The sequence below is a fragment of the Epinephelus fuscoguttatus genome, linkage group LG12, assembly GCF_011397635.1.
Source record: "Epinephelus fuscoguttatus linkage group LG12, E.fuscoguttatus.final_Chr_v1".
NCBI lineage: Eukaryota > Metazoa > Chordata > Actinopteri > Perciformes > Serranidae > Epinephelus > Epinephelus fuscoguttatus.
In genome coordinates this window covers 21,305,709-21,358,030 of record NC_064763.1, presented here as the reverse complement: position 1 = coordinate 21,358,030, position 52,322 = coordinate 21,305,709, and the positions used below count along the sequence as shown (strand labels likewise).

Below are 52,322 nucleotides of genomic sequence, written 5' to 3'. Positions count from 1 at the left end.
TTATTATATGACAAGTATCTAGTAACTGTGAGGTAAGTATGGTGCAGTAAACGTAGAGTATTTTCCTGTGTAGCAGAATTTAAGTATGAAGTATAATGTCACTGTCACTGTCCCCACCTGCTGCTGCTCTCCCCATTCAGTCTATCATCTCAGTCAGACCACTCTGTCCCTATAACAGGTCCAACTCTGTGAACAAATGTAACCTCTCAATAAAACACATCAAACGGTCCAACCCCAACCTCCACCAACTCCCCCATTCCTCACAGCCAATTGCACGGCAGCATTTCCTCAAAGTGGCACTGCTAAACATCCGTTCACTCAACAACAAAGCACTCATCTTAAATGAATTCATAACTGACAACAACCTAGACTTCCTCTGCATCACGGAAACCTGGCACAAACATCTGGACTATTTTTCACTCAACCAAGCCACCCCCTCCAGATACACGTATATTGACCAGCCCCGTCTCACTGGAAGAGGCAGCGGCGTGGCCTCAGTCCATAAGAGAGACCTAACAATCACCATCATATCCACTCCCTCCTTTCAGTCGTTCGAACACATTGCTTTTAAACTCCCCGACCCCGCTCCCCTGGTCACTGCTGTTATTTACCGCCTTCCCAAGCCCAATCCATCTTTCCTCTCTGATTTCTCTGATTTTGTCACACAGCTCTCAGCCATCTCACCTTCTGTTCTTCTCCTCGGCGACTTCAACTACCACATTGACAACATTAACTGCAAACATGCCTCTGAATTTCTTGATCTACTGGACTGCCTCAATCTCACTCAACATGTCAACTTCCCCACTCACAATCATGGCCACACTTTGGACTTAGTCTGCTCCACCGGTCTCACCATCCAACAACTCTCCAGCATCAATCTCCACATCTCCAACCACTTGGCTATCATCTTGGACATTCATCTCCCCACCCTCCTCCCCAAGGACAAACGCAAAATATCATTCAGAAACCTCAAATCCATCTCCCCTCAAGATTTCTCAGCTTCTCTTTCCAACACTCTGTCTACCTTCCCTCCCCTGCTGTCTGATGACCCCAGTGAGCTTGTCAACTACTACAACAACACTCTCTCCTCCTGTCTTGATCAACTGGCCCCCATCAAAACCAAATCTGTCTCATTCACACACTCAGCCTCCTGGTACACCCCCGAACTCCGCCAAATGAAATCCCACAAGCGTCAGCTCGAAAGACTGCATAAAAAGACTGGTTTAACAGTTCATCGCCAAGCCTACACAGACCACCTCCGACAGTACAAAGCCGCCCTCAATACTGCCCACTCTACCTACTACTCCAACCTCATTCACACCGGCTCCAATAACCAAAAGGCTCTTTTTTCCACCGTAAACAAACTCCTTAATCCCAGTGACAATATTTCAAACTCTTTCACCATTGAAAAATGCAATTCCTTCTTCTCATTTTTCCAAACCAAAATTGACACCATCCACAGTTCTCTAAAATCTCTCAAATCCCACCTCAACAATAATGACTTCTTCGAACAATTTCAATCTGGATTCCACACATAACACAGCACCGAAACTGCCCTCCTTAAAGTCACAAATGACCTCCTCCTCTCCTCAGACTCCGGCCTGCTCTCCATCCTTATCCTCCTTGATCTCACCGCTGCCTTTGACACCATCAACCACTCCATCCTACTCTCCCACCTGCAAACCCTCCTCAACATCACTGACAATGTCCTCACCTGGCTACATTCCTATCTCACTGACAGAAAACAATTCATCTTCATCAACAACTGCTCCTCCTCAACTGCCCCTCTGTCCCAAGGCGTCCCCCAGGGTTCGGTGCTTGGTCCTCTCCTGTTCATCCTCTACCTCCTCCCCCTTGGTCAAATCATCCGTCGTCATGGTCTCTGTTTTAACTGCTACGCTGACGATATCCAGCTATACATCTCCACTAAATCCATCACCCATTCAACCCACTCCACCCTGTCAAACTGTCTCTCCGAAATTAAATCCTGGATGCAAGCAAACTTTCTTAAACTCAACTGTGACAAATCAGACATGATCCTAATTGGTCCAAATTCCCTCACCCAAACAGCCAAAGACTTCCACCTCACCGTCGACAACTCCACCCTGTCCCCCGCCCCTCACTGCCGCAACCTTGGTATCATCTTTGACAGCAACCTCTCCTTTGACCAACACATCAAGCAAGTCACTAAAACAGCCTTCTTTCACCTTAAAAACATTTCTCGCCTCCGCCCCTCACTCTCTCGCAATGCTGCCGAAGCCCTGATCCACGCCTTCATTACATCCCGCCTTGACTACTGCAATAGCATCCTTTATGGCACAACCTCCAAACTCCTCAATAAACTCCAATATATCCAAAACTCTGCCACCCGCCTCCTCACTCACACCCGCTCCCGCGACCACATCACCCCTGTCCTTCAGAACCTCCACTGGCTCCCTGTTCCACAACGCATCCACTTCAAACTCCTCCTACTCACCCATAAAGCTCTCCACAACCAGGCCCCCTCTTACCTCACAGACCTGCTCCACCCTTACACCCCTTCCTGCAGCCTCTGCTCTTCCAATGCCAACCTTCTCACCGTCCACAAGACCAAGCACAGAACCTGGGGGGACAGAGCCTTCTCCGTTGCTGTCCCCACCCTCTGGAACTCCCTCCCAAAACACATCCGTGACTGCACTGACCTCCCATCATTCAAATCACTACTCAAAACTCACCTGTTCCGTTCTGCTTTTAATGTTTAGCTACTTTTATTCATTTACTTATTTACTTGTTTTTTCACTCCCATTACTATTCCTCTTTGTCTTCGATGTCTTTGCTGAAAATTGTTGTTTTATTTGATGTGTTTGAACTGTCTCTGTAAAGTGACTTTGAGAACTTTGAAAAGCACTTTTTAAATAAAATGTATTATTATTATTATTATTATTATTATATAAATATGAATACTGAATGAGCTCTGTGAGGTGATTTTAGGATTAGGTTTCATCATGCTGTTGGTTGTTTGGTTGGATCCTCAACAGCAGCAACAATGTATAGAAAATAATGTGAAAGAGAGAAAACTATGAAATATGGAAATTATTTCATCACCTTCCCCACTGTAGCGTACACGGTGTCTTGATAATTGTGCCTTTTTTATTGCAAACATTAAGATGTACTAATTGCAAACACATTAACATGGAAATTAACCCCTGCTGCGGCAGAAGATTATCATTATTACTCCAGAGCACACTGTCACTTGGACTGTGAGATTACCTTGTTCTTTGCTCACTAACTCAAAAAATGTGATTTTTCATTTTGTGGATTCTTTGACAGCTGAAAACAGAGTTCCACATGCTGTCACCTCTGTTGCAGGGTTGGTATTAAAGGCCACTCCTGCTGCACATGATGAAGGTCTGAGGACTGAACACTGTTTTGGATAAAAATGCTGGGAGTAGATGAAGCTACCCAATGTCACGTTCTGTGGTTTTCATCAAACAAAAAAAGAACACAAACTTCATAACAGTACATTACTGTAATGCTGACATTTAGCCAGAACCAGATTATTTCTAATATAAATCTTCATAATAGTTTCATTACAAAATTATGTTTTACCCCATATTAAATAATTCTCCAGTGAAAGACGTGTTTGTACCAGTCTGTCCAAATCTAATATCATTTAATAAATGCTGGCTGGACTAAGTTATTGTTCTGTTTACAAAAAGCTCTATATTTCATCAAGGCTTACAAATATTGGATTATTATTTATCATCCACATTTCCCAGCTTTACCATTTTGCTGTATTGAGCGGGAAATGAGCCATGGACTTAATATGCATTCGCATGCTGAGGCTGGATGGGTTTGCTCTTGCTGCCAAGGGCATGCTGGGATATGCTCCAGCCCCCTGAGAAGGATTAAGCGGGTAAAGACAGTGACTGATAAACTGGCAAAAAGTTATGTGATACTCTATTGATCATAAATTCTCTGTTTTAAGGCCCTAATGATGTTTTTAACACGGAATATGCCCTCTGTGACCTGACAATCCACCAGAGAAGTCTTGGGGAAATTTCTCCAAGGAGACATTTTGAGAAACTAAGCAGATAAACTAAAACTGTGGGGAAAAAACATAGATCAGGGTTCTCCAGTCATTGATGACTTAATTGCATTTCAGGAAGCAAACATGACTGATGGCTGCAGAAAAAAGGTTTTTTTAATATAGTATACTATACTATAGTATATAGTAATATATACTATATACTATATAGTAATATAACTGTTAATAGTGACATTTTGTCAATATACTATACTATGACAACTTTTGACCTTTTTTCATAACATTATAAACTAGAACAAATTTTGTGAGTGTTTTCATGAAATACTATACAATTACTTACAATGACATTTTTATGACTTCTTTAGCAACATTTTTTCATGATTTTGGACACCATACTATACTATGACTTTTTTTTCATGATTTTGGACAACATACTATACTACAGGCCCGTTTCCACTGAAGAAGTTCCTGGTACTATTTGGGGGGCAGGAACATCCTCTCGCTTGGCACTCTCAACCGCCGTGTCTCCACTGAGAGAGTGGAGTACGAGGAGGGTTCCTGTAAAGTTACGGGCTCTGGATGTGACATAATCATTGCGCGACCATTTTGACCGGGGCGACGTAGGGACGCCGTTAGCTGTTAGCCGATAGCGGTGTCTGTAATAACTCACTAAATGGCCCGTGAAAAAAATATTTTTTCCAGTGGATGTCTTAGTTACAACATGATTGAGCTAACTGGAGTAGTTTCATGTCGTATCCGACAACGGGAGGCTTTTAACAGATGACGTCTTGATGTTAGCTTTGCTGCTGCTGTTAGCTGTCCCTGTCAGCTGATGCTTTCTAGACATCGTGATTTCCCAAAACTGAATAAATACAACATACTATACCATGACTTTTTTTCATGATTTTGGATGACATAATATGACTTTTTTTTCATGCTTTTGGACGACATATTATACTATGACTTTTTTTCATGATTTTGGACGACATACTATACTATGACTTTTTTTCATGATTTTGGACAAGATACTATACTTTGACTTTTTTTCCATGATTTTGGGCAACATACTATACTATGACCTTTTTTCATGCTTTTGGACGACATACTATACTATGACCTTTTTTCATGATTTTGGACAAGATACTATACTATGACATTTTTTTCATGATTTTTAGCGACATACTATACTATCACTTCTTTTCATGGTTTTGGACGACATACTATACTATGACTTTTTTCATTATTTTGGACAAAATACTATACTATGACTTTTTTTCCATGATTTTGGGCGACATACTATACTATGACCTTTTTTCATCATTTTGGACAAGATACTATACTATGACTTTTTTTTCATGATTTTGGACAAGATACTATACTATGACTTTTTTCATGATTTTTGACGACATACATGGTTTTGGATGACATACTACACTATGACTTTTTTTCATGATTTCGGATAACATACTATACTATGACTTTTTTTCATGATTTCGGACAACATACTATACTATGACATTTTTGCATGGTTTTGGACAACATGGTACACTGTGACTTTTTTCATGGTTGACTTTTTTTATGATTTTGGATGACAGACTATACTATGACTTTTTTTTCATGATTTTGGGCGACATGCTATACTATGACATTTTTTTCATGATTTTGGACGACATACTATACAATGACTTTTTTCATGATTTTGGACGACATAATATACTATGACTTTTTTTCATGATTTTGGACGACATACTATACTATGACTTTTTTTCATGATTTTGGACGACATACTATACTATGACTTTTTTTCATGATTTTGGATGACATACTATACTATGACTTTTTTCATGGTTGACTTTTTTTCATGGCATTGGACGACATACTATACTATGACTTTTTTTTTCATGATTTTGGAAAACATACTATAGTATGACTTTTTTTCATGATTTCGGGTGACATACTATGCTATGACTTTTTTTCATGATTTTGGGCGACATGCTATACTATGACATTTTTTTCATGATTTTGGACGACATACTATACAATGACTTTTTTCATGATTTTGGACGACATACTATACTGTGACTTTTTTTCATGATTTTGGACAACATACTATACTATCACAAAATGTCAGTCTAGGAGCGCTTCCTGGACTCAAGACAAGTTTTGCTGAGGTGCTCTTTGGAAGGGAATCTTTAGATTGAGAAAACAAGGAAGACTCCAAGGCACTCTCAGTTGAACAAAGTTAAAAAGCCTTTATTTTAATGGCTTGGAAACATTCCCGTTTAAGGGAAATGTTACGAAGCCATTAAAATAAAGGCTTTTTAAGTTTAAATACACAAAACACAAATCACAACATGACATGACAGTTTGGTCTCACAACGAGAAAGAAAACAAAATAAGACTAAAACAAACAAAACAAAACAAAAGTTAGACTTAGACAGACTAAAGTGGATCAGAACAGTAATTCAAGTGATTGAGTCAATAGTACTAGTAAAAATAAATAAATTAAGTATATACCAGCGAGAGCGTTATTACAATTCTATACACTTACACTTTTCACTAGAGCAAATTTTCTCCCATTCTCCCATCCCATTTTACTGCACTGTATCTTTCAAGAAACTTAAATTCAATTATTTTTCTTCATTCAGCTTTCAATGGAAATATTTCATCCAACAGAATAATTGTATTTATCATCTGGGGACTGTTTTCATCCAGTCATTTTTTTTTTCTGACATACTAATATGACTTTTTTAACATCATTCTAACGACATACTATACTGTAACATTTGACATAATTTTTATTTACCTACTATATTATGAGACTTTATGTCATTTCAACGACTTACTATGACCACTATGACTTTAATTGTGTACCATACTTTGACCTTCTTTATGTCATATTTCACAACATATACATATACATACACAACATATACATATATATATATATTTTATAACATACTATGACTTAGTTATGACATTACTTGCTGGCTGTAGCTTATGCAACCATCAATAGTGCCATCTCACTCTCCTAAATAAGCAAATAAGTGTATTTACTAAAACTGTTTCTTCAGGGTTCGGGATGGTCTCAGTGTCAAAGGGTCAAAGACATTTGTCTACACCATCCTTGCTTTCAAAGTTACATTCATCCTTTCTATTCACTTTACCTTCTTTGGCACAGATTACACTTAAAAATCCTTAAAAAAGTTCTCTTGTGCTACTTCAATAGGTGTACAGGACGTGTCACTTACACCTCGTGGGACCGGATGAATGAACTGAACTTTGGCCACAGATCGTGAGCTAACTTCTAAAACAGATATAAAGACGTTCGAGAAACGTATTGAAATTCATCACTGTCCTTCCATTCCTGCTGTTCTGAAATGAAGGAGAACCATTCAATTATGAACCACTCACAGTGAAATCTCTGTTGTATAACACGCGTCAGGGCAAGATTAAATTCTTGAGGGGATGTAAAATCATTTTAGTAATAGAATATGGATTATAAAGACAGATTACATATATTATGTATACCTTGTGTAATCATGAGGTAATTTCCACTACCTTACAGGCATCATTGCAGTGTTTAATTGTGACACATTAAGAGGTTTACAGATGGAGCTATACAATGCAGGTGTCAAATGTGATAATAAACATTATCGGATTTACACATCATTGCATTACCAAGTACAGCAGGTGCAAACCCATCACATCCACTGGGACGTGAAATGCTGTTAATTTGGGAATCTGAAAGACTTTTCTTTGTATGTTACAGTCACAGCTGCGAATGGGCCTGAATTGAGGCTGGTAGGCGAAGTGTCTGTTGGCAGTGGAAGACAAGTGGATCAATGTGTCAAGAAGTAGTAGTATTTGTAGCACTAAAAGGACAAGCTGTGATTTTCCATGCTGAGGCTCTGTGTCAGATAGTTACAGTAGAAATACACATCTTAAATGTAGCTACAATAATGGAGAACAGGTAAGGTTTTACCACTACTCAGTCGTAATTCCTCTAATCCTGAGCAATCTTGGGTGATCAGAGGTGTCGATGCAGCTTGAGTGACCCTCAGTCAGTCAATTTTTTCCAAGGCTGCAAGTCAGCAAAGGCCGCCAAAGTGCCAGCTGGTTGGCATACTGTTTGTGCCAAATTGCTGTTTGGCAACAGTTGGTGATGTCTTTGTCAAACGGAAACAGCATCTTGGGATCTTTTACAGAGCTTTTAAACCCTCAAAAGGTCATTGAAGGCCACAAGAGTTAGATGTACACTCAAATACATGAAAAATAAACCCAGGTGCAGCGCCTGAATGGGTGGAAAGGTGGACAAACAAACAAACACCTCTGCCAAGAGCAAAAAGGCTATAATATACGGATAGGTCAGTAAACGTCTCTGCTTGGTGCCTTACTTCGGATCAGTGACCGCTAAAATTCCTTTAAAAGTCTGAGTGAAGCAAAATCAGTCATTTCTTTCTTAACACATTACACATGTTAGAAAATACTTGTTGAAAACATGTGAAAAGACTGCAGTTCAATCAGGAGAGAAAGAAGAATAGAATATGACCGTACAGATTAACAGATGATTTGTGCTGATCTTACGCTTGGACACCAGAGGGAGATATTTTGTGATTGAGGGACATGTGAGCAGCAGCAGGATAAATCCCCCCCATGGAGTCCAGACACTGGTGGTGGTGGTGGTGGTGGTGGCTGCTGACTCTGAGGCTGATGACTGCTGAGGCGGATGAGGCTGATGAATCCCTTAAGACTAGGTGGTGCAAGAAAGACCTGTGGCAGAGAAAGAACCGTATTCAAAATAAGGAGCAGTAAGATGATAGGCTGATAGAGAAGGTGTTTTGCTGTGATAATGGTTGATTGTGAATCTGCTGATGAATCAAGTGACCTACCCAGAGGATGACACCTACAGATGGTGAGCGTGCATGTATGCAAGGCAGGGTGGGAAAGAAATGTTGCAGCCTAAGAATGAAATGTATTGTCTTCCTGACTGAACTTTCACAAGAGCTTCATGTCTGAATTGTAGAGTTAGACCGTCAAAATGTTGTTCACCGTTTCTGCATCCAAGATTTTTTTGTTGGGGTCATGTATATTACTATGCTACCTGGTAAGCTGCTAAGGAGAGTCTTTAGCTGTGCGGCAGCTCGTTCTTCAGCTCTGAGGGAATGTGTGCTTTGCACTACTGGGTTAGCTCCTAGCAAGATTTTTTTGCCTTGCAGCAGCCTGGCAGTGGCTCGATCTTCAGTTCAGCTCCTTCAGCAAACACGCCCCCCGCCTCTCAGAGGAGAGAATACTGCTCTTTTTTCATGATTTTGAAACCTAATTTTAAGTACCTGGACATTTCAATCATTCTGTGGTGTGACAAACTCATTACACATATTAATTTTTGCTTTACCTGTACTTTAAAGCAGCTACGAGGAACTTTAATTTTGTGTGATTTTGGCGGCCCCTGTGGACAAAAGCCGTACTGTTTACATGAGCACCACTGCCTCATAAAAATCTCGATCTGGCTAGATTTTATTTTGGCTGCGAGTAAAGAAAAGATGCAACTTATTTTCAAAACTATTTTACAGATGTTTGCAGGAGGCATAGTAAAGAGGGAATGTATCTATTTGTGGCTATATAAGATTAATAACTGTAATATGACAATGTCAACTTTGTTCATACACCTTGCTGATTTGTGTTTTTGCCCGTGCTCTGTCACCTTCATTTTTAATTTAATTTAATTTAATTTAATTTTTGTTCTTTAGACAATTATTTTATTTTTTCTCTTGGCTGATTCTGCCCCAGTCTCAGCCATTACCAAAAAATATAACGTCAAAAATAAAATTCTCTAAAGAAAAATCTCCTCTTGCCTCTTTGAACTGTCTAACTTACAACTAATTGCCAAACTTTGTACAAAAGTAAACATAGGCTCTTCCAGTCTGCGTGCCATAAATCACTTCATCTGATTTTGCAGGGAATTGGACCACGGACAGGCATTAAAAATAACTTTAAAGAACACAGAACTAAAACGCCAATCTTCTCACTGGTGGTCTTGTTTGTTTCCACAGGTCATAGAGAGGCATCATTATTAAATTAAAACTGTTTCATAACCAGTTAAAAACTCCTTCTGCTGCTTTAGCTGCTAAAATTAGTCTGGAATTGGTGGCTTCATGATTTCACACAATGAGAAGATCATTTTCTGGTCAGCATGATATCCGTGTCAATCATCTCTTTTTGTGAAGTGAGAAATGTGGATTTTTGTGCTCAAGCCAAGACAGCTTCGCCAGAAATAATACACTGGTGCAGATCATGATGTCAGAGTGTGTGTGTGTGTGCGTGTGTGTGTGTGTGCATATTTTAAGACAGAGTGAATGTGAGCTACAAATATCATTAAGATAAAATTGGTGCTAATGTAATTAGTTTGTTAGTTGATGAGCTAATAGAAAATGTTTATGCTTATTTTGGTAATGGATTTCTGTATCTATTTATTTTCATTTTGTTGATCAGTCCAAGTAAGAAACCTTACATTACTTTGGTTAATGCATCAGTATTCCACTAATATAATACTGTAGTATAACTCTTAAAGGGGCCATCCTACTAAATATGTACTTTTACTTTGGTGCTTGATTATATTTTGATGATCTGGTGATTTTTTGTACCTTTATTTGAGTACATTTTTGACAGCAGAACTAGAAATGCTAATGGAATAATATATCAATTATTACTAGTTTTATGTAATTGAAATTCTTCTTGCTCCACTGATGATTAATCAGTCAGCTAACTGAGAACACAGTCAGCAAATCAATAGAAAATTATGGATAATTGCAGCTGCACAGCGTTTATAATGAAGACTGACAACTCCTAAAGTGTCACATATTAACTCGCAACTTATCAATATGCACAATGCACGACACATTTCAGAATCAACATAGAATAAAATTGTCTGATCTTCTTGAAAGGTACAAATTTCTTTTACATTTCTGCAATGTGTTATATATTATTAGATATATATTATTATAAGTAAGATGAAGAAAGTATCAGATCCTTTAATCAAGTAACAGCATACTGCAAAACCTGTTACAAGTCAGTGTTTCTCTGATGCTGTTTGGCTCATAGCAGACAGGCCGCGAGCCCAGCACCTGCTAATGTGTCGCCTAACGTCTTTTTTTTCTGATTACTTAGGATACAGACATTCAGGAGGTTTTTACAGTGAGATGAATTCTCCACAGAGGTCTCTTCATCTCCAAAACAAACAGACCCAGTGATTTAAACTAGTCAAAACACTGAATGAAGCAGTGTTTTTCAGATGCTGCTCATTGCAGAGGGGCTGTTAACTTAATCTGGTCTCACTCTGAAGTTGGTGACAACCACTAATGAAAAAAGGCATCCTTTCACATCGACATGATACGTGGCCGGTCACCATTATTGTTTAATGGTGCCTGGCGGAGTCAGGAGGAAATGCATACGGTCAACAATGAAAGTTAAGGGGGTGGAAAGTTTGAGTATGTGTTGGTTGGTGTATTAGAGACTTTCATCGGCCGAGCTGCTAACTTTCGGTGCAGCCCTTCACTAATGATTATGTTGGGATTGTGATGCTCAAAATATGTACCCTCTAGATAATTCTATGCGAAAAGTCTTTTTAGGCCATGTATTGTCACAAGACAGTTTAGCCATTACCTCAGATTGGCTTCAAAGCCTGGTGCTGTTCCTGAGGGCTTGGAGTCATCCCTGTACAATGTCTGTGCAAAATTTCATGGCAATCCATCCAATAATTTTTGAAATATTTCAGTCAACACCAAAGTGGTGGACCACTAGCATTGCCAAAATGGTCATATCATGACGTGGAAAGTCCATGACCAAATGTCGATATGTGACAAGGTTGGAGTGAGAATGTGTTGGTTGGATCTATAGTGCAGGTGCACTAGAGACTTTCGTCAGCCAAGCGGCTAACTTTTGGTACAGCCTTTCGCTAATGATTATGTTGGGATTGTGACGCTCAAAAATGTATAAGTCTATGGGAAAAAGTATTTTTGGGCCAAGTGTCCATGACCAAATTCCAAACGTGACGAGGTCGGAGTGAGAAGCAAAAACGTGAATGGCCTCATCTGGAACTATTGTTTGGTTTGTCCATTCTGGGCTACTGTAGAAACATGGCAATGCAACATGGGGATCTCTGTACACGAGGACTGGCTAAACAGCTCATTTACGGAAACAAAATCACGACAATTCTTATTTCAGGTGATTACACTACGGAAGTGTATTGCTGCCACACCAGGAAAAAAATAATGGGTCAGTATTACGTTAAGTTTTTCACATTACAATATATTTTTATGTTATAATGTGAAACCTTTCAAGTTAAAACATGAAAATTTATATTGTAAAAATGTGGAAAGTTTCACGTTATAATGTGATAATTTATATTCTAAGAGTGTTAAACATTAGGACATTAAAAGTTCCACATTATAATGCAGTATTTGGTCTCGGGAGGAGGTGCACTCATACTCTGGTTGTAAAATGGCACTTGTCTACTTACAATGAACAGGCATCATGGCCCAAAACACAGATAACATGAAACTATATTGTTATAACGTGACACTTTTCATGTTCTTACAATATAAATTTTCACGTTTTTACAATATGCTATCACGTTTTAACATGAAACTATATTGTTATAATGTGAAAAACTTCTCATTAGAACAATAAACTTTTCACATTATAACGTAGCCTAATACTGATCCATTATTTTTTTTCCTGATGTGGCACCAATTCGCCTCCATAATTACACACCAAAGAAAACGTACTGGTTATTTTAAATGTAATTTCTGCCAGTATTTCGCTCTAAATCCTAACATCCCATATTAACTTAGTTGCTCTTTTTTTCCAAGTGTTCACACATCTGTATATGGTTATACTACTTTATTTTACAATTTATTCATGTTTTATTTTATTCATTATTTCTATTTTATTGATTATTTAAATTTTGTTTGTTTGTTTAGTGGTTCTTGTTCTCTGTAAAGCGTCTTTGATTATATAAAACCAATGTATTATTAGTATAATTATTATTATAATTATTATTGTTGTTATTATTATAATTGTTATTCTTAATAATAATAATAATAATAACTTAATAATAACTCAGTTTTAAGTGATTTAGAGTTGTTGTTGTTGTTGTTGTTTTTGTTGTTGTTGTTTGTCTGTTCAACATCACCCCTCTCCTCTTCCTCTTCCTCCCTCTCCTCCTCTTCCTCCCCCACCAGCCCGCACGTGCTGCGTGCTCGCCCCTGAGCCTTTCATCCCGTGTGTTTCGCCATTGGTCTGGGATGATGTCATCCACAGTGGAGACAATAGAGCCCACCTCCCCGTCAGTGTCTCCTCACACACGCATCGCAGCTCAGAGTGACACACGCTCAGACGTGACGCCAGCTGAGTTAGCCAAGCACTCCCGATGACATTTATTTATTTATCTATTCATCTAGAGTCCGGCAGAGCTGTGTGCATCTTCTCCTCTAGCCTGGTCTCTTCTGTTTTTTATCCATTTTTCTTTTTCTTTGTAAATACATGAGCAAACGAGCAGGCAGGGAAGGTGTTACACATCTGGATCATACCAACGCAGCGGGTCGTGCTACTCGGGCCACTACAGACATGAGGATGCCTCACACCGCTGCGCATAAATGATGAACACACTACGGGACTGCCACGCTTGATGTAAGTGATGTTTCTTTTTAGTAGCGTTACTTATCGCGGCGGTCGGTCCGGTCGGCCTGCAGCCTGTGTGAGACCCCCATCATCATCATCATCAGCAGCAGCAGCAGCAGGCTGTGCTCAGTGCAGCGGCTGTCACAGCACTACGTGTTGGTCAGGTTTAGCTTTACAGCACAGAAATAAAAACGCTTCCACTATGCCTGCATGCTTCATGTAATTTAATCCACTAATTAAAAGCATGCAATGCGTCCTCGTGGTGCTCACCGCTGCTCGGAGGGGGTCAGCAGTTATGATTGTTTGCCATAATAAGCGTGTATTATTCATGGGGATAAATAACTGCAGCCATGTGAAAGAGCCAAGTGTGCCACAACAAATGATACACATCCACACATGATCAGAGTGCGTACAGGTGAAGGCAGAGGCCTGCTGGCCTGGGCCCTGTCGCCCACATCAGCTTTATTTGCCATCATGGTAAAGGTTCAAAGAATGTGCAGCGATTAAAAAACACAGAGGAAATTAGGCAGCGCGCCATCTAGCGACCGCACAGACAGGAACTAATAGATTTTCCATTACTGGTCTGCAGAACAGCCCCATAAACAACAATGCAGAGGAGGAATGTAAATATTAATAGCTGGGTTTATTTCTGCTTGCGGTGGGGCTGATGGGAGGCTACAAAGAGCTGAGGAGAGGCAGAGCAGAGCACGTGAGCTCATTATTTTTAAATAGCATCAGCAAGCGATTTATTGACATCATAGCCAAGCCTCTAGTCTCTGTCAACACTTGTGCAAGGAGACAAAAGGAAGTGCAGAGACGAAGGAGTGGACGCACATGTGTAAATGACTGATAGGAGCAGTTTGGATCAAACATGCAGTGTATTTATGGTTCAAGCTGACAAATAATTATGTCTCAAAAAGTAGTATTAACTGTGGTGACACTATGGTGAGTGTGAGACAGGCAGCAGAGGCACTAACTTCACAAGCAAGACACATACACAGAAGAATCACTGCGGTGCATTTGCAGGGAGACATTTGTGTTAGGCCGAGCAGTGTATTTCTGATGCTAATATGGATCTGTAATGTGATATGCTCACTTGTAGTATAATGTAGACTAATCAGCCAACTCAGCAGCTCACAGTTTGAAGCTGCTTTTAGTTCAGAGTTTGGATTTCTGGCCTAAACTATAGAGTTCAGTTTAATTTCAAAAATGTATGTACAAAGCCCAATATCACAATCACAATTTGTGCCAGAGGGCTTTATAACACACAACATCCCTCTATCATTGGGCCCTGAGCAGCTGAGGAGGGATCCTTCTCCCAGGACGGACAGACGTGCAATAGATGTCGCGAGCTGACCAAATGCTCACATCAATCCCCTGTATAAAACCATGGGCAGCCATTTCCGGCGATGGTGCAGTGTTTCAGTGGAGCAATAATTAAATTGACTCTGAATCTCTCAGGAAAGATACAGTGTATAATCAGATCTACAGTCTACATGACTGCAAGGGTCAAATTTAAAGATTGACTAAACTGACGAACTCAACTGCTCTTTGTCTTGTAGTTCAATGCAGCAGCAAAGGGACTGCTCAGATTACAAGATATGAAGTATTTTTTAGAAGTATGAAGCTATTGACATTACTTTGAGATGACTATCAAGAGAGGTCAAGATCAGTGCCAAAGATTTGACCAAAATGATTTTGTGGAGTGGCTCAATGAATAGAATTGTCTAAGCCCTGGTCTTCTCTGTGAGGAGTTTACACGTGTTTGTTCAGTTATTTGTTAGGATCCCCAACAGCTGGGCCCTAAAGCACCGCTAATCTTCCTGGGGTCCACCTTTAAAAAAATACATTGTATATTACAGTCCGAAAAAATCAACACATTTAAAAACACACAAAAGTTAAAGTCAGACCATGAATACAATATGTGATATTTCAGTGGTTCCCAACTGGGGGGGTGGGGTTCAAAAGTGGGTCGCGGGTCCGTTCTGCAAGTGACTCACAAATGTGTCACGTTTGTAAAAAACACACTTTATTTTTAAGTACAGTGAATTTCTAGCACAGAGCTGTGTTTCTGAAGTGCTGTTTCCTGCTGTAAAGTAAGTGACTAACATACAGCCACTTGACAAAGACAGCAAATTAGCGCAACGACACGGCCAAATGCAAGTATGACGCTGAATATATCAGACTGTGTGGACCTTGAACCAATTACTAAGAAGAAATCCTGACCCCATTGCTGAACCAGTTGGGAACCACTGTGATATATGCTATGTATATATATGAAAAAAATAATCCTTCCCAGTGTAGTTTTATTTGCTTTCTAAACATTGTATTCTGTGTTACTTTGGTCAGTCACAGTGAAGAACTCCATACTTTCATTGCTTTATACTGTGTGTTTGAAGAAATTAGTGTTTGCCTTAGAGAGTGAAAACCGATCTTCTGTTGCCTGTCTGGTGGTGGTGTGTATGTGTATAATGCTTCTAAATTGTGTTTTAATTGACTGAACTGATATGATAAAGTTTTAGATTGAGAGACTTTCCATGTTGAAAGTAGAAGCGCAGCACCCATCCCGTCTTCAGCTGTTAGACAGTTAAGATGGAGGTGCGTGCTACTGACGTTTAGATTTTTATTTTACTATGGTGTAAGATGAAAAAGTAGGAAGTCTCAACACAGAAACATTAAAATGTTTGGCATTTTTAATCATCTATTATCAAAATATTTGCTGATTAATTTTCCAACTAACTGTGTCAGCTCTAGTTTGCATGTTTTACACTTTATTCTCAGTGCTCCAGTTTAATCGCACAGTCTGCAGACTAGAAACGCTGAACTTTTTACAGATGTGACTGTTTGTTTATGTGGTATCCATGTACGGTTACCTGTATTTTACCCAGTGTGTGCTGGGATAGTCTTTGGTGCCTCTGAATAGGAATGGACAGGTAGACAGTGGATGAATTATTTGCAGACTGTGCGAGAGTCGTTAGGTTCTGTGGTACTTGAAATTAAAACGATCCTTTTAGCCTTAAAATCACTCCCACCATTAATCATGGTAATTGGATACCTCACCCACAAAATAACCATTTGTATATCAGTTACTCACAGAGTCTTACGTTGAACTCACAAAGTAAACTTTTTTTTTTGTTGTATGTCTTAACAGTGAACAAATAATCCAAAATGGTGAACAATCTTTGATGAGTCTGTGTTTAACAGCAACAAAACTTCATCAATCTGCTCACAAACTTTCACACAACTCATGAAGTGAATCCACGTCTCATGTATCCATTCGTATGCTCAGTACTTCCCAAACGCATGCATTTTTATTAAATGGACATAGACACAGATATTTTTGTAAACTAGGTCTTTCCATCCAATGTCCTTTAAAAACAATTCCCATGGACACACATTGTCATGAAGTGCTGTCAAGATCGTGCCAAACTGACATGTGCTGATATAACTCTAACTAAAGCCACGCAAAGAAGGATACGATGTTGGCGAGTCAGCAGCCTGAAAAAAAGCTATTACTAGACGAATACCTGGAGCAGTGACCTCCGTAGCACATTCTGACACCTCTGTACCTCAATATAGTGAAGAGGATCTGTACATTTGTGTGTCAACGTGTAAAAAGTCCTGTTAGTGAGGTTAGAGGCAGCACTATTTTGGCCATGTCCGCCATTGCACAAAATGTTGCCTCACTTGCAACGCCTTGCAACGGAGATACAATACGATACGATACGATACGATATGTCGTGATACAGCACGATACTATACAATACAATACGATAAGATACAATACTACTACATTACACCGAAATTAATTTTGCATGCTCCACTCTGTGTGTAAAAAGTCTTATTAGTGAGGTTAGAGCTGCCATTCTTTTGGCCATGTCTGCCATTGCACGAAATGTTGCCTCACTTGCAATGCCTCACAAAGGAGATACGATATGATGTGATAAAATACGATGCAATACTACTATATTACACTGAAATTCATTTTGCGTGCTCCACTGTGTGTGCAAAAAGTCTTATTAGTGAGGTTAGAGCTGTCATTCTTTTGGCTATGTCTACCATTGCACAAAATGTTGCCTCACTTGCAACGCCACACATAGGAGATACGATACGATACAATACGTTAAGATATTACTTTGTTACACCCAAATCCGTTTTGCCTCCTCAGACAACTCCACTTAAGAAGTACACACATAAATTAGACATATAATTACACACACGGCACATAAAAGCTCACCAAACAGTCATGACCATGAACACATCACATAATATCCTCAGATTCAGATGCTAATGGACTCACTCTGAAGTCACAAGCCGAAAAACCTGTTTTCCTCTTCTGCACAGCAACTCTTAAAACTGAGTTTCTGAAACTCTTCACCCTGCATGGATTTTCACAAAAGGTTCATTGTTAGTGACCTAAAATGTCGTTTGTGTGAAGACAAAAGGCCAAAAATGAGCCATGTTTGTGTGGACCGGGCTTTAAAGTGTAAGGTTTTAGTGAAAATGCATGTATGGGAAATACTAAGCATATGACTAAATAAATGAGACTTGGATGATACTGCACAAGTTGAGTTTGTGAACAGATGAAACACAAAATTTTCTTCACAAATTCATTGTAACATGGAGTGAGTAATTGATGTACAAATGGTCACTTTGTGAGTGAAGTTTCCTTTAAGCATCCCTGCTTCTAAATGATGATGCTGTTACAGCCTCAGGGTGTCCTGTGTTGTTGTTTTCTTGCACACTCATTCTACCTCAGAGGTTTTCTTCAAGGATATGAAAATATGAAGATGGTCTGGCATAAATTCCAGAGGGAGAACAGAAACAGACTGTTGTTACCACACTGCATCTCACAGATGTTGCTGTTGTTGATTTCTCTTTTTGTTTTTTGTTCAAGCTGAGCAACCTTCTGTCAAATAGAAAAGTGTCAGATTGTTTCTGGTGTTATTTTTCTGAGGGGAGAGGCCTGCAGGAGACAATATAGTTTGGGGACCCTCGCTTGCTCGATACAACAAGTTCCTGGATTCTTACAAAGCAGCCGCTCCTTCACTGGTTCAGATCAAAATACACTCTGAAACAAACATCGATCAAATGCTGCCACAGAGCACACAGTGGCTCTCAGTGTGTAATTTTAGACCACGTTTGTTCGAGTGTTGTCTCCACGAATTAATCTGTTTTCATGCCTGTCTGTCTTTTTTGACTGTTTGTTTGCAAAGATCCAGCATGTCAGAAAACCGCAGTTGGGAGGACATTTGGTTGACAGAAATGTTTTGGCACAAGCATCACTTAATATTTTGGTGGCGCTCAGATCTGGGCTTTCCAACATCAACTGATTAAAATTTCATTGCAGCCACGACTGTTCCTTTGAAAGAGATAATTCTCCAAAGATTTTAAAATATATTCAGAGCACATTACTGTTCCTCTTCTTATCGTTATGTGACAGAGAGCTCAAATCCCAACCAACCACAAAACCTTTCTCCAAGCTGCTTTTGTCACTTTCTATTCTTAGTATTCTATTTTAGGATTTAGTCTTATAAAATTGAACAGAGGTCTTATTTTTCAACATTATAATGTGCCGTGGCATTGTGCATGCTCCTCTTTTAAATCATTGTGCTGTTAGAGGTGCCGTCTGCAGCTGATTAGCATCAGTTTGCTCCTTGATTCAAATATTTGATTGGTCTAAATTGGGGCATGTGCAGGAAATCTGGGCCAACATGAGCAAAATATTGCTCTGCAGCCAAAGTGTCACCAAACCCACTTTATCTCCTATAAAATAATGAAAAGAAAATAACTGCTGAGCCTTGGATGTGTGGGGATTATGTCCTAAAAGTCAGGTGTCAGTCTTAGTGTTGAATCAGTTTGACTGAACAGTGAAAGGAGAGAAGAGATGGCTCAATGTTCCCTATCATGCTGCCCTCTGATTGGCCAGTGTGTGCAGTTGCTTCCATCACTTTCTGTCCGCTGACTGTGGAGATTGGGTGATGTAATTATTTTGACTTCCCCTCAGTAGCCTGTAGCGGTGTGAGCTCCGATGAGACAGTAAAACGAGCAGATTACACCGAGAAAAAATTAGTAATGCGCAGACACAGATTAGCAGTAAACATAAAGATGTATTCCTTAAGGATTAATGCAGTGTTGTGAAGTGGAGTGTGCGGTATTTAAGACATGAAGTGAAATGTAAGAATGTTTACGCATCAACACAAGGCTCATCCTCGTGTGTCATTATTGTAGCGTTATCATGGCGTTGTTGATAAAACACTTGTTCGGGCGTCTGAGTCACAATCAAGTCATCACATGCAGCCGGAATTCAAGTTGCAAGTCATTTCCCTTTGTCTCCAGTAAATCTTACATCATTAGATGTGTGACTTAAGCCTGATTACAGTGTGAGTCATTATGAGTTCTCAGTTGGGACCCAGATTTGTCCGTTTTGTTCTCTAACTTCATTTGGTCCTTTTTTTCTTACTGCTGTCCCACTTCACTTGGTCGGGCAATTTAACATTAATTTCATTTTGTTTGTTTGTGACACCATCCTTGAGACGATTCTTAAAGGAGCTGTATGTGACATCCAGAGCTTTTATATAGCAGCAAACAACTACTTGCTATTTAAAGACACAGCAAAGTAATGGCGTCCTGAGCTATAAAAAGAATCGATGTAGCCAATGTGAATCACCCATCAGTTTATCGACTCACGTTTTAAAGCCTCGAGTTTTGCATTTCTGATGTCACTGTCTTGGTTTTTCCGGATCCCGAAGTGACCACATTTGGATGCGAGGTTGAAGCTATGGAGGAGCGTGATGTGGATCTGACTCATAATTAATTAAATGTAAACAGGAGGCTTATATAGAAACCTCCAAACAGTTGTCATGAACAGGGAAATTCGCTACGACAGGGCTTGGTGCCATTTAAAAAATTACAATACCAGTACCCTTAAAGTGATACTGTTACCCATAGAGGACTTCATTTGATACCCATAATGTGAATAGAGTGGAGTATAATATATCCATATCATCAAACACGCTGAACTCGCCGGAGTTGGCACACTGAACACCGTGCTTGACTTTACCACACCAGAGATATTATAGGTTGTAGCTGCTGCAGGAGTGTGAGCTGCCTGCTGGGTACAGAGAGTCCACCTACATGCACAATGGCAGAGCAATATGTTAGCATCACACGCCTAATGTTAATGGTGATTATTAGGTTTAATGACAGAGTCAAGTTGTTTCCGTATCGCTATGAGTTTGTTGGAAACATTTAACAGCTCAGTGATGGACGTTAGCCACTGCTGCTGTGTTAGCTTGTGCTAACCGGGCAGACACTGAACTGACCGTTTGCTGTGATGACAGCAGCTCCAGAGACGGCAGCAACAAAAAGTTTGCTGTAAAGGGCCCCCAGTGCAGAAGGCATTTTAACATGGATGCCTATGAGGAGCCAGCCTCAAGTGACCATTCAAGGAACTGCAGTTTTTGGCACTTCTGCATTGGCTTTATTTTTCAGACCACGAGGTTTCCGCTTAATTGTTACCCTTTGTCTGTTGTTATGGTAGATGGTTTGGCAGCGCGTACATGTTACTGCATGTGTGTATCCCACTGCCTAGCTAATTGCCACCAACTGCACTGCACTCATACAGCAGTTACAGCTGATATCAGGATGGCGTCATTGTGGAAGCGTAACACCCCCCCTCCGGTTTTCCCCCAGGTTAACAATGTTAGCTCTCAGCACTGTTGCTCATGTTAGCACTGTTAGATGCTAGCTGCTAGCTCAGACACCTCCATGTTGAGAGCCATGTGAAGGCAATACGGGCTCATACTCTGAATCATAGATAGATATGCTCTGAATGTCACGTACAACTCCTTTAATAATTATAAAAATTATAAAAACAACTGACATGGAAACATAAAATACACATTTCAGATCATGTGTACTATGTGGCCACATTTATTTGAAGGCTGTATTATGTTTATAACTGATCAAATATTTAATCAAATAGTACTTTTCATACAAACATGCAGCTCAAAGTGCTTCACATAGCAAAATTTACAGAACAGAAAAATAGTAAATAATAAAATAAAAGGAAAACAAAAACAAAAAATAAAAAAAAATTGCCTTAACAAAAAAAAAAAAAATCAATTAATAAAAGTCAATAGAGTAAATTAAAACAAAACAAACACCAGGGACAAAATGAGTGTAAAAAAACTAAATTAAAATTTCACTCGCTTCTTTCAGGAACACCTGACCTTCACACATTAACATGCTTTCACACTCTTGCTGCTGGTAATTGAATGGTTCGTGTTATGGAAGTTTGGGGTGAAATAGCACATTCAGATGCAATTTCTGCTCAGTTTGGCGAGCAGCCATCTGCACAGGGTGCTTTAGTTGTCATTATCATTCATATCATATTTGTGATGGGCAGGAGGCCCTTCCCTCTCTGCCGACTTTCCCCCACTACAACTCATTCTGCCACAGTAACAATTAACATTTCCACCCCGGCGGATGTTGAAAGTGAGACTCTACATGCTGCTGTGACACCAGTGTCAAAGCTCACTGCAACACTGTGCAGAGTATTTGTATTTAATAGAAGTAGATTTTAACCTCATTTGTGAATTTGGAACCAAATTAAATGCTGCCCACAAAACTTCATTGGTGATGAGGCAAATTGATTTCCAGTGTTCAGCAATTAATCAGAGAGTCTGTTTTTCTGATGTTTGGCTTGTTGGATTTTGATGCCAAAACATGCTTGAATGTTTAAATCCTGATTAGCCTGATCATTTTGTGCTTCTCTGCTGATTTGTGAATTAGCTCGTTATCTGATATCAGCGCCTGTGCAGGCCAATCAAAGTCTTTTCATTCGTGAGACCAATATTTGCTGATAGCTTACAGCTCTTTTACTCCGCTCATAACATGTAAAATCATGTCTAATTCTGTATCATATGTGTAAATCTGATGGTGCACATTCATTAAGATTAAGAATACTACCACTACATGAAAACACAAAGGGACCAACTCCCATTTGTTTTCCTTTTAGTTTGTCATCAATCAAGTTGTCAGGTTGAATTATTGAGTAGAAACTGTCTTACACAGGTTACTCTTAATCAGCAGGGGAAAACAGACAGCCTGGCTCTGCCCAAAGGTAAAATAAAAAAATCTGAGCACCTCTAAAACTGATTTAACACAGAGACTGACCTCCAAAGCTCATCATTAAGGTTATACCTCACAAGAATTGTTAGCGACTGTTGACAGTATTGCCATCGAAAGAGATAGTGAAAGCCAACACCAGCTTTGTCTGCTTAGTGCTTCCCCTCACTATATTTTTTGGCACTGTGTCCGTGATTTCCAAAGCCTCCTCTTAAGATGTGTGCTGCTTACACTCTGGCATCTGGTTGCTACCTTTTTATAAAGTCATGACCTCACCTGAGCATGGATGGGTTACTGATCAGGCCTATCCGGCTCAGGCCCAGGGGCCAAAAGTTTCACAACCTCTGCTGGCATTCAGCTGCAAAATATCACTCGAGTTAACATGTAACACCCAGGAAGAGACTCAAAATAACCACAAGAAGATGCAAAGAAATGCTAAGAGAAACAAAAAGATTTGTCGTGACTGCAAAGACACGCAAAAATGCAACAACATAAGTGGCGAAATCACCATGAAGTCTGTGTTTCTTGGTCCTATGTGGGAGAGGTAGCGGGGCCTTTTGCACATCTGTGCCCAGGGGCCCATTGTCTCAAATCTGCCTATGCACCTGTACACTGTGCTGAGGAATGCCCCTGTCACAGCAAAATAATACGATACGATACGATACTACTATATTACACTGAAATTCATTTTGCATGCTCCACTCTGTGTGTAAAAAGTCTTATTAGTGAGGTTGGAGCTGCCATTCTTTTGGCCGTGTCTGCCATTGCAAAAAATGTTGCCTCACTTGCAATGCCTCACCAAGTAGATACGATACGATACGATACGATACGATCCATGTATTGCAAATATGAAATACAATATATTGCAAATTTAAATCTAAATATAAACTAAATAATAATAAATAAATACACTGCCACACACTGCTGGTGGGTCATATGTAAGCTATGAGTGCTGACGAGGACCAGAGGGCGGGAGCACATTACACCAGTTTTAAAATTGCTGCATTGGCTCCCCGTGCGCTTCAGGATCGATTTTAAGGTTCTTTTATTAGTTTTTAAATGTCTTAATGGTCTTGGGCCTTCTTATTTATCTGACCTGCTTTTACCATATCAACCCTCGCGGACCTTGAGGTCCTCCGGCACCGGCCTTTTAACCATACCACAAGTTAGGACTAAAACACACGGGGAGGTAGCATTTAATTATTATGGCCCCCGATTGTGGAACAGCCTGCCGGAGAACCTCAGAGCTACAGAGACTGTTGATGTTTTTAAAAAGAGGCTCAAGACTCATCTTTTTAATCAGGCTTTTTAACTGATCTCTTTATTTATCTATTTTAAATTTCTCTTATAACCGATTTATCCATCCATTATCTATTTTTTATTTATTTTTTATATTCTTACCCTTCCTCTTTTTACGTTCTTATCTCATTTAACCTTTATCTTTTGTTATTTTAGTTAGCCTATAGGTTTTAGTTTTGATGCATTTTATGTCTCTGTTTTAGAGCATTCTTACCTAGCTACTAACTCAATTTTATGAGCTAAATAGCTTTTTGTTGGGTGGGAGGGTTGAGTTTTCTCTTTTCTTTTTGTTTTCTGTTTGGATCTTTGTTGTTTTTAACCTCTATGAGGCACTTTGTGTTACTGTTGTATGAAAAGTGCCATATAAATAAAGGTGATTTGATTGATTCGATTTGATTTGATATGTGAAAAATCCTGCACAGTATATCTTAAACATGTTATTTGTTCAATCTATACAAAAGCCAGAGTATCAAAACGGCAAGCTGTGTTTTTAGAGCATTGTTTTAACATTGTGCAATTGCATTATTTAGCCCGTCTAGTTATGTAATAATCAACAAAATCTATTCATTTTGTCATTAATTCAAGTGTTATTGGTTTTGGTACGATTCCACAACTGTTTTTGCTGCTTAAGGAAGACGAGGTGACAGTGGCTAGAGGCCAACGACACCTGAGACAGTAACATTCCTATATTGGCTTATGTGCTGTCAGTAATCCTTGTCAGGTTGCTGACAGCACAAATCCATCAGCACACTTTTTTTTTTACACCTTGACATGCAGGTCTTCTTTGCAGGAACCTGTTCATTGATTTCCAGTCACATCAGCAGCCTCACAGCAAACCTACTGAGACTGTTTGTGGATGTAGAATCTCCTTTAGGCAGAATGTACCTAAGTGTACTTACTCAAATACATTAACACATACTTGAGGTACTTGTACCTCACTTGAGTATTTAATTTTATACTTCCACTCCACAAATTCACAGAGATAAATATTGTTCTTACAGCTTTGGGCTATTTAATTTTCAGAGGACAGTTTTCCACCCCCCTCCTGTCCAGGGAAAACCATGCATCTTCAGATGTGTTGATGTTGAATGTTTGTGATAAACTGAAAGATGAAGTGCTCCTTTATGTGTTTAAAAATTCTGTAAGTTCTTAAGCTAAATCAACTCTTAAGAAACCCTCCTGGATCAGCTGAAAAATGCATCATCACAAAGCTGTTTTTCTGACACCATAAAAAGTTAGTGATCCGTAGTTCTCACAAGAAAGTGACACTAGATTGATGATCTAATAGAGTAAGATGCAGTGCTGTAGATTAAACTACGCAACAGTGTATAAAGGAGTGAAAATGAGCACAACCTTAAACATCTACAGCAGTAAAATGCAACATACACATCAATGCAGAGAAGGTGAAGGACGAACCCAAGGTGATATGTAAACTCATCTTCATTGGTCGACTACAAACATGACGTATCATCTGAAACATGGAAGTAGCTACATGCCCATTAGCCCACAGCGTCATTAACAGGCGGCTCGCTCAGTGTGTGACGTGCACTTGTAGATAAAATATAGGCCTATATTAATGAAGGTTCATTAGTACGCTTTTGTATTTCTCTGTAATGTAGCACAGTGTTAACAATGTTACTGATACTATTCTTTCTCACACCTTCAACTCAAACCATTGTGTTGCCCCGCCCAAAATATATCATTTCATAATTTAATTAATTTCGTAAACATGGGGCGCCTAGTCGACTAATGGCTCTAAATGACGACTACTGGTCGACGAGGAAAATTCCTAGTTGGGGGTCAGCCCTAGCATCTACTGAAGTAAAAGAGGAGAGGGAAGGTGGATGGGTCAAACAAAATCCAGACTTTAACCCAGGAGCCTGCTGGTCATGTCCCATGTGAAACCAAAAGACATAGTGTAGCATACTGCACTAGTCACCTATGTCACCTGATCTATCTTGGGTGTGTTGTAGACGGGTCCTTATCTACAGAGATTGCTATGTTGCACAGCCATGTTTCTACAGTAGCCCATAACAGACAAACCAAGCTGGCTCTATATAGGGCCACGAGCGTTTTTGCGTCAGCCTCAATAGTTAATTGCCCCTCTGCAACAAGAGCGTTGGAAAACAGATTATTTAACATGAAACTTTTTTTTTACCTGTTTAACTCACTTTATGTGTTTGTTTTAGAGAGAGCGGGACCTCTGCAGATAATTTGGCTCCCGGTAAAAACCTGAACGTCTGAATCAGAAATAAGGTGAGCGCACATTAGCTGCCAAACAGTGTTGAAGAAACACTAATTTGTAACATGAAACTGCTTTATTCAGTGTTTTTACCGGTTTTAATCACCTGGGGTCTCATTTATAAAACAATTCGTAGGATCCGTACTAAAAATGTACATACAGACAAAAGCCAAAAATGGCATGCGCCAAACGCCATCTGCGTTGCCAATTTCCTGTCTCCAGAATGTTTGTAAGCATGGGTCAAAGTTTCTCCCATCACGTCTGTTTTTATAGATCACAACTTTTGTGTGGGAAGTGGCAAACGTCTCTTTCAGGCCTCGTTTTGTACATGTGCGATGTTTATAAATGAGACCCCAGGTTGTTTTGGAGAGGAAGAGACCTCTGTGAAAAATTTGCCTTCTGGTGAAAACCTCCTTAACAATGAACACTGAAGGAATTCTAACCGGGAGAACTTTCAGCTGGTTGCAATCTGCTAGATTCCACTAAATCCCCCTGAATCTAACACACTGCTCCTTTAAGTAAAGGATGTGCCTCTGCCTGTAGGATCTGACACCAACTGTTTGACCCTCACTGCTGTTAGGTATATTACTGTGAACATCCTCGTGCCTCTCTCCTTCGTGCCCAGTTGCCCGTAGCTCTGGCTGTCCAGCTGTCAGTTTGGTTATGTGTGTATATAAAGAGCGAAGTGGACCGCCTCCTGTCATTTTGTGCCAAACACGAGCAAAAACGTGCAGATGTGGATTGTCCTCTGACAGAAACGGCCTGCTCATCAGCCTCTGGAAACAAGTGACTCTGATGACTAATTTTCCTCCAATCCACCATCTGAAGAGGCTTTTTCTTCCACTGTGATGAAAAAGAATCTTGTTCATGCAGCAGAGGAAGAGATTCTCTAACTCAAGCAATTTTACAGGCCCGTAATTGAGCTGCACATCCTCACATTATTGCCTGGTTTTTGCTCTGGTGCTGTCCACTCTGCTGCGTGGGTGTTTTGCTGTCAGGTGCCTTTTGATGAAGGAGCCGCATAAAGCCGGGGAGGAGAGGGAGAATGAGAAGACCGCCATCAATCTTGCACAGCCAGACAACCATCTGTTCCCAAAAACATCAGCCCCCTCAACAGCTTGTCCCCAAAAACACTCGCACCGCACCGCCTCTGCAGCTGGAGACGCGCTGTGCAACACTAAATCTACAATGTACCTGATTACTGTAGAGCACGGTGATGTTCTTTATAGTCTGCTCTCCACTCTAAGTCATGCACTGTCCTCCTGTCCTGTACGCTTAGATCCATCACTTCATGCACATAAACAAAGAGTGAATTCTGTTGTCCTCACAACATAAAATGATTCCAACCTTGATTTCTTTTATGAGCTATTACAGAGTTCAGAGGTGCTGAGCAAGCAAATGATATCTATTTATGATACTGCAGGTTTTGCTCAGGTGTTTGGGAAAGAGTTAAATCATCTGGAAAAACATTAGCATGTGCACCACTCTCCCCTCTCTGGCTCATGACTGTAGAGCTGTTATCTTCATTCTGCTGGTGGGGTAGCAGAGAGCCGAGGGAGGGCGTCATGATCTCCCCCGTAGGCTTATGCAGCCCTCGCTAACTGGAGCTGAGTGGCACTCCTCTTCTCCTTCTTCTTTTTTGAAAATATCTCTTTTTATCTGTGGGAGTTTGCATTCTACACTTTCATGTGCTCCAACTCTGAAGCAGCTAACGTGATTGCAAAGCTTAGCATGTGTTAGCCTTTCCCTTAAATATTAATATACGCCTAATCATGTGCATACATTTGCATTTGCCTCTCTGCTCCTTGATCCATCCTGCGACATTTGTTTATTCAGCCAATTACAGGGGGTTGACTCTTTAAAGAAACTCACATAGCGTCCTCAGAGGCTGTTATGCCTCAGCTCTGCTCATAACTTATTCACACCTTACTGTAAACTCCTGTAGTCATGTGTGCTTAGTAGATATATTATGCAGTCTTACATACTGATATGAGTAGTCTGATGCCTAATATTGCTGCAGCCATGCAGTGGGATTCTAACAAAGGGATGAGCTACCTCTTTAAGGGTAACTTCTTCAACCTGGACACTATTTCACCATGTGTTTGTGTCCAATGCCCCTTTTCCACCAAAATTAGTGGATGCATATGCATGTGTATTCCTGTTGAACACAGGAAAACACCACTAAAAACTAGGCTGTAGACTCCTCTCCCATTGCCAGTAGAGTCAAGTTATGTATACAGTTCTACTGCAGATGAGTATGCCTCTCTCTTTTTGTGGTATGTCAAGTTCGATGCCATGTATAGGCTGGAAAACAGCTTAGTGAACGGTAGAAAAACGCAAGAGGCCAGCGAAAATGTGACCGTGGGGACCTCTTTCTATAAGGCCCAATCCCAATAACCCCCCCTTGTCCACTACCCCTTGGCCCTCAGAATCAAGCAACGAGGGGTAGAAATCTTTCCCTAGGAATTGGAACATCACTCACTACGTCACCATGTCACACATACGTAACTATTTTAAACAGGAAGCTGCGAGCCATCTACATTTCCAACCGGTATCTACAATGGAGTCTCATTCATCCTACCGATCACATTTGTCGCATTCATCATGCTTCGTTTAATGAACGACAGACGACAGGGGACTTCTGCTAGCTAGCTAACCAGCTAACATTACGAGGCAGCATAGTTATACTAGCTGGCGTGTTATCGTAATGTGAAAAGTCTGACAACTTTGCAGAACAGGACAGATGACAGATGCCAGATAGTGCGAGCTAGCTAGCAACCTGACGACGGTAACGTTAGCTATGTATGAACTTTTTTCCCCGTCTCTTGCTTGGTGGTAGCCATGGCAACGTCTACCCCTCACTGGCAAGTCAGCATCTGAAACCCCTCGCTCCGAAGGGCAAGTTTCATACCCACTACCCCTCGTTATGCCCCCTACCCCTACACGCAAAAAGGAATTGGGACACTACTACCCCTCGCAGGAGCGCGCAAATGTAGGAGTAGGGCCAAGGGGTAGGTCTCTGTCAAACTTGGTCGATGTCTAAGTGCCGCTTGAGCGGAGACTGACAGTATTTTGTGGTGGCGCATCATTGTATCTCACTGGTAAAGGGGCTAAAATTAGCACGTTTGCCCGTATTTTGTAATTCTGTCAATGCCGATGAGAGCCAGAGCTGATTAATACCAGTATCTACTGCAGAGCCATTTCACCCGGGTGTGATTGCCAATTCTAACCTTTCCAGTTACATACAAAAGTCAGATGTTAGCGGGTATTAGTGGGTTTTTTGCAGTGACAAAGGGGCTTTTGAAACTGATCCAGTAATGAGCAAGAGCACTGCAGCCAGCAGTGGCGAAACAGGCCGCAGTGTAATGTTAGTTGGTAAGTGACCCTTCGCTAAGTCCTGCCCTTGAACACAGTCTGACCAATCTTTGTGTAGCATCAGCCAGCTCAGACACAGGGTTCAGCATCTACACAACTGTGCCCCATAGACTCTTGTGCAATCAATCAGATTTTCTTCATCTTCAGGTTGGTTTTGTGGACTTTGAGCTAGTTATGGTTAAACATTGTGGGATGTGTAATAGTGAAATTTATTACCCAGAGAGGTTGGAAGGAGACACATTAAACTTTATACGTTATTAAGTTAGCACTTCTATGCTATGTTAGCTAAAGAAGGTATAATGAATGTCTTCTCTCTGTAATCACTTTTTAGTTTTTCCACAAATTAGATATTTCTTTATGGAGTGCACTTGGTGACAGTGAGCTACATGCCAGCTCCATGGCTTTACAGACCATCACAAAGGGGATGGGTTTAGTGAAAGGTCACCAATTTACATCCACAAAATGTGCTTGTTTTTGCCAGTGACAGGCTCAGATTATTATGACACCATCATTGACAGGATCCCTACACAGGTTGACCTTTTTGGTAAAGCATAAGGTCTTTTTTGTTTAACTGGAGCGAGCCTCCAAATTTGCTATCATCAAACCCACACTTCACTTAATGCCGACAGAAACAGAATAAAACTCACAATAGCAGTCCTGGTTTGCTTTTTCACTGCTCCAACAATCACCAACTCTGGTCTGGTTAAAATAAACTCTTAATTCACCTGGTTAGATGTGAAAAAACTGCTGGCTCTATACATGCTAAAAATACTGTTTATTTAAGTGGAGTCTGGTGGAAATGGCGAAGGCAATTTGAGGGCGGTTTCTAGTAAAACAAAAAGGATCTCACTCTTTAACTGAAGGGTCCATGTCTGTATTGATCCTTTCCATAATATTGCCAGACACTCCGAATAATATTCTGAGCCTGTCAGTGGCAAAAACAAACACTTTTAATGAACTTGCATTGACAGTGTGAACATGTCCCAAGTGGTTTCATTGTGGCCTGTTTCAAGGCTTCAGGCTGCAGCGCTCTCAGATTCAGATTCAGCTTTATCTGTGTCCCCGTAGGGCAATTAGTGTTGCAGCAAGTAAAAAAGACATAAAAAATGTACAAGACATACAATTAAAAGTCTAAGAGGGGGGGATAATATAGTGTGCTGAAACAACAATCAGTAGCAGCGACTCAAATGGAAGTAATACAAGATAGGTAAAGTGCAAACAGTGCACTTTCCCTATCTTGTATGGGCTTGAGCTCTCGCTCTCGCTCAATACTCAACCAATTTCAAAACTTGTTATTCCCATTTGTCACTCAGACAAAAACACACGAGAAGATAGAGTCCAGGTTGAAATATTCCAAGGTTACTGTCTAAGTTTCAAAGTATTAACACACATAGGTTTAAGAGTTTATTATTGTGCTCAGTGGTCGTCTGGCCATAGTCTACAATATTACAGTTATACAACACAGATTGTCTAATGGCCTCTGACTTGTGAGATATTAATTTTGGCCATCAAACTGAGCAGAGTTCCTTTTTTCCTCTCTGTTGTGTTTTCTCGGAGCTGACAGACTGGCTGCCGCCTCAGTTCAGGGATCTTGTAATTGAAGCTATTAACAAGGGGGCAATAATGGAAAAAAAAGAAGTCAGTACTCTTTGTACTGCTTGGCTGTAACTTCCAAGTGAAACAGATTGAGGCGGCTCATTTTTGAAAGACAATCACAGCAAACACGCACAGCAGCGCCCAGCATGTACTGTATGTTGGCAGGCAGAGCAGGTAGCTCACAGCCTTTTATCTGACTCCATTAATGTGTTAGAAAGACCAACCAACTGGAGGGATTTCACATGAAGACAGTTAATTAAACACAGCTTTAATTAACCTCCTAATCAACAGTGCTCACACCATTTTATAGTTTTATTCCCACTGGTGGATCCTGTCACCAGCTGCCCTGTGGCAGCAGGGAACAAAAACACAGAGATGACAGGATACCTAAACTCTCAGCAGTGTTTGCTCTGTTCTGTCAACATTTTAATTGTGTAAAACCAAAGTTACTGCAAAAACAAATCATCACAGCTGACACAACCAGTGGTGGAGGAACTATTTAAATGCTTTACATAAAGGTGAAGTGTGTAAGATATGGGGGGTTTAGTGGCGAATGCTGAAGCTGAAACTTCTCCCAGTGAGATTTCTTTCAATGTTCATTGTTGATGAGGTTTTTACCAGACGCCACAGAGGTCACTTCCTCTTCCAAACAAATGCACCAGGAAATCTGAACCAGTAAAAGCACTAAATAAAGCAGGGTCGCATTACAAATAAGTGTTTCTCCTACGCTTTTTGGCATGTTGGAGACTGGTGCCTAGCTCACCACATGCTATTATGTGCTCTCCTTTTTTCTCTGATAAATCAATCGAGGCTTTTACTGGGAACTGAATTATCCACAGAGGTCTCCTCCTCTTCAAAACAAATGGACCTGGTGATTAAAACCAGTACAAACATTGAATAAAACAGTGTTTTCTGTGTTGGGTGCTCAGGTGAGGTCAAGACTTAACAAAAAGGTAGTGACCAGGTGCCAGACCATGAACAGCACGCATCCAAGAGACACAGCGCAGACAATAAGCAAACATAGTGAAGCAGAATGAGAATGCAGAGTGACTCTGGGGTTGGCTTTTACTTTCATTTTTGCTTGCAAGCGTGTTTACAACCATAACAGACAATCATGCATAGTGTACTTACAATAACAACACTACTACTTAAGGTATGCTATGCAGGATTTTTCATAGAAGACAAATCATAGTCACCCAAAAGTGACCCCTTAAAATCATCATTTCTGACCCACTCTTACTGTGTGGTGGTGTATTGATCCGTCCTCTGTCTGTATTTTCTTATTTTTCTTGTCAATTTGCTTTGTTTGGGACATTCCTGGGCACAGGGTGCAGGTGAGGTCAGGGCTTTATAAGAAGCGACCAACTGCCAGACCACAAGCGGCACACATCTAAGAGGCAGCTACAAAGACTGCGGACATGGTGCAGAAACAATGCAGATATAACTAATCTGGGGTTGTGTTATGTCCCCTGTCAAAGGGGGACTTAGACATAACATGCTGCAGCAGTTTATTTAAACCTTTGAACGCTGAGCAAATTGTTGTGATTTCTTTCACAAACATGGGAAAAAAGGCAATGAGCAACTTGGTAAGAAATGTCCCACAAAACTGCAAAAAAAAACAACTAATAGATGCAGAAAAAAAGATGGGAAAAAGCTAGGGAAAACTATATCATTTTTATTTAATTTTATTTCAATTAATTAATTTATTTTATTTAATTTTTTTGATTTTTTTTTTAGTAAAACTTTTTTTTTTTTTTACTGATTTTCTTGTTTTTAATTTTCTCTTTTTACGAATTTCTTCCTTCGTTGCTCATTGCCTTCTTACCTTGTTTTTGAAAGAAATCGAGCCAATTTGCTCAGGTTTCAAAGGGTTAACTTCAGGGTAGAGCAGTGCCCTAAACAACAAACAAAAATATGCTAATGGGCCCTAAACTTACTTTGCAAAAACAAATGTGAAACAAAAGACAAATTTCTAACCTAAACTCCTACCACGTGAAACAAGAAAAGAACACGGCGATGCCAAACACAAAAAGACTTCTTACTGTTACTAAATCTGTTTCAAGTGCTCTATTTACAGTGTTCGGACAAAATAATGTAACCAACTAATAACTCAGTGTACACAGACTCGTTTACAAAGTCAGAAGTTTTTTCCTGCAGGTACTCACACACAAGTCCACGTTCACCGTTCTAAGTACTGGCTTCTCTGGAAGTGGTTGAGGTGAATGGAGGGAAGATCATCTGTCAGCTGTCATTTAAAAATCTTCTGTCACGCCCTGGACCAATCCGGTGACAGCAATCTCTGCGAATTGTCCAATCAGCAAACACCACCTGCCTTGCAACATCCAATCACACTCAACCACATGCACACACCCTGAGGGGAGGAGAGAGAACACACACAGAGAGAACACAACAATAATGGCCTGGGTCACAACAGCTGGCGTTCACTCTCACTTTTGTCGGCAATACTATTTACAAACAGCAGCTGACAATTGCTGCATAGTGCACCTTTAAGGGTGTCAAATATACAGCCCGGGGGCCAGAACTGGCCCGCCAAAGGGTCCAATCTGGTCCACTGGATGACTTTACACACCTAATAGTGATGCACTTGTGAAGGCCTAGAGGTGCCAGGTTTCAGGAGCAAGTTAAGAGGCTGCTTCAGAGGCTTTTCCATCCCGACCAAAATACACGTCTTTTCTTTCACTTAAATTTGGTGTGGTGATGTCAGGATTTCTAGGCAGGAGTGGAATTGTTTAGAAAAATGCACATGTTTGTTATTTATAAGGCATTATGCGATGGTTTTACTGGTCCTGCCCACCTGCGATCAAATCGGACTGCATGTGGCCTGTGACCTAAAAGAGTTTGACACTGCTGCTTTAAGTATATGAAAATGTGGAAAAAATACAAAGTTAAAAAAGCGCTACTTTATGTACATTGCTTATGAAGCATAATTAATAACATGAGAGATTATGAAGATTTCATAGATTACTTGACTGAAACGTCATCAAACTGTGTCCAGATAAACTGTAATCCTGCAACACAGAGACTTTTATCGCCCATCAGATGGTGTAATGTTTCCATAGCGATGCTTCATTATAGTCTGTGGTGCATTATATGTTATTCATGCTGTGAAGTATCATGTCAACATGTGCCAGCGAAATTTCAAGAGGCTTCTCTTTGTCTTAGTATGTCCCATCTCTCTGTGTGTGGCCCTGACTGTGAGTGAGTGAAAAGGCCACGAGCCAGCCTGCAGTTTACAGTGTGTGAGAGAAAAGTGATCAGAGTGATAGTGACTTCCACCATGATAAAACTGGGTCAATGTAACCCCCACCCCCCTCCACCACAGGCAAGGCTGAAAAAGGAAAAAAAAAAAAAATGAGGATGCCGTCACCAGCCTGTGTGCGTGGATATGAGCATGGGGACACTGGAGCGTGGTTTGCTTTCTCCATGGGTCGGTATCTGTGTTGTGTTGGGACTGAAGACATCCCCAGATTATTTTGACGTGTTCCTTCCTCCCCTGTAGTTTGTGCTTTACAGTGTCACGTTATAATCTTTCCCCCTGTATTTTCTCTCTACCCACTTTGTTTCTGTCAGCCAGTGTTGTCCTCACTATCTCTTCCTCTTAGTCCCCTTTTAACTTTTTGGTCTCCCTGAGAGATTCTCGATACGTGCGGCTTAAAGGGCTTATGGTTGAAATGAAAATCCACCCTAAAAAAACACTGTTATCTATCTAAGATCTAAGATTGCTTTCAGACCCAGAGTTGTCTTGCTTTGGTCCGAATCAGGGACTAATTTTGTTACAATGGTGCATTATTGTCTAGAGTTGGTTCGTGCTCTCACGGCAGCATTTACAAGCGGACCAGATCAAATGCCTTGTGCGAGAAAGCTGCTCTTAATTGGTCAGAATTTCCATGCAGGAAAAATCCAGGAAGTAAACAAAACGTTGAAGAAGAGTACACTTGCAAGCTAAATGTGACACTTTCTAATGTCACAATGGAGGGACAACTACGCAGGTTGATTTTAGCGCTGCTCATCGTGGACTAGGGCATTAACAGAAAAGTCGATTTGTCGATGTGTCGACGTCAGTGGCACAAGTCGACACCCTCCGGGAGGAGTCGACTAGTCGTGTGTTTTTTTCCCTCTCTCTCTCTCTCTGTGCTTATGCTGATACTTTATCCTTGACTAAGTGAACATACTCAGGAGTACTATAAGCGGAGCAGACTCCGCGAGGAATGTCCGCAGTCATTCGGGCTTTCATAGTCGAGCGCACTTCCGCGTTGTAGTTTCCTGTAAAAATGTCCGTGAAAAATCCCCGCGATGTGAAAAATACATGCCGAGCAGTCACTGGTGTGCGGAGCAGAGTCCGCGCGGTCGTAAAATCTGAGCTTTGCGCGCACAGGGCTTGCGGATGTCCGCTTTGAGTCCGTGCAGACTTCCGCAGAGTCCATTCCGTGTATGTTCCGCCCGAGTATGTTCGGGCCTTCACACACACACACACACATCACATGTGTGGAGATACTTCACTTTCCTCCGCGTCAATGTGATGACGTCATCAAATGACTTGTCGACTCGACTTCAACTTTATTGACAGATAAGTCGACCTGAAAAAAATCTAAGGGCCGAATTCACAAAGAATGAACAGCGGCCGCTAATAGCACCTTGAATTGCACATCATATGCACCCGCAGTTTGCTCCATCTTAACGTCCTATTCACAAAGGATATTGCGCTAATGATATACCAGCACAAACACGCCCACAAAGTTTGGCAGCTGAGTGCAGTTTGCCCCTGATCTGCCCCTGGTTGCAATAAGCCACACATGGCAAAGTATAAATGCTGGCTTTGCGCCAAGAACACCGTGGCAGGGCAATGGCAGACTTTGTTTGGCAAAGTAGTAGCCTACTGTATACCCTCATGTAGTGATGTCTGCTGGTGAGTCAATCTAACAGTGTCGGATGGGTTGAGGCTGTGGATTTGACCAAGTCTGACCACTTTATCACTATTCCCTCTCACTTGTAGCTGTTTTTCGTTATCTTTTGAATTTAATATGAATTATGGAACCGTTTTTGTTCACGTTTGTTTACCCCGTTTCGTAAAATAAATTATTGAAAGTTGCTTTTGAAATGCGTGACAGAAGTGCGTTTTGAGAACGACCGCAGACTGTCACCTGTTCACCATTCATTAAAGTAATACTGATTATAATAATAATGGCAAAATATTATTTACAGACTGATTTAACAGACGATCACTGCTGCCACGATCACTGGAAAGTCTGGGCGACCAGTTTGCACCAGCTTTCTAAAGACGTTATTTACTTCACTCAAACTGCGTGTGGCTATTAGCGCTGGTGTGAAGTGAATTAGACGTTGTTTATCAATGACGCTCATTTGCATAGAAAGGTAAAAGAAAGAAAGGTAATATATGCATATTACCTCATTTAAATACGTGCAAATAACACTGGAGCACCGAGACACAATCTGTTTGGCAGCGCAGTTAGTGGAGCATTTCGCCCTCTGTGCATGCTTTGTGAATTAGACGGTATCTGTTTGCTCCATTTTTACCGGTTTAACGGCCGCAAAAGCCACGCGATCCTTTTGTGAATTCGGCCCTGAGTCGTTAATGCCCTATCGTGGACTATATTGCTGTTATTGTTCATTTTAGTCAAACCATACAGTTTGAAAACGAGGCGCGGCTCCAACTAGAAAACAATGTTTTGATGCATTGGATGTGCTGAATGTGCATATTAAGGCAGTACAGGAGGAGGTGCACGTTAATAATCCTCCAGGACTGTAACATGCTCATGTTTAGCCCAAACAATGTGTCATGTGACTGCAGTTGGTTCAGATCGAGGTCGGAACACGTTCTCACCACAAAGGAACCGCAACAGAGTTTGTTTGTAAACAAACCGAGACCACCTCTTCAAGAAGGTCTCAGTCCGGTTGTTTTGGTGTGCAACCAAGTGTGAGTGTTATGTTCACACCTGCCCAAACGAACCACACTTAGGGGGCAAACGAACTTGAGTTTGATTGAACTGAACCAAACAGGGCAGCTGTGAAAGCACCCTAAATGACAAAAACAAAACAAAACAATTTTCTCACTTGCATGTGTTGTTATACAAATATTACTGGCTAATGATTATGAGGGTTATATACGAATTGTGGTGCATTCCATTTCTGGCTATCAGACGTCAAGGGGCATGACTGAGCGCTGGTACTTGACAACTTGGGAATGAAAACGGGTCGAATGAAGAGTCTATGGCCACGGGTTTCGATGTCCGCCTATCGAAAGTGCTTTTTTCTAAACTCACCAGCACAAGACAGAGATGCAAAAGCCTCTGCAGACTAGAATACCAAACAAACCAAATGCCAAATCTCTCACTCTCCTTCAAACAGAGCTCTCACTCCGTCTGTGCTTTGAGCTCAGTGCTAACATTAGCATGCTAACGTGCCCCCAGCTGACCTGAACAGCCATGCCGCTGGTGTGGCAAAAACTAAATTAAAGCCCTTTATCAACCAAACAACTCCTGGGTGCACAGAACATCTCAGATTGATTGTATTTAACAGTGTGTGTATCAGAGGGTGGATTTTCACTTTAACGACAATAATTTGTCATCTTTGAGAGCAGCTGTATAATGAACGCACCGAGTTACTATAAAAAGTCTAAAGTCCTGTAGTACACGGACCAACCTGTTAACAATAACATTAATCATAAAAGGCAATTTAATGATACAAAAACCCCTCCATATGTGTTTTGTTACAAAGCGCATATTCAGTTCATCTCTTTTTGCAGTGTCATGGTGAGAAAGCTTTCTCTCCAGCTGAGTCGTATTGTTGTGTGCGTGGTGACCTTCTGTTTATACCATGGCCTGGACAAATGCTCGTTTCTAATTGGCCCAAAGGATTTGGTTAAATTAGTTTATTCCAGAGGCAGGATGAAGAGGCCAGATGGCTTGGGGCAGGAAGTGTTTCATTTCAGGTAATCACATGGCTCTCCAGCATTAAATAGTATTCAAAGTGAAGAATCCCACTGAGCCATTAGCTAATTTTGGGAGTTGTTTTTCAGTGCAAACACATAAATGTATTAATATTTTTGTCCATTTTAAGTGGTGCATGAACATAAAAGTGTATATATTTCAGAAGCATCCACAAACATGAGCTTGCAGTTTTAAAACCTCAGTGAAATTGTACAGTCTAGCTATGTTTTCCCATCAGCCTTGACACAGCTTATTATTTCATGTGACTGACCGCGTCTTGTTAAGAATGAGGAGTCATCAGAGGGATGAAGGTTGTTGCAGCTCATCTGATGCATCTTTTATAGCTGAGCTTTTAAGAAGCCTCAGGATTAGCTGGGATTATTTGCTGCTCACAGCAAACAGGTACACAGTCTTGCACCTTTGGGTTTTGAATTTTATGCCCTAAGGGTGTTTATATAGCCGGGAAATAGTTTACATTTTGATGTCAGAGTCCTACAGATACAGATGAGCATTAAACGTCTGGCGAGTGGCCCTGGTATAAGCAGGTAACAGACTGTGACGTGCATGTTGAAATGGATTTGGCTAATGTAATCAGTACACTGTTATCCATTCAAGTCAAACATGCACCTCAGTGGGTTTTCTCTTTATAGCCTATACGTTCTCCTTTCATTTGCAGCAAATGTGAAAGGAAATATGTGTGACATGTTAAAGGTCAAAACTGATGTTGTTGGTTTTGTATTTGTTCTTAATGTGTTGTGCAAAATAAAACACCTCAGAGATGACTTAGAAAACATGCAAAACTTAAAAATCTATTATTGTTGTCAAAGTGTGTCGTCATTCTTCTGGCAGATTTGGGGTTTCACTTTACATTTCACATAATTCATATTCATTCTTTTAAAGGATCAGTGTGTAGGATTTAGAGGAATCTAGCAGTGAGGATTGCAGCTGAAACTACTCCCATGCCCCAAGCGTGAACTCCTGGTTAGAATTCATTCAGTATTCATAGTCCAGGATGTTTTTACAAAGAGCTGAGGTATCCACAGGGGTTTCCTTAGCTCCAAAACAAACAGACCCAGTGATTTACTCCAATAGAAACAGTGAATAAAGCAGTTCCACATTAAAAATCTGTGTTTTTCCGATGCTGTTTGGCTCATTGCAGATAGGCTGCTAGCCCAGCACATGCTAATGTGTGCTCACCTGTTTTCTCTGATAAGATCCTGGGACCAGTTGCACAAAACAGGTTAAGATTTCTCGTTAAGTACGACACTTAAGGTTTCATTTCTCCTCACTCTGAGGGACTTAAACAGTTGCAGGAAAAACTAAAACTCATTTTCTGCATTGAAAGAGATTTAACAGCGGTACAAGTTTCCATGGAGATTGTTAGTTTGCTTGGGCTTGTGATGCCTGTTATCATCTCACAAAGTTGGCTTTTAGTTATATAGCGAAAAAATGGCAGAAGAAATGAAGACGGGAACCATATTGGTCAGAGGAGGAAAAGATTATACTTCTGGAGGAATACAATCATAGAAAGCAAAAACTACAAAGAACAGTTGATCCCCAAATACCAGAATACATAAAATGATTATAGGAGGAAATTGCAATGAAAATTAAATCAGCCAAATCTATAGTGTAAATCAAAAGCGTATCCACTGGGTTCTCCTGGTCGCAGAACGCTCTTCTTGGAATGTGCTAGTTTATTTCATTTATCAACATAAAATTGGTCATGTTGCAGTGAACGTAGAGTCAGAGATACCTTAAGTTTTTGTTTATTTACCTTGCTTTGGTCACTAAGGTCTTTTGAGCAGTCTAGGGGTTCCTAAAGTATAAGACCAAGACAGAGAGAAAACCATAAATACTTGCATAAACATTTTAAGAAAACCTTAAGGAGAAGACTTAAGGGTGTTTTGTGCAACCTGCCCCAGACGTTCAGGAGGTTTTTGACATGAGCCGGTTAAAACCAAAAACCAAAAACACAAAATAAAGCAGTTTCACATTTTAAAAAATGTAAAATAAAGCCATTGTTTAGTTTGTCCATTCTGGGCTACTGTAGAAAGATCGGCAGTGAAATATGGTGATCTCAAAGGATGGGGTTCCCGCTCCCTATGTAGATATAAACATCTCATTCTAAGATAATGAAAACATGGTGATTCTTATTTTCAGGTAATTTTACTCTAAAGAAAACATACTTATTAATGGCTAGTATATTCCATTTCTGCAAATATATGTCTCTTAAAATCCTACACCCTGGACCTTGAAAAATTAATTGCACAATATCAAAACATACTATATCAACAGTAACAACAGCATGTGCTTTTTGTGTCTAAACAGGTGGAATGTAAAGTGTGCCCCACATTTCCAGTGTTTGTGATTTAACAGTCACTTCCTGACTACTTTCTCTTTGTGTGTCTCTCCTTCTTCATCGTACAGCTTTGCATAAACCCAGATGCCTCCCCTCCCTCTTGATGAGCGCATAGTGGTCATTCAGCGCCCTAAAAACTTAGCCCTGTGTGAGGCTTCCCCACAAACCATCCCGCAACATTCCTCTCAAATATCAGCTTCTTCCAATGGACACCCACCTCACCTCCACCCCTCGCAGTCCCATTTCTATCCACCCGCCTGTAAAGCTCTGACTCTGGAATGCAAGCACAGATCCTCTCGTGTGCAGAAATTCAAGAGCGACCAGCCGGTCATCCCAGCAGGTGTCAGACACATCCCTAGCCACTGCCATAGCAATGGCACAGTAACTCTTGGCCCACGGCTGCCCTCCCACACACATACTATTGATATCAGGGTGACTGTGGACAAAGGAGGACGGGGAGGAGGAATCAGCAACTCACTTGGGCGCAACGGAAGTGTTAAAGGCAGCAGAGGGAAATGTGCCTCTTCACAGTTGGATCAAGGACAATGTGAGAGAAAAACTGGAACTCTAGGGAGGCCAAGTGGAGCCGAACACAAGTCACAGCGAAGTCGCTATAGTCAGCTGTCATCTTCACCCGGAGGCGTCCTACAGTTTGTGCCAGCTCAGGCGCAGCAGCATAGGTGCAGGAGTGAAAAGGAAAACTCCAGTTTTTCTAACAGAAGTGACCAGGAATTTCCCTCTCTAGGTCACAAGAAGAATTCCAAACTGGGAACGGTCCATCAAAGCCATAACAGTCACAATCTGCCCTACCACCAAAACTCCGTCCCTGTGCCCCATGCCGCCATCCTAAACTCCAACTATCCGTCATCCCCACCCTCCCAACCCACCCATGTCCCAGTCTCATTTCAGCAACTCAGCCAGCCGCACCCGTCCCGCACCAGGGATCTCCGCCCTCACATTCTTCATGGTCTACCCCTCTCCCCCTGCTCCTCCCACGCTGGAGGCTTCCCCAGCCCTGACCACACCTGCACCATCGACTGCACCCACCCATTCAGTTGTGGCTGCTGGAGGTTGGTAAGATGCCGAGGTTGTAAGGGGCACTCTGCTAGCTGCCAAGGAGGTGGAGGAAGCTCTTCCACCTCATTCTCCTGTGTTCATAATGTCGGAGCAGTGAAGAGAGGTGGCAAAGATATGGGCCTGAGAAATCTGGGTGGGTGTCTCTCCACCGCCTCCACCTCCAACACCTCCTCTTCTAACAGCACTGTGTCAGACTGCCGAGCAAGCCTGTTCAAACCTCTCCGCTGTGCCTCCTGCTCTGGCGAGGCCGGAAACTTCGAGAGTCCTGCTATCCTTCGCAAAAAACTAGTAGGGGGATGCCTGCCCTGTACTCCCCTGTCCTCCTCGGCCCCTCTGCGGGCGATACAGAGCTGCGTCACAGGCTGCAACCCCAAAGCCTCTCAGACAGGCAGCTCCACCTGCAGCTACTGCAGCAGCGATCCCATAGTGGTGACATTCAACCCTCGCAGAGGCAAACCCCCAGGAAGAGGCATTGGAGCAGCTCATTCGATGGGTATGTTTCAAGCCGATGATGATGACTACAGCGTGCGTACTATCTGGCCTGAAGAACTGGCCAAGAAGATGACCCATTCTAAAGCCCAAAAGAATCACTGTGCTGGGATGGGAGTTGGAGTCGGGAAGACCTGTGCAACCAAGGCCCAAAATGGCAGTAATGGAACAGGCCTGGCACTCCTGGACTGTCAAAACCTCCAGGAATATGCGCAGTCTCAGCTAACAGACCACGCAGGCAGAAGACGGCTTCAGCAGGGGAAAATGGCTGCCTTAGATTTTATGGGCCGCAGGTCGGGATCTGGGTACGACGAAGGCCGTAACTCACTGAAGAGGCTCCTGAACAAAGCTGAAGACATAGGAACTGAGCAAGACGGAGATGTAGCATATCCACGTTCCCCCTCTCCACGCTCTGCATCCCCACCGTCACCTGTGTCCTTTTCGCCTCCGCCGTCTGCCCCTACCACACTCATCAAACCCAAACCTTGGCAGAGAGACAGGGAAGGAGGAGGACATTCCCTGCCATCGGCTCAGTCACTTCACCTGGCCCTTAACTCCCTGAACAGAGAGCAAGATGAGGAGAACAGCAGAAGTAAGAAAATCTGAAAATTCACCTGAGTGCAAGTCGTAAAATATACATTATGTTTATGCAGTAACTCATTTTCCACCGCAATCACTGACATAAATCTGGGTCATGTTGGGTTGAAGCCATTTAGCAGTTTTTTTCCCTTATATATACTGCAAATGTCCATCAACATAATCCCTGCTGGTTAGTTTTTAGTTAAAGTAGTTCGGCCTGTCTGTGTTTGGCATACGCTGTCATGATTCTGTGCTCGTTCCCCTTGATGCGTTAAATAATTTGCTGCGTTTTTAACGGATGCACACACATTTGGGAACAGCCAGCCTCTTTGGATCTCAGCAAGTTGTTTCATTTAAGTCATAAAATAATCAAAGTGCTAATGGCCAGACCTCTTTTAAAATTGAAACAGCTAATTAGTGTTCCCACCAAAATGACCCATTTTTGAATCAGTGGTGATTTCATTACTTAAAAGTTTTGTTTGTTTGTCATCCGATGCAAATTATTAGTCTTGTAATTTCTTGCTTTGTGCCCACACTGACTGCAGACAATGTCTCTACACACTTTCTCTCCATCTCGTCTTCTCCCAGTGCACCTTTCTCTGCCGCTCTCCTCTTCTTTGCCGGCCTCTTTGTCTGATGAGACCGTGATGACCCCCGATGCGGAGAACGCCGTGGTCAGTCCCATCCTGCCCTTCCTGTTTCTGGGCAACGAGAGAGACGCCCAGGACTTGGACCTGCTGCTGCGCCTCAACATCGGCTACGTGGTTAACGTGACCACACACCTGCCCCTCTACCACGTCAACTCTGGGCTGCGCTACAAAAGGCTGCCCGCCACCGATAACAGCAAGCAAAACCTTCGACAATACTTTGAGGAGGTTTTTGAGTTCATTGGTGAGAGTTCCACCTCAGATCTTGTTTATTTGTGAGTTTTTTTCCATGACGAGTTCTACTCCAAAAGAGAAAAAAATCTGCAATGTGAACCAACCCGGTCTCACTCCAATGTCATCAAAATCTGGCACTTGGGTAGTGATTTATGGCGTCAGACACTGACAAAAAAAGCTGTCCTTTAGCGTCGGCATAATATGGGTTGGTCACGGTTATAGTTTAACGGCGGCATCAGGGGGAAACGTGGTGGTACAAGAACGAAAGTTATGGTGGCGAAAGTATGGGTAGGGTGGGTAGGAAGGGTGGTCCAGCAAACAATGACTTTCACCTGGGAGAGCGGTGTTCATGTCCCGTAAGATTATAAAGTCAAACCCCGTTCATTTTTCCTAAACCACATGGGTTAGTCGTTGGAGGAGAAAAACGTCAGTTCACGTTGTTGCACTGATGTAGTGCATTTATTTTGACAGAGACTGTATGTAAATGGTATATAAGACAATGCATGTAACAGGCAGTTTTCTCAGCACGTGAGTTTACGTTGTGAACAACACACCTTAACTGTCAATAAGACAACTTTGGCCATTCCATTTGTTTTTACTGTCTCGCTTACATGACATACGCTTTAGTCTTGATTGGATCTTCAAGCACTTAAATTAAAAAAAAAATATATGAATTTCAACTGCGTTATGTGAACTGCAAAAATTCTATTTCCTCACTTGGAGAAAAAATAAAGGTGGCAGAGCATCATTTTGGTGCGCTCCAGCAGCACTACACCTCTACTGTGTTCTTAAGACTCCAGCCTGTTCTTCTGTGTCCTAAAGATGTCACGCAAGCCCCGTTCAATGGACAGTAAGTGAGCTGCTGATGTTCCTCTGCATTGTCAGTAAAGAGGAAAGACAGTGAGAGATAGCTGAAGCAGTAACGTGACTGTTATGTCTTGTAAAAAGTCTGCCAACTTTAAGAGTAATATTGGGTTTAGGTACATGTCTGTATGGGTTAGGAACTGACATTCAATTGTACTATACCGAAAGTGTTTGGTGAAAACGCATTTTATGTCACCAGACTCCTTTCACAAAAACAGTACATTTACCAGCAGAACATGGGAGTTGCTTGTCTACTGCTGCCTCCATCGGTTAGTTAGTTTGTGTTATTGTGTGACTTTGGTGGTGTAAAGGGTATTTTGGATTCACCAAAGTCACAAAATAACACAAACAAACCAAAGCATCGAGGCAGCAGTAAGTCAGCAACTTCTGTGTTCTGCAAAGTAAAATTACTGCTTTTGTTAAAGGAGTCTGGTGGCTTTGCAGAGAGGATAGATAATGCATTCAGTTCCCTGAGGGAGGTAACTCAGTGAAAATGTTCTCAAATGTAGCGTACACTTAACTAATATGATTTCTTTTAGGTGGCTAAAATACATTTTGCTGCAGCTCCCGTCAACAGCAGTACATTGCTTAGATTCTGGGGTGCTTTTACTGCTTTAGTTTGGCAAATTGAGCTCATCTGTTTTGTTATTCTCATCCACAGAGGAGGCATATCAGAGTGGACAGGGAGTGTTGGTACACTGCCAGGCAGGCGTGTCCCGTTCTGCAACCATTGTCATCGCCTACCTTATGAAGCACACCCTCATGACAATGACAGATGCCTACAAATACGTGCGGAGCCGTCGCCCAGTGGTGTCTCCAAATCTAAACTTCATGGGCCAGCTTTTGGAGTTCGAGAGGGACCTCAACTCCGGGGTGACTCCTCGCATCCTGATGCCTAAGCTCAATGGTGTGGAGACGCAGGTGTGAGAAAGGTCAGGGGGTCAGGAGCGCCTAGGGTTCCTGCAGGTTACGGAGAGATTGATGAGCGTCAAAGAAAAGAGTGCAGCACATTGTAGAAGAGAGACATGATGAGAAATATTACAGCTGGAAAATGGCAGTGTGTTTGGCAATTAGTGCACTTTTAATACTGTGAAACACGAGACAAAAAGACTGGATGCTTCGTTTGTTTAAGTAGTAACTCTTAGACAACATGATTATCATCCAGTATACTGTTTATAAGATAATGTGCCAATATTTTGTATAGATCTAACATCACTCTCAGATATCTCATTTCTTTTTTTTCTGATGCCTCTTCCTTTTTGTTCCCATCGTTTACATTCTAAAACACAAAGACAAACAGTGACTTTGTCGCCATGAATCATAAATGCATGCACAATGGGTACGCAAACACAGAAAGGGTTCACTGGTAACGTCCTGCTTCATCTACAACACCTCTCTGACGTTTCCCAACACATGTAGCAACACACAATGCACTTTACTTCCCATGCATTTGTTTCATTATCAGCAACTGAATTGTCACAAGGGTGAGAGGAATTCATCACACAGACCTCAGTCACTGTTTCTGGTTAATATTATCATGTATATGTTTTTTTTTTCTATTTGCAATAGAGAGGCACGGACCGAGTAGAGACACACGTAGCATTAACCTTGGAAACTTAAGGGATGAACAGCTCATGGAGATGTGTAAGAATGGTTTTATTTCAGTGAAGCGGCCTGTATAGGAGCTAAGATACTCACAGGGTTAGAGTTACACAATACACAACATAACACAGTATTAATGTGTGTGAATTAAAGCTACATCTGAATATGCAGGTTAACACACTGAAATAAGATCATTATAAACACATTTACTGCAGAGCTGAAACCACAATTCAACAGTACTTTCAGAGATTTCTTTATGCACACTATGATTTACAGTATATTTACCTAGAGGTGTGGGTTGGCAGGTTTTTTCCTGCTGTAAAAATGTGCTTTAAAACAACAGACCTTCTCCAACTGTGCACTATTTATGTTGTGGTTAATTCATTTGATAAATGCATATTTTAATTCATTTTTTATAACCTAAAAAACTTGGTCTTGTTTGGTGTTTAGCATGAAACAGTCCTGTCATGGTGCACGAATAGATCTTTTACTAAATTCAAAAAGCACATGGTAGTTTGATTTACTGGAGGCGACACATTAAAAAGGCAACATTGACCCTCCTGCTTTATCTGTCTGGTCAGAGACATAGAGCTCAACTATTTGTTATGTGTTATGCTGAAGGAACTGCGGTCGGACAACCATGACCCAAGTGAAAAATATAAGGTTTCACAGCTTACACTGTTTTTCTTAAATCATGAACACTGTTAAAGGAGCTGTACGCGACATTCACAGCATATCTGTAAATCAGAGTCTGATTAAGGTTGTCTGCACTCTGCAAATGGTTCTCAACATAGAGTTAGCTAAGCCAGCAGCTAGCAGCAAACGGTGCTAACAGTGCAAACGGCACGAACAACGGCAACAGTGCCGACAGAGCTAAAGGTGTTAACCTGGGGGGAGCCTGACGGTGGGTGCGAGCTCCCGTGACGACGCCATGGGTTGGGGCGGTAAGCACTGTACGAGCTCAGTGCAGAGCAGCAGCGATTAGCTCGCCAGTGGGATACACACACAGGGACTCACAAGCACAGTTTTGCCAACTGACCATAGAATTAGTGACTTTTCAGACCATCTTAGCAATTTTATTTCTAAACATTGACTAGAGACAATTAGCAACTTATTCTGGCCATCAGGAGAAAAGAGAGAAATATATTGTAATTCATTCCCATGGTGCTCAGAGTAATCGCAGTCCACAGCAGTAGGTGTGGATAAAGCTGAAGTACAAATCCCACATAAGGCAGGAGTTCAAGAGACGCTGCTCACCAGGGTAGTTCAGTTGTAGTTAGTTTCTATGGTCACACTGACGTTCTTGCCCGCTTGATTGGAAGAGCAAGAAAATGGTGCACTACAGTATAAGCACCATTACTGTCATACCACTGAATCTAATTCAGCAAAGTTTTAATAGAGTGCCGTACAGATGACGTTTTTTGGAGGCTGCCACAGAAGTTAGCGTTGCCCTGGTTCCTTTGACAAAAAGCCCTTTCCACTGAATTTTAGATTATTGCAGACACCAAAATGCAAATAAGCATTTGACGTCATCTGGCAACTTTTAGCGACTTTTGGAACTGGTGCTAGCTACTTTCATTAGTGAAGAGTTGGCAACGCTGTGCACAAACTGGGGACTGTCTACCATTTCAACACACAAAGAGGGAGTGTGACACTATATTTTTACATAGCTGCTATATGAATGCTCTGAATGTCATATACAGCTCCTTTGAAGCCAAATCTTTACATTTTGTTATTTTAATACCTTTGTGGAGGAGCTGAAAGACTGTATTTTAGAGGTGGTGATGCCTGGTAGCTGATTTGTTGATGTCTGTTGTTACTCCCTAACTGTTCGTTTGCCTTACTGTCCTTACTGAACTTCTTAACTGTGCCCCTCATGACTATGCATTATTTTTATTATTATTATGAAGGCTTTGGTTTGATCGGAGAAGGTTGATTCACTGTGAACTCTTCCACTGTTAAGGTCGAGGCCTATTCTATTCACATTCAATTACAGTTATAGGTCCTGTGCAGCCAATGTGCTCAGTCAATCTTCTGGTTGGAGGTTAAAACAAATCATCACTTAACATAGGAGGACAAGAAATATGGGAAGTATCTTATTATAAAGCAGTTACAAAACTGGCTGATGAATCAATTATAATGTGTTGTCAGTGCAGATTGAGAAATGTGATGCACACTGCAATTATCCAGCTTTTCAAAGCATTGCTCTTCCTGTTAAACCTCCATATTATATCAGTTCATTCACTCCATAGGGAGAATCAGTGATTGGTGGAGAACTGATGTTTTCGTATCTGCTAGCTGGGGATGAGAATTATTTTTGCACATTTTCTAAACTGATGCCATATACATTTTTTGATAGCATGCAGTAATTCATGACTAAAGCATTTGCAAAGACATTTTTTGCTGGCATTAATTGTTTAACTGTGTCAAATATGACATACTTGTAAGGGACGATTCAGGTGTAGGAAGAGGGGACGTTTGTGCTATTAATATTTTATTTATGTGTTTTCTTGTCTTAGGCAGAGGAAATAAATGGTTGTGCACTCTGACAGGGAAACAGTGGAATAGCCCAGAGATTTGGCAGCCATCTATTATTGATTAAAGCTCACCTGACAAGGGTAGAGCTTCTGTGTCCATAACAACCCAAGCAAATGAAAATTCAAGTATAAGGTGACTGAAAACAAGCTTTTACACTCGAGTTACAAATTCACAAGCTGTGTTAGTATTTTTTTTTTCTTATTCTTGTAGTATGTTAACCAAGTTGCCCCTTTTCCAGATTTTAACAAAAAGCCCTGTCCCAAGTTTATACAACCAAAATGCCTTCGGTTTAGCCTTGTGTAATCTGGTCCCCCCTTGTCATCATTATGAATATGACTTTGTAAAATGATCTTGAATTTTGCTTGTTGGATTTATTTAAGTGACTTTGATATAGGCGATATATTTTTCTACAGTCAAACTTCTTCATCCGAGTTACTGTAACTGTGTATTTACAGTTTTTTACATGAGTCTTTGTTTTATATGAAGGGCCGTTCGGACAGAATGCCATCTTCCAACTCTGCAGTGACAGTTAAGGGCCTGTGTTCACTGAAGCGTTTTTTTTCCTGAGGCCAGCGTTATTTTTAAAATTCTTTTCAATGGGAATTCCACGTGTGTACGCTACGTCCCAACCCTCACCTATGGTCATGAGCCTTGGGTTGTGACCAAAAGAATCAGATCAGATTTATAGTTGTGTGTCAGCTTCATGCAGAGCTGTAACGTTTAGTTGAATCACCCAAAACACACATTAAACACACATTAAACATGGCTTAATAGCGACAATTGCAAACACAAGTACACAAATCATCTTCACTATAACTCGCAGCATTGACAGACAAAGCACTTGTCTTTATCTGGACAGATTTTCCCCACAAATACAACATGCTAATGTTTTTAACACACGTCTATGGCATTTTACATTGTATGAAGTAGCCTAGCAGCTAGCAGACTTTTCCTCTACTCATATGAAGGCAGAGACAACAGAAACATTTAACAAAGGTAGCGTTACAAAATTCGGCTCCATTACAACTCACAAGGCTCACCGACAAAACAACTGTCTTATACTGAAGACATTTTCCAAACAAATATAACATGCTAATGTTATTAGCACGAGTCTATGGCATTTTACATTGTATAAATTAGCCTAGTGATTTCGTCTACTCATATGAAGCCAGGATAAATCACACACAGGACTTAAAATGCTATTTTTGTGGAGGCTTTACTGTCTTCACAATTTATTGTTTCTTATCTGTGAAAATAAAGTAAATAAAAATTTTGTTTCCACTGAGGGAAATGGTTTCAGCTTACAAAAATAGACAGGAGGTCTGGTCGCTGCGACATGTAGTTACATTTCTAAAGTAGGTGCATGTCAGGCTACGGTGTAGGTACAGCATAAATTTGACGCAAAAGTATAAATCACGTAGAGATAGGGTGAGGGGCACATCCAACTGATAGGAGGTCTTGAGTACCTTGCTCAGCCTGCTGCCCCCCTGACCCGGCCCCGGATAAGCAGATAAAAATGGATGAACGGATGGATAGCAACCAGTAGCAGCCAAAATGTCCAAGCTAAATAATGTTGCACCTTCAAAGTGTTCTCAAGTGCTCCCAGCCTGGCGTTCTTCTCAAGGACCGCCTGGCGTTTTCAGCTGGGAAAGAACAAAAAACGCTTTGGTGGACACGGGGACCTAAGGATCTTGAGCGGTGCTTTGCGTTGCAGTATTTCACTGTTATCAGACCCCAGTAAACGTGGGTCAACATGCCGCATTCCTGTTTTTACCTCTCGCCTTTATTTCAGCTGGAGAGACTTCAACCAAACATGCTGTTCACTTCTTTGGTCTCTCCAGCTCAGCTCCCAGTCGGTGTATTATTAACCTTTGAAGAGGGCCTGATGCTACTGCTCCTTGATTTTTTTTATACAGACTTTATATGCAAAATGGCTGTCGAAGCAATTTCTTTAACTCCAGGCTGTATGGATTTGCTGTGCAGTTGAGTCAGTGCTGACCTCAGACGTTTGTACTCGAGAGACACATCGAAGGAAACATTTTTCTCTTTAATTCATATAAACTGAAGGGCCAGTGTCTCTATGAGTGTCAGTGTGTGTAAAAAAATCCTTCTGTTTGTGTTTTGCACATGAAAAGAGGAAAGTTGTAACAGTGTGTATGATAAGATTTTGAGAACATTGTATATCCGTGCATTGCTTATTTGTGGGAACTTAATTATTCCTGTTTGTACTTTATTGCTCATTTTTAAACATTGTGTTATTTCCTGTACCAAATATTGAATTCAAGGATATTGATGATGATGATGATGATGATGATGAGACGATTCAAGAAAAAAAGCAGATCACCTCCTTCCTTCCTAACGGGGGTAAGAACTCTTCAGGTATGACTATCATAGTAATGCTGTGCTGTTTCACCCCACCGCCCCGCCTCCTCCAGAGACCCAGAAACTCATGTTATCTAACCTGTGATGCTCTTCCTTTTCATGATGGATTGTTTCTCTTAAGCAAATGTAATATTTTCATATTGTAGTAACTGGTCCGTTGTATTTAGACAATGTTTTTACCTATACTCTTCATAATTCTTTGAGGTGCACTGTGACTAATAACAATGCTGCTATATCACAAAGACTTTTCTTTTGTACGTCACATTTAGCCGATGCAAGTATCGCTAATGGTGACGGTTACAAAGTGGGCTCGAATACAGAGGCCCTGCTTACATTGTTCCAATTCAATCCAGGCTTTATTATTGTGCTGCCCTCAGTGCAGTGTATTAATCTCAGAGTGACTGTGTGTGCACAACCGTAGGATCTGTAGCTCTTCCTGTTGGTCTTCCTTTACAAGCATGATAGAAAGAAAAGAGAGCGTAAAATGTAGCGGTGAAAAAGCCCATCTCATTGCTCACTGTGGTTCAATAAAACTGTGAGGTTGCTTTTTCTGCACCAGTGTTGATTTTGTCAGCAATTTTGTCTAGGTTTTATGATTGACTTGGGTTACAGTATACAAGAAGAAATGTCCATGTATAGGAGGATTTGAAAATGTATGTATATTTGATAAACTCTAGATTCTGTCCTCTATTAGCATTTATCTGAGAAATACAAGGATCAAATGACTTAAAAACTGTCAAGTCCTGTGACTGAAATTATGACAAGATGCATATTTGTATCACATGTTGCTGTGTATAATGTTGCTATGTACAGTGCATTGTTGACATGTGCAGATTTGCTTTACGACAAAAAAACATCAAACACAAAATTGAACACAGATTTTAAAACAATTCTAATTATTTTCTGGCCATGCTAGTGGGCCACCACTTTGCTCCTGACTGAAATATCTCAAAAATTATTGGATGCATTGCCATGAAATCTTGCACAGACATTGAGAGAGATGGCTTCAAACCCAAGCACCAGGCTTTAAAGCCAGTTTGAGGTAATGGCCAAACTGTCTGTCATGTGATAACACTGGGCCCAAAATGACTTCTAATTGTCTTATATATTGATATTTGTGAGCGTCACAATCCCCACAAACTCATTAGCAGAATACTAAACCAAAAGTAAGCTGCTCGACTGGCTAAAGTCTCTCATACACCTGCACCATGGGTCCAGCAAACATATTCAA

General features: G+C 41.0%; 1 protein-coding gene across 1 annotated transcript; it reads left to right on the top strand.

Annotated features, from left to right (window-relative positions):
- The first annotated feature begins 13,403 nt into the window (after positions 1-13,403).
- On the top strand, positions 13,404-45,664 carry si:dkey-175m17.7 (uncharacterized). The gene is made up of 4 exons (XM_049593139.1): positions 13,404-13,717; positions 40,748-42,837; positions 43,413-43,715; positions 45,231-45,664. The coding sequence occupies exons 2-4, from the start codon at positions 40,764-40,766 to the stop codon at positions 45,494-45,496; spliced, it is 2,643 nt and encodes an 880-aa protein (XP_049449096.1). The 5' UTR covers positions 13,404-13,717; positions 40,748-40,763; the 3' UTR covers positions 45,497-45,664.
- The last annotated feature ends 6,658 nt before the right edge of the window (positions 45,665-52,322 follow it).

Bases quoted from the DNA above. Each gene is read 5' to 3' on its own strand.
- si:dkey-175m17.7 (XM_049593139.1), top strand. From the start codon at position 40,764: ATGCCTCCCCTCCCTCTTGATGAGCGCATAGTGGTCATTCAGCGCCCT. The intron at 42,838-43,412 runs GTAAGAAAATCT...GTCTTCTCCCAG, and splicing joins AGATGAGGAGAACAGCAGAA to TGCACCTTTCTCTGCCGCTC. The intron at 43,716-45,230 runs GTGAGAGTTCCA...TCTCATCCACAG, and splicing joins GGAGGTTTTTGAGTTCATTG to AGGAGGCATATCAGAGTGGA.